General features: G+C 35.4%; 6 protein-coding genes and 1 long non-coding RNA gene across 14 annotated transcripts; 4 read left to right on the top strand and 3 right to left on the bottom strand.

Moving 5' to 3' along the window:
- Positions 1-28327: 28327 nt before the first annotated feature.
- Positions 28328-31772, bottom strand: LOC141656022 (uncharacterized). The gene is made up of 3 exons (XR_012548291.1): positions 30277-31772; positions 28643-28808; positions 28328-28510 (listed from the first exon to the last, which is right to left on the bottom strand). It is a non-coding gene; the product is annotated as an uncharacterized LOC141656022 (long non-coding RNA).
- An 11536-nt stretch (positions 31773-43308) lies between these two features.
- On the top strand, positions 43309-44175 carry LOC141655111 (uncharacterized). Its single transcript, XM_074462207.1, has one exon. It carries the CDS (start codon positions 43309-43311, stop codon positions 44173-44175), a length of 867 nt encoding a protein of 288 aa, XP_074318308.1.
- Positions 44176-44400: 225 nt separating this feature from the next.
- LOC141657098 (actin-related protein 2/3 complex subunit 2B) lies at positions 44401-49421 on the bottom strand. 3 transcript variants are annotated; one of them, XM_074464226.1, is made up of 10 exons: positions 49268-49421; positions 48999-49065; positions 48398-48602; positions 48068-48234; positions 47754-47831; positions 47270-47402; positions 46931-47022; positions 46791-46847; positions 45496-45553; positions 44401-45303 (listed from the first exon to the last, which is right to left on the bottom strand). In XM_074464226.1, exons 1-10 carry the CDS (start codon positions 49369-49371, stop codon positions 45056-45058), a joined length of 1209 nt encoding a protein of 402 aa, XP_074320327.1. In that variant the 5' UTR covers positions 49372-49421; the 3' UTR covers positions 44401-45055. The 3 variants fall into 3 exon arrangements, with proteins under 3 accessions (XP_074320327.1, XP_074320328.1, XP_074320329.1); XM_074464227.1 differs by having other exon boundaries at positions 45496-45547; XM_074464228.1 differs by lacking the exon at positions 45496-45553.
- LOC141657100 (uncharacterized) lies at positions 44861-52463 on the top strand. Of its 3 annotated transcripts, none has more exons than XM_074464232.1 (5): positions 44861-44998; positions 45085-45151; positions 49302-49384; positions 50570-50900; positions 52026-52463. In XM_074464232.1, exons 4-5 carry the CDS (start codon positions 50665-50667, stop codon positions 52078-52080), a joined length of 291 nt encoding a protein of 96 aa, XP_074320333.1. In that variant the 5' UTR covers positions 44861-44998; positions 45085-45151; positions 49302-49384; positions 50570-50664; the 3' UTR covers positions 52081-52463. The 3 variants fall into 3 exon arrangements, with proteins under 3 accessions (XP_074320333.1, XP_074320332.1, XP_074320331.1); XM_074464231.1 differs by having other exon boundaries at positions 49302-49432; XM_074464230.1 differs by having other exon boundaries at positions 49302-50093; positions 50132-50900.
- Positions 52464-52567: 104 nt separating this feature from the next.
- On the bottom strand, positions 52568-53996 carry LOC141657099 (uncharacterized). The gene is made up of 3 exons (XM_074464229.1): positions 53822-53996; positions 53518-53579; positions 52568-53211 (listed from the first exon to the last, which is right to left on the bottom strand). The coding sequence occupies exons 1-3, from the start codon at positions 53906-53908 to the stop codon at positions 52755-52757; spliced, it is 606 nt and encodes a 201-aa protein (XP_074320330.1). The 5' UTR covers positions 53909-53996; the 3' UTR covers positions 52568-52754.
- Positions 53997-57355: 3359 nt separating this feature from the next.
- LOC141657097 (heterogeneous nuclear ribonucleoprotein 1) lies at positions 57356-61014 on the top strand. 3 transcript variants are annotated; one of them, XR_012548659.1, is made up of 5 exons: positions 57370-57799; positions 58462-59401; positions 59958-60189; positions 60485-60789; positions 61000-61014. XR_012548659.1 is itself a non-coding variant. In XM_074464225.1 (2 exons), the coding sequence occupies exons 1-2, from the start codon at positions 57578-57580 to the stop codon at positions 59329-59331; spliced, it is 1092 nt and encodes a 363-aa protein (XP_074320326.1). In that variant the 5' UTR covers positions 57356-57577; the 3' UTR covers positions 59332-59653. The 3 variants fall into 3 exon arrangements, 1 of the variants encoding a protein (XP_074320326.1); XR_012548658.1 differs by lacking the exons at positions 60485-60789; positions 61000-61014 and having other exon boundaries at positions 57377-57799; positions 59958-60380; XM_074464225.1 differs by lacking the exons at positions 59958-60189; positions 60485-60789; positions 61000-61014 and having other exon boundaries at positions 57356-57799; positions 58462-59653.
- Positions 61015-61446: 432 nt separating this feature from the next.
- Positions 61447-63615, top strand: LOC141657096 (cyanate hydratase-like). Of its 2 annotated transcripts, XM_074464223.1 has the most exons (4): positions 61447-61841; positions 62830-62901; positions 63229-63337; positions 63485-63615. In XM_074464223.1, exons 1-4 carry the CDS (start codon positions 61561-61563, stop codon positions 63521-63523), a joined length of 501 nt encoding a protein of 166 aa, XP_074320324.1. In that variant the 5' UTR covers positions 61447-61560; the 3' UTR covers positions 63524-63615. The 2 variants fall into 2 exon arrangements, with proteins under 2 accessions (XP_074320324.1, XP_074320325.1); XM_074464224.1 differs by lacking the exon at positions 62830-62901 and having other exon boundaries at positions 61471-61841.
- Positions 63616-70683: the final 7068 nt, after the last annotated feature.

Below are 70683 nucleotides of genomic sequence, written 5' to 3'. Positions count from 1 at the left end.
ATTCTAATTTTATGAATAAAACTTTAATGTTTTACACTGGCAACTTTAGTCATAGTTTTTGAAACTTTATTTGTTTTTAAGATTATAACTTTATAATAATTTGAATTTATGAAATTTAAGTCCTTAACAAATATAATAGTCCCATATCAGCGTAACTTTTAGTAGCGCAACTTTAGTCCATAAAAACGTAACTTTAGTCCATATAAATGAAAACTTTAATGATATACGAATTAAACTTTACTGGTACACGATTGAAACTTTAATACTTGTGAGACGAAACTTTAATGCTTGTGAGACGAAACTTTAATGCTTGTCATTTTATATATAAGCAATAACGAGGACCACCAACGTCTATCACGACTACCACGTGACCCATCACCAACAGCCACCCTAACCACCACATAAACACCGCCACAGTTCCACCACCAACAGCCGACAACAGCCACCACTTAAAATATAGAAAAAAAACAGAGAAATATGAGAGATGCGGCTGAAAAAACCTCGCCACCACAACCTTTATAAACCACCACCATCACACCCCACGGCCAGATAAAAAAAAAAAAAAAAAAAAAAAGAACCACAACGACCAGCACACGAAAGCCCACACTCACAACCCTCACCACCACCAACAACAACCCGCAAAAAAAAGAGAAGAATGGCGGCAGGAAAAAAAAAAAGAGAAGCGAGAGACGGCAGCACAACCGCTACAAACAACCCAATATGACCCACCACAACCACAAACACGAATCCTATTATCAGATATGGAGAAAAAAAAAAGAAAAAAAAAAGTGAAAGGACGGCGGCGAAGAGTAGTAGTTGCCGAGGGTGGCTGCAGGACGGCGGGAGAAGAGAAAAGGTGAAGGCGGCGTCGGGAGGATAGGCGGTGTTGTGGTGGCCGGATGGTGTTGTCGGGGTTGGTGAGATGAGACGGAGAGAGAAAGGGAGGAAGAGAGGGAAAGGGAGGAAGAGAGAGAAGTTTCAGGAATGAAATGAAAAGAATTAGGGTTTGTGTGTTTTATATAGGGCTTTTATTTTCAGATTCAATCTTAGCCCTTGATTTTGTTCTAATTTGACGGCTTAGATTAGGACTTATGGACTCATCTAAGGATGGTGGACTCATTTGAACCTAATTCTATATATATATATATATATATATATATATATATATATATATATATAAGATTACATGTTCCAATTATTACCCTTTCTGTCTTGATCATTTGTTTACCTTTTTAATTATTGTAAAAGATATTTAAGTTAAAAGTAAATAAATAATTAGAACGGAGAAATTACAAAGGGAATAAACTATGATCATGTTGTTGGGTCAAAGTCGTACAACTCTAATCTCACACCATGAACTCCTTCCATTAGATCACCTGAACGGTAATAATATATTAGTAATATCCAAAATAATGTAAAATAGTATTTAATTTACTATTTCTAGTTAAAACATACACTAACAAATTCTAGAATCTCCGACCTATATTTTGTATACCTGCACGGCTGCAAATTACAAATATTAAATATAGCAATAGGAGCTAAAGTCAAATGATAATGAGAACGTTATAAGTATCCCAAAACATGTAATAGTCTTTTTTTATAGAGATAGAGTTTGGTATACAAATCCTACCCAAATACCACAACTAGCTTAGACATGTATGTATAAGATGACGGGTTAAACACTAAAAGTACTCTGATCCTATGGATAGCATCTTACTTTTACAAATGGTGACCATCAACATACAATAGCACCAAGATAACCTCTACGGATGATGAATATATCCTGCCAACGTAATATTGCGTCTAATCGTTCTTCCGTGATCCTAACCTCCTATTCCTAAAGAGAATTAATATAATTTTTATGGAATTGTATCTTTGTTACACTATAGATATTTAAGATAAAAATTCACATTTGGATAATAATTCATTGTTATTGCTTATTTAAATAATTTTTTTGGATAATAATTTATTGTTGTTGCTTATTTTAATAATTTCTTTAATTAAAAGCGTTTTGTTAAAGTTGAACTCTCTGTAATCGCTCGAAAAAAGCTTCCTTTAATAATATAAATAGATAGATAGATATTGATTAACACTCCTCCAAATAATCCCGCTCAGTTTTCCCGCCTAAGTATTTCACATATTAAAATAAATCCACTTGCTATAATATCAATACCCAATATGTCAGCTACTTTATTTCACAATATTTACCTCTCAATTATTCTATACCATAAATAAGTATTTTCTTATTTTTTTTTAAAACAAATGCAATCCATATCTACTAAGAGAATAAAGATCCTCAAAAAAAAATTCCCAAAATGCTCCAACTTAAACATGGAAATAAAATAGATCTTCTTTCATTAATAAACTAATCTTTCATTAAAAAACTAGTTTAGATCTCGCGCAATGAATGCACGGTATTTATAGAGTTATTAATATAGACCTCGTGCAATATATGCATGATATTTATAGAGTTTTACTTTTTAGTGTATTATTTATAGAATTTAAATTGACAATTTACTTATTTTATATGTTTCTCCTTAATGTATTTTGATTAGAGAAATAAATATAAGTTTAAATCGTAAGAAGTAATAAAATGAGTATTTTTTTTTTAATTTTGTTTTTGTTTTTTTTTTACCAAGAAATTAATGATGTTAATTTACAAATATTTACTAATCTAACATATTTTTTAGCTGCAAATTTTTATCATAAAATGTCAATGAATTTTGACAAATATTTACTAATACCATTTTTTTTTTGCCGCAATTTTTTATCATAAAAAGTCAATAAATTTTTATTAATAAGTTCTTAAAAAAAGAATTTCCTTATCCTGAAAAGATCGGATAGAAATTTGTGCAGAATGTGAAATATTAAATGTTATAAATATTTAAATACAAAAGATTATATCCATCTATAACTTATCATGTCCACACAAATAGTATATATGCTAAAAATATCAAGCACTATTCTAGGAAATATTTTTAGGCGGGAAAAGTTGGAGTTTCGCCTATTCATTTAGTAAATAGAGGATTGCAATTTTTTCGTCAACCTATAATATTTTCATCATTAAACATTAAAATTTAACCCTTTAACTAAAATGAAATAAAATTGGTATAAATAAAACTATAACAATACATAACCATAAATTGTTATTATTAACTTCGTGACAAAAAAAAATTATGAAAAGAATTAAGAAAATTTAGAAAAATGAAATCACTAGAATTGAGTTAATTAAAATATTTCCATAAAAATACAAATTTCATGAAATTATTCAGTTATCTTGATTAATTTTTAGATTAATTTTTTTTTCTCAAACCAAAAAACAATTAATTTTTAGATTAATTTACGGCTCAAATTATTTTACCTACAAACTAGGCCTCACATTGTTTAGTTATTCTTAAATATTGGGATTAAAATTATTAGTTATTCTATAGAAATGACTGTACTACTTTATAATTGTTATTTGTCAATATTTAGTAGAGAAATATATCTACTAAAATATTCTTATGTGTGACATATTCTACATTAGATATCATAAACTGTAAGACTATATGTTTTACTTATTTTATTTTCACATTTGAGCCACAAATCCCCTTTAATACTAAGAGAATAAAAGTTCTCTTAGTTTTCTCTCCAAATGCATATATCTAAATAAAGAAACAGGTAAAACTTCCTTTCTTTAAACTATCTTTTCACCCTTTTTACTACTAAGAGAATAAAAATTCTCAAACGTTTTCCCTCCAAAGTTCATCTACTTATATAAGAAAAGAAATGAGATTTTTTCATTAAACTATTATTTTTTTTAAATCATGATTTTTCCATTAAATTCTAAATTATAATTATAATGTTTTAATCAAAATAAAATAAAATAAAAGAGGTATAAATTATAAAATACAAAATTATTAATTTTTCTTAGAAAATGTTTTGGTGCATACTTGCACTGTATAAAACAATAAAATAAACTAATATTATTAGCTTCGTGAAAAATATTTATTAAGATAATTTAAGAAAAATTATAAAATGAAATGGTTAACTTTCTGATTAAAAACACTCCGTACTCAATTTTTTTATTACTTTTGAAAATTAATTTTTTTCTCTTATCAAAATACAATGCGGTGAAATATAAAAATATTAAGGTATAAATTTAGAATAAATAAGTAATAAACTAAAAAGTAAAAACTCTATAAATACCGCGCATTTATTGTGCGGGATCTATATATATATATATCTCCTGCGATAAAGACGGAGATTATTCAGCAAACTTATTATAATCAAACAAATATTGGAATATGTTTTAGATCTAAAAAAGTTATAGAGTAATATAATATAATATAATATAATATAATATGGGGAGAGGAAAATAAGTAAAAAGAAGTTTCTCTCAGGGCTACCAATATCTCCTATTTATATACACAAATTCATATTTTGTTAAAAATAATCAAGATATTTCGCTAAATAAATTAGATGTTAGAAAAGCCACATCATGTTTATTAGTGAGATATTTGGTGATAGCGTATTATTAGATGTTGGAAAAGCAATTGTATATAAACACCCAATGCCAAATCCTTTACTATTAATTACCTCACCTATCTAAAACTCAAATTTTTTTTTTGTTCAAACTAAAACTCAGATGATGGCTTTTATTTCCTTACTATTTTTTCTTTTTACATTATTTTGCTTCATAAATAGTCAACCCGTCCCTGCCCCTAATCATATTGATTCACTTCCTACTAGTAATAAATATGGCGCTGAACTCCACCGTATAGCTTTAACTTGAGTCTCAACGCGTTGCCGTTTTCATGAGAATCCTCGTTGTAAGCCAAATACTCTGATCAAATAATTCAGACTACATGGTATTTGTCTTCGGATTTAAAAGGGCCGAGTATTACAAAATGTGAAGGAGCACCTGTATTTCACGAACATAACATTAAGGTATGTTATTTTAATGGTTTTACTAGATTAGATGCCACGCAAAAGCGCGGTTTTCTTATATTGCTTCGTATAGAAAATTTAACAACTAAATTAATAGTATTTACCTGTATTTTAAATTTAACTATAAAAATCAACAATTTTGTATATGTATTAGTAAGAGGGAGGACTAAAAAATTAACATTTTTAGCTCAGGTTGTTCATGGTTAATAGATGTGTCCTCTGTGAAAGCTCCCTGGAATCACATCCTCATCTCTTCTTTGAATGCTCTTTCTCTTCTACTGTTTGGCGTGTTGTTGCTCTTTGGCTCAGGGCCACTCCCTGTGTCTCTCTTCCTCATATTTTCCACTGGTTTAAAGCCCATAACCATGGGCAGAGTCTGCTGAAGAAACAACCTAGGTGTGCCTTAATGTGTGCTATATATCTTCTCTGGAGGGAACGAAATAAGCGCATATTCACAGGTGCTAAAGCTGCTCCACTAACTCTCATTCGCAAAATCCAGTTTTTGGTCTCTCTTAGATTCTCTCATGGCTAAAGAGTGTTGTAGTAGGTTCTTTTACTTTGGTTGTTAATGTTGTCTTAGGTGGCCTCACTGGCTCCCTTGTAGGTATCTAGGATCTTGTACTTGAAATATTTCCTATTTTTAATATATTGATCCTAATTTTCTTGCAAAAAAAATTGATAGTTTAACTAAGACTGCTTTAAAAGGGCTATTAAAAATAAGATTGTCGGTTTAACATAAACAACTAATGATTTTTTTTGTCCATATAAAACATTTTAGTGAAATGTATACTTTTTATTGTAAATTTTGTTAAATACGCGCCATAAAAAATATAAAGGAAAAAAAAGTGAAAAACTTACACTTTATAACTTAATAATGTCAGTAAAATTTGTATAAATAAGGAAAATATTTAATAATATAAAAGCAGAATATTTGAGAAGATATTCGGAATAGTGATATACTCATAGAATAACTTCCAAAATTAAGTCCAATTAGAAGTTAATATCGTTAGGCGGGAAAAAGCGTAGAATCACCTATTCATTTAGTGAATAAGGGATTTGAGCCTTTTGAGATTTTAGGGGGTGTTTGGTTCATTCACAAAAGGTATAAGGTATGGGTTTGGAATGAACCAAACTCATACCAAGCGTTTGTTTCGCAAATTTGGAGGTTTCATACCCATACCTCAAAGGTTCAAACCCATGAGGTATGAGTTTCTCATTCCCAAGGAGGGGGGTAGGTATGAGATTGATACCCATGGGTATCAAATTATAATAAACAAAAATGTGAAAATAAATATTGTAACATGTCAAAAATCAAATATTTTATATAATTATTGATTAAACCTTTACTTTGATAATTTTGTATGTTAAAATTATTATTTAAAGTATTGAATTTTGCATATTTTAACTTTAACATAGTTTCAAACTCATACCCTTTAGGGCTTGCCTGAAATCCATGTAATAATTCGGGGGTAAATTTTAATTGGATGATAATTATCGGGGAAGTTAATTACTCGGTTAATGAGTTCATTGATGATAGGTTTGGCATAAGGGTAATCTATCTATATATATTTATAAAGTAGACTTTTTTCGAGCAATTCTAAGCTGCCCACATCATCAAAAATCAATTTAGGAAAGTTCCATGAATAATATTTTTTTTATATAAAAAATAGTAAAAAATCTCTAAATTATTATAATATATATTTCCTAAATTATATTCAAGTGATTTTTCTAATTTTTATACAAAAACTTTACATTTCATTTGACGAAAAAAGTATCGCTAAAAAAATTATGAAAATGGTATAATTAGATTCGTAGTAAAAAATGATATCGTTAGAGTATAGATTTCATATTATATTGTCCCACGTCGAAAGATTACCATAAGGTGGAGTGATCCTATGATTATAAATAGAAGGCATCCTTGGAATTTATTTATCAACCCAAATCTTTTGAGTCTCTCAGGTATTGTCTTAGAGAGTTGTTAAGAGTTTGTATCATTATCTTCATAATATGATATAAAAAAATAATGTGAAGAATTTTTTAATTATTATAATAATATTTCCTATATTAAAATGGGTTATAAAGGCTGTTGTATGTGATGTTTGGTCCACACAATATCAGGGTACTAAAATATTTGGGATTATTAAAAAACTCAAAGCCTTGAAGCCTATTCTAAAAGTCTTAAACAAGGAATGTTTTTCAGATATTGAGAATAATACTACTATAGCTAGTCTTGCTTTGGAGAACATTCAGAAAGCTCTAGTTGATAGCCCTAGTGATGCTGATTTATTGCAACAAGAGTTGGATTTAGCTCATGACCTTAAGGGTCTAATTACAGCTAGAGATAGCTTTTTGATTCAGAAGGCTAAAATTCAATGGTCTCTTGAGGGTGATCTTAATACTTCTTACTTTCATCATTCCATTAAGAAAAGAGTGATGATGAACAAAGTCTTTCAAATTGAAGATAAAGATGGTATGATCTGTACTGAAGGGGATACAATTCAAGGTGCTTTTTTAGCTTACTACCAGGAGCTACTAGGTTCTCAGAATTCTACTGATGCTGTTAACCTTAATGTGGTTAGGCAAGGGAACTGCTGCACTGATTCTCATTGTCTTCTCCTTAATAGTCTTATTACAGTAGATGAGGTTAAGAAATGTCTCTTCAATATTCCTCAGAGCAAATCCCCTGGCCCTGATGGATACACTAGCCAGTTTTTCAGGGATGCTTGGGATATCGTAGGGGCAGATGTTTGTGCAGCTGTGATTAACTTCTTTGAAACAGGAAAGATGTTGACACAGATTAATGCTACTGTGATGACTTTAATCCTTAAAGTTGATAGGCTTTCTAGTGTGAAGCATTTTCGTCCTATATCCTGTTGCAATGTTATTTACAAAGTTATATCAAAACTGCTTTGCACTAGACTGGCTCATGTATTGCCCGATTTGATTAGCAAGACCCAAGGAGCTTTTATTAAAGGAAGGAGTATATTGGAAAATATTTTGATTTGCCAGGACCTTATCAGACAATATAATAGAGGTAAAGCTTCTCCTCGATGTCTGTTTAAGCTTGATCTCCAGAAAGCTTATGATTCAATTGAATGGGTGTTTGTGGATCAGATGTTAGAGGCTCTTCAGTTTCCTGTGAAGTTTAGGAATATGATAATGACTTGTATTACTACTCCTACATACACTCTTAATTTGAATGGTTCTCAATTTGGCTACTTTAGGGGTAGAAGGAGACTAAGGCAGGGTGATCCTATCTCCCCTCTTTTATTCTGTATTTGTATGGAGTATTTATCAAGACTCATGGATTTTGCTACCAAGAAATGGTACTTTAGGTTTTACCCTTTGTGTAAGAGCTTAAAACCGACTCACTTGCTCTTTGCTGATGATCTCCTTATGTTCAACAAAGGAGATGTGCAATTAATTATGCAGATCCTCAGAGTACTTGCTACTTTTTCTGCTTTCTCTAGTCTCAAAGTTAATGCCTCTAAGTCAGAGGTTGTTTTTAAGGGAGTGTTTGATGGATTGAAGCAAGATATCACTCAGGTATCTGGTTTTCAAGAGGGTAAACTACCATTCAAGTATCTTGGCATTCCTATTCAACCTGGTAGATTAACCAGAACTGATTGTAATGTCCTCCTGGAGAAGATTGTTGATAAAGTTAGAGGGATAGGGGCTAGGAAACTGAGCTACGCTGGTAGACTAATCCTTATAAACTCTGTTCTTAATACTTTGCATAATTATTGGGCCTCCATTTTCTTAATTCCTAAGGGTGTTATCAAGATAATAGAGGCCAGCTGCATAAATTTCTTATGGTGAGGGGGGGGGGGACTGAGTATAACAGGGCACCTCTGGTTGCTTGGCATAATGTCTGTTGCAGTAAAAAGGAAGGTGGCCTGGGTATAAAGGATGTAGGGGTGTGGAATGTAGCTAGTGTTGGGAAACTTGTTAACTGGTTATATACCAAAGCTGATAGGCTTTGGGTTCTTTGGATAGATCATGTCTATTTGAAGGGTGCTGACCGGGATTCTTATCTTCCTCTTCCTGATTCTAACTGGAACTGGAGGAATATTTGCAGAATTAAGACATGTTTGGCTGGTGGTTTTCAGAGTAATTACTGGTTTGCCTCATCTGGTGATTACTCTATTAGTGCTGGTTACCATTGGATGCAGGGAATACACCCCCCTGTCCACTGGTATTCTGATGTTTGGGACTCTTGGATTATTCCAAAACAAGCTTTTATTGGTTGGCTTATACAGAGACAGGCTTTAAATACAAGGTCTAAGTTGCATAAGATAGGATTGAGTGTCACCGATAGGTGTGTTATCTGTGAGCTGGGGGAGGAGACACATGAACATTTATTTTGGGAGTGTGCCTACTCCTTTAGAGTTGTTGCTGGGTTAGAACAGTGGCTGCAGCTGAAACTAAATGGTAATTTATCGTCCTATTCAAAGGTGCAAAGGAGAGTATGCCGAGTTGTTAAGATGGCTACATGGTGTGTAATATGGATGGAAAGGAACACTGGGCATCTTGAATCTGTTATCAGACGGCCTGAGAAGATGATTTCAATAATTCAGCATCAAGTACATGGGAGAATAGTGCAAAAGTTATGTAATAGTACTATGTCAAGTGATTGTAGTTGGCTAAGTATGATCAATATTAGATGCCACTTTTGTACTTAGCTAAGTTGGTATGGTACTGTGTAAGGTAAACTAATGTAATATTTCTTGATTATAATATAACCGCTCACATTTTACCAAAAAAAAAATGGGTTATAATGTTTTAATTATTCAATTTAATGAGAATGAGAATATAAAAATGAGTTAGGTATGATTTCATTACAATAGTACCAACTCACTATATTAGTCAAACAATTAACCGGACAACAATTGAAGAAATCCAAGTATAGAAAAGAGTTCATGGTTCAGCTACAATCTTAACTCTAGGAACTGCCAACACACTCATAATAAAATGCTACAAAAAACATTTTCCTAAAAGACCCATAGGCCATAACGGCTAATGTAGTCTTAATACCAAATTTATTTGTATTTTATTATCACGAATTTTTATTTGAAACAGAATTATCTGTCTTCAATCCTTTTTTGTTTAACTTGGTACTTAAATTAAAAGACTTACAAACAGAGTTCATACATCAATTGGGGGGGGATGAGGCCTGTCTCCAAAGAACAAATCGTTATTAAATCGAGTTGGATGTCCCACTAAGAACAAAAAGATGATATACTTTTTAGTATGTTATATGTTACACATTGAAAAATAATGTAGATGTGATGAATATACTACGTATAAATAATAGACAAGATGGGGTCATCCTATTATAAATAGTAGAATTGTCCCACATCGAAAGAGTAACATAAGGTGTGCCGATCCTATTATAATAAATAGTAGAATTGTCCCACATCGAAAGATTAAAATAATGTGGGGTGATCCTATGATTATAAATATGAGTCATCTTTGGAGCTTAAATATCAACCCAAAATCTTTTGAGTCTCTTAAGTATTGTCTTAGCTCTTATAAGAGTTTGTATTATTACCTCCACAATAGTGAAATTTATTTGAATTATACTTTTGATTTTGGTGGTTTCACAATTATATAATTATATATAGTTATATCATCCCCTTTTCTACTCAAATTTAGTAGTTTAGCAATAAGTTATTTATTTTTTAATTTTTAAGCTGAATTTTTAAATAACAAACATACATTAGTAGTATACTTATTATATAAGAGACTTTAAAAGTAACGTTACATAATGTTAATTTTTCATGTTAATTTTTCAAGTTTTAACATTTTTTTCATCTAGAGAGTCCAACCCTTAAAAACTACTACCTCCTATTTCATATGTTGTTCCACTTTTTTCAATATATGTGAGTAGTATTTTATTGAAAAGGGAACAACATATGAAATAGGAGGGAGTACTTAATATTTATAAGAAAAAAATGTTAATTTTATACGTAAGAAAAACTTTGGACTTTAGATAAGATTAGTTTATTAGCAATAAGATAAAAGTGCACAAATGTTATCTATATACGTGCGAGAAACTGTAGACTCTAGATAAGATTAGTTTGTTAGTATTTACTCATTATTAATCGGATTGGATGTTGAATGTACGAATATTAACATATAGTATTTGCTCATGTTATTAAATATAACTACTATTAGATATAATGAGTAGCAATTGTCCGTATTTCGGGATTCGGGTTGGATGTCGAGCTAGATGTGAAAAAGATGGTGTATTTCTTAGTATGTTATTCGTCTCACATTGAAAAATAATGGAGTTGTTATGAATATACTACGTATAAATAGTAGAATTGTCCCAAATTGAAAGATTAGCATAAGGTAGGGTGATCTTATGATTATAAATAGAAGTCATCCTTAAAACTTGGAAATCAATCCAAAATCTGTCGAGTCACTTAACTATTGTGAAAGAGAGCTTTCAAGAGTTTCTATTATTAACGGTTAAAATTAAATTTAACAAATTATAGTTTTGTTGTCACTAAATTGTATGTTTGCTTATAGTGGCAAAAACATAAATGTGTTTATCTTTTACGACTTTACGGTAGAATGATAGCAATAAGATGATCATAGGAGTATACATTACATCTGCTTGTGAAAGAAAGAACATAAAAATGAACTCCGTGTATCAATAATTAGAAGATTAATTATTATTATTATTATTATTATTGTTATTATTATTATTATTATTATTATTATTATTATTATTATTATTATTATTATTATTATTATTATTATTATTATTATTATTATTATTATTATTATTATTATTATGCAAGATGGTCTTATTAATTGAACGAAAAAAATTGAAATGACTAATTTAAAAGCATGACATGTGTAAGTAAATTGTCCATATTTGAAGGGTAGGTAAATGGTTTAAACAAAATATATACTCCCTCTGTCCCAGTATATGGTTCAAACAAAATATACACTCCCTTCGTTCCATTCAATAGTTTTGCTAGAATTCGAGATAAATTTTGATGATTCTAATCATAAGGCTATCAAAGCACTCTGATTCCCTTACACTTGTGATGATTAGTATAATAAATTTTGCTAGAATTCGAGATAACAAAGCTTTAGAGGCAACTTAATGATTAGAATCAAGTACGTATCAAGAGACCATAAGGGATTAGGATATTTTATTTTTTTAGAATTATGTGACACCCGGATTTGAAATTCGAAACACCTATTCGATAATGTTATATAACTTAGTTTTAAAATAATCAAGGTCTTAACCCGTACGAAGTACGGGCTTTTAAACTAGTAATTACTGAGTAGATGTTTTACTCCCTTAATCATTACATAGAGGGGAGGGTGGGTAATGTATTACCCTTTCGGCCTTTCACGAGTGAAGAGTCTGTCGATCCAAAATACTCAAAGGGGGGGGGGGTGAATTGAGGATTTAAAAATTTTACTACTTTTTCGATTGTATGAATATAATTAATTATTTAAAGTTTATTGATTAAACTTTAACTAATTAACTAATGAATGAGTAAGAACGAAATAAACGAAAGAACGAAAGAGAGAGAGAGAGAGATACACGGTTTTTGAAGTGGTTCAGTTTCACAGATCGAAACCTACGTCCACTATTCTCGATTAATAAATTTAGTACCTTTCTACGGATTACAAATTTACTAACCCAACTCGTACAACTAACTCTATTTGTAACTCAATGAATACCGTTAAATACTCGAGTGACTAACTTACGCTAATAAGAAAGCACTAATGATTCTTGCAAAGGTTTACGTTAATGAACAAGTAAGAAATCTATTAAGCACTATTATTTTATAACGATAACTAACGAACGAACATACGAGTTTAAAAACACACTACCTTTTTCGAAAGTAGCAAATCGGTTTTCTTACTTTTGAAATACACGGTTTTGCTTTTGAAAAATAAAATCAATTTTATGCTTAAAGGTCTTCCTTTTGAGTGTAGCAAAGAGTAAAGTATTTATAGTAAAGAATGAAGCATGCCTCACGGTTTAGTCGAAAACCCTAATGGCCGAAATAAAGATATGCAAACAAATCATATCTTTTAATATTTCTTTCCTTAAAACCCTAAGAGATAATAAGGGATATTCTAAAAGATAGAATATAAATTATCCTTATATTATCTTTTCCATAAATCTTAAGATATGATAAAATTTTCAAAGTAAGAATATCTTTATCATAAATCACCATATCAAGTTAAATATAAAAGATATGATAAGATATTTCTAGAGAATAAGATCTTACCAAAAGTAATCTTTTATACCTTAGGTTGCACGAAACCAACAACAGCCCATAAGCCTCGTTTCTCGTGACAAACCCTAGCTCGAAATTAGGTTTAGATTTTTAGGGTTTAAGAGTATACTATATTAAAACCCTAATTAGTAATATGAATCAACTCATAAGTTGATCCAACATAATTACTAATTATACGTTTAAAATAAAACCATACTCCGTATTAAACCGGGCTTATTAAATAAATACTTTTGCTAGAACATTTAAAAGGACCAAAAACATTTTTCAAAAACAATTTTGAAAGCATTTCAAGTCGTGTAGTATAAACTCAGTATCTCAATGTTTTAGTAGATGAGCTATAACATTGAGCTCTTTTACTAGTAATGTTATAACTGCCAAGCTATAACTTTACCAATATACGAAATTCACCCTTAGTTATCATTAAGAGATAATCATCTATACTATTCTAATCTTCTTAGGAGATCTTCGAGCATAGGCTACTTCATCATCTAAGCTTGATTAATCTTTAGACGAACTTCGTCTTCTCATAATGCTTAAATAATTCTTTCATAATCTTGATCTTTGATTGAGGCTTGATCACGATATACTTCCATCACAAATCTTCTTAATTGCTCGTAATGAATAAGTCCAATATAAAAGATTAAACAAACAATTACGCGCAACGAGTATATAAAGTATAAAGCACCCTTGACATCATCAAAACATAAACATATATACTATATGGATCAACAAATTCCCCCTTTTTGATGATGGCAAATCTCCTAAAATTGTGACTAAGTATAAAGTTCCCCCTCAATATAATACCGTTATCTTAATAATAAAGTTCAACGCAAGATCAAGACAATTAACATATAATCAAAACTTAAGTAACTTTAAAAGACAATTGGTCTTGACAAGGAGCAAGCTTAGGTAGATGCTTACCATAGATGTCCTTTCCCCCTCTTGACATCATCGAAAAGATTAGAACAAATATAAAATGACTAGAATAATATAAGACGAGACAAGAGATAAGAACGATATAAGAAGCAAATAGACCACATATAACCATAAGCATCTAGAATTAAAAGTAGCATAAAAACTTAAAAGAAAAACATGTCTAAAGCCAATGGGCCGAATGACAATATGTTTTAGAATTATTTGGGCCATAACCACAAGTAATATGCCAAAATGGGCCGAATAAGATAGTTTAGCAAAATACACCATTAGAGAATGAAAATAAAAGAAAGCTAATAATGATAAGTACTAAATGGGGCAAAAGACAGGGCAAGGTCAAATATTACGGGTCTTATACGGGTTCACATAGTCGGGACGCGTGCGATGTTCCAAAGCATCAAGGCGGTCAAATGAACTCCTCACAAGAGTAGCAAGACTTTGAAGACTTCGTTCAAAGTTAAGAACCTTTAACGACAATGCCTTCGTGGCCTCCAAAGTGAGCAATTGATCGGCCGCCATAGCTTTCCCGTGCATAACCAACGCACCTCCTTGACTTGTGAGAAAAGAAAGTCGATCTCCATGTGGGAACACTTCCCCACGAATTGCCTTCAACTCCCTTTCAAAACCCGAGAGCCGCTTATCAATCCCATCCATCCATTCATAGACCCGAGCACAATCCAAACCTCCACCCGAGGATCGTGAAGTCCCAACCTGTGACAAAGCCGTGGCTAAGGTCGTGGATTGCTCCTCGAATTTTTCCATTAAAGAACTCATAAAACTCTCCATTTTAGCACCCATAGCTCCCATACCCTCATCACTAGCAACCTTTTCAATATCCTTTAAAAGCACCAATTCGGGGTCCATCAAACCCGAGACCCATCAATCCGATTAACCAATCACACATGCAATCCTTCACACTAACACCATAACTATCCCATCCCACAACTTGTTTGATTTCCAATAACCTTGATATCCATATCCCATATGGAATATCAGTGGTGGTACAAAATTTTTCTTTGGTGACCATGAGACTCGTTTGAACAATACGGCTTAGCACAAGACTTGCCAAGTTAATTTTCTGACCCTCCAACCACGAGTAAACAATAATCACCTCATAACTCGATACCTTATCCCTCCCTCCCCTTCTCGGCACAATCGTGTTCCACAAGAAATTTAAAAGAAATTTGATTTTTGCCGAAAGAGGACGAACTATAATGTTTCCACCATCCGATCCAACCTCCTCAAAGTACTGTCTATTAGCTAATTGTTTCTCACTATCCACATTAGACCATTCAAGACTCGGGTTAACATCGATTCCATCATGAGGAACCGAAAAAGCAGAGCAAAAATCATCAACAGAGACCGTCACATCAACACCATTGACGGTCGCATGCAACAAACCTTTCCTAACCTTAACTGTAGCGAAAAACTGAAAAACCTCCACCGGGTATATAAGACCCGAGACTTGAATAATATGACCCCAACCTTCAAAATCAAGAAAGTCGACAAAAAATTTGAGAGACGGAATAGTTGTCAACCAAGACTTAGGGTAATACCTTACTCCATGGATGGAATATGGGAAGACCCGAGACACAAGAACACTCTCATCTTTTGTCAACCGAACTCGGTTCAACCTTTATCTTGTCGCGCTTTTCGAGGCTTCTCGAAGCAGAGTTCTCGAAATACCATTACTAACAACGACTTCGGGTTTATCAACCTCATTAACTTCATCTACAATAACCTTGTTCTTTCCCTTGAAAAGACGGCGCCTTTTTCCCTAGACACCGCATCATCCCGACCGTGAAACAGAGGAGGAGACGGTTATAGGTGTGGTGAAGGAAAAGTAGAGGAATTAGGATTATTGGATGGTTTTTGTGATGGTTGATTATTTGGATTTCGGTGGTGTTGATTTCGGGTAGTAGACCGTGTTTTTGCATGAGGTGGATTCATGGTGAAGATGAAGGTTGAATATGATGATGATGGTGATGGTTGAGAGATTTGTAAAATCTTTTGATAAGAGAAAAAGTAAAGCAAGTGGGTTGTGTGATTTACACGGCTAGAGCATAAATAGGGTAGATGTCTAGGTTAGTCTAGGTTTAGGTAATTAGGTGATAAGGATTAATTATAATAAGTAATATAAGATATGGAATATGAGTTTTATACGAGATATTTGTGTAGCAAATATTGAGAGACTTTTATAAAATTTGGAAAGAAAAAGAATTATGGTGCACCTCAAATTTTGGTAAAAGATAAAGTTTGTATGCTAATTAAATTCTAAAATACAAATAGAATATATGAGATAAATATATTTCTATAAACGTAATTATTCATGCAACGCAATATACGGACACATTCATACAATCTCATCTTTACTAGTCAGTCATTAAGAGATTAAACACATATGGAAGCTTAGGTACCACTGATTAAACCAATTTTCAACCGTAAAGTCTCAAATCGTTCTCTAGCTAATGATTTTGTCAAAATGTCTGCCCATTGTTTTTCAGTACTACAAAATTCAAGTTTTATATTCCCTTTCTCAACGTGGTCTTGAATAAAATGGTGTCTAATTTCAATATGTTTGGTACGTGAATACTGTGCGAGGTTTGTAGAAATAATGATCGCACTCGTATTATCACATAAAATAGGAATGCATCTTACGTCAACACCATAATCACACAATTGTTGTTCAAGCCATAATAATTGAGTACATACCAGTCCTGCAGCGATATACTCGGCTTCAGCAGTTGAAAGGGTAACTGAATTCTGCTTCTTTGAACCCCAAGTTATAATGCAAGGTCCAACGAATGTGGTAACACCTGACGTACTTTTCCTGTATAGAGAACATCCTGCGTAGTCGGCATCAGAATAACCGACTAAGTCGAAATTACACTCCATTGGATACCATAGATATAGCTTAGCCATTCCAATTAAGTATCATAAAATCCTTTTTACGGCCGTCATATGCGACTCTTTGGGAAACGATTGATATCTCGCACAAACGCATACGCTAAACATGATATCTGGTCGACTTGCAGTTAAATATAATAATGACCCTATCATCCCACGGTAAGTTGTTTCATCAACAGGTTTACCGTCTTCATCTAAAGTTAGCTTCTTATCTGCAACCATCGGAGTAGGAATAACATGAGAATTTTCCATACCGAACTTTCGAATCAACTCCTTGATATATTTTTGTTGATGAATTTTAATGCCTTCCTCAGTTTGTTGAATTTGCAGACCTAAGAAGAATTTCAATTCTCCCATCATACTCATCTCGAACTCGGAAGTCATCAACTCAGAAAAATATTTGCACAGGCTTCAGTTGGTCGATCCAAAGATGATATCATCAACGTAGATTTGAACAACCAGAAGATCAGAACCCTCAGATTTTAGGAATAAAGTTTTATCAATAGATCCTCAACTGAATCTACTGTCAAGTAAAAACTTTATTAATCTGTCATACCAAGCTCTTGGTGCTTGCTTTAATCCATATAGGGCTTTGTCTAATTTAAAGACATGGTCTTCAAACTTGCTATTCTTAAATCCAGGGAGTTGTTCTACGAAGACTTCTTCCTTTAGATACCCATTTAGAAATGTTGTCTTGATATCTATTTGGAAGAGCTTCATTCCTTTATGAGCTGCGAACGCTATCAGAAGTCTAATAGCTTCAAGACGCAACAGGTGCGAAAGTCTCGTCATAATCTATTCCTTCTTGTTGATTATAACCTTGGACCACCAATCTTGCTTTGTTTCGAATAAACATTCCGGCATCATCTAGTTTATTCCTGAATACCCATCTTGTTCCAATAACAGATCGATCCTTAGGTCTAGGAACTAAGTGCCAGACTTTGTTCCATTCGAACTGTTGAAGTTCTTCTTGCATGGCTAAAATTCAATCCGATTCTGCAAGAGCTTCATTGATATTTGTTTGTTCACTCATGGATAGGAATGAGTAGAATGAGTAGAAATTATTCAAAGATCGTCTCGTTTGAACTCCTTTCTTAATATTTCCGAGAATATTGTCCATTGGGTGTGAGCTCTTGTATTTCCATTTGGTTGAAGTACTTGGCTCATCATCATTATTTGAACTTGACCCAACTTCACTTGGCTCAGAATTGGAGGAAGTTCCCCTTGAATCCAATTCAGGTGTTGTAGTAGAGTCGTTTATAACTTCGGACTATGTACCTTGATTTGGATTCAATGTTATAGTAAAATCACCTATAACATTGGATTGGGAATCCTTATTTTGAGTCAATGTTATAGTATCATCAACTATAACTTTGGTTTTTCTCCTTCTTGTCCTTTGAAGAATGATCAAGTTCATCACTTATTCCTTCAATCTCATTATCCTCCATTTCTAATTCTGGGGGATCGTCTCTAGAGAGGCAAAAGTCAGGTTCGTCCAAGTCTTCTTCCTCATCCTGTAAGGGCTTATCAAACACATTATCTTCATCAAAAATAACGTGAACACTTTCTTCAATACAAAGTGTTCTTTTGTTGAAAACTTTGTAAGCCTTGCTATGATTCGAGTATCCTATGAAAATCGCCTAATCACTCCTAGGATCGAATTTTCTTAACCTATTTTTACCATTATTGTGAACAAAACATTTACTCCCAAAACAACGAAGATGGGAGATATTGGGTTTGCGACCTCTTAAGAGTTCATAGGAGTTTTTCTTAAGGATAGGCCTTATCATAGCACGATTATGGATATAACAAGAAGTACTAATGGCTTAAACCCAAAAGTTACGAGGCAGACCACTACATAAGAGAATTGTACGAGCCATATCTTCTAGCGTTCTATTCATACATTCAACAACACTATTTTGTTGAGGAGTTCTTGGTGCAGAAAGGTTATGCCCTACACCATTAACTCTACAATATTCTATAAAGGCTTGATTATCAAATTCAGTGCCATGATCCGTATGGATAGATACAAGATTAGTCTTATATTTATTTGAACAAGTTTCATAAGACAATCAAATTCATCAAAAGTCTCATCTTTTGAATGAAGGAAGATAGGCCATACATACCTTGAATAGTCATCCACGAGGACAAAGACATACCTGGATCCTCCTCTACTCCTTACCTTCATGGACCACAAAGATCCATGTGTACCAATTCCAAAGCTTGATTTGTGCTTACTACTTTTTTTGGTTTGAAAGATGATCTCACTTGTTTGCACCTATCACACGTATCACACATTTTTTCTTGGTCGAACTTGATCTTAGGTAACCCTTCAACCAAGTCCCACTTCTTGAGTTTGTTCAAGGTTAGTAAGCTAATGTGGCCGAACCGTTTGTGCCACAAACAGGGATCATCAAGAGTAACTTTCATGCACGTAAAAGAGTTAGTGGGCACAGCATTTAAATCTACCATATACACATTCCTTTTCCTATGGCCTTCAAGAATAACATTGCTTGTTCCTTCAATTATAATGCGACATCCATCGGTATGAAAAACAACTTTATTACCTTTGTCGCATAGTTGAGATATGCTAAACAAGTTATGCTTTAGACCATCCACTAAATAGACATCACTGATCGCGTGTGACTTAGAAATTCCAGTTTTGCCCACACCAATCACTTTACCCTTCTTGTTGTCCCCGAACGTCACCTTTCCTCCGTTGAAAAGTTTGAGTGAAAGAAAGAATTTCTTATCTCCAGTCATGTGTCTTGAGCATCCACTGTCAAGATACCATTGATTGTTTTCTTTCACCATTACCTGCAGAGAGGATTAGATACAGTTTTTAGGTACCCAAGCTAGGTTGGGTCCCTTATGATTAGTTATTCTATATACCAAATCCTTTCGTACCCAAACTTGTCTAATGGTTGTTTTTCTAAACCTTGGGTAATTTTGTTTAAGAGGAGTTCTAGGTTTAGGGTTTTCTCGTGGTCTAGGAATATATCTAGGTCTATCATGACTATTCTCCTTGTGATTAGGAGTTTGTGAAGTGCTGAGTTTCTTGGTGTAATCAAAAGCCATGTTATAGAACCAACGAAAGTTATTATTCCTTTCTTCGTTGGGTTCCTTTGTGTGGGATTTTTCGTCCTCGACTGATGTGTCAACCGTTTTAACAAATTCGGTATTTTTTCATATATCATGTACACGTTTGACACAATTGTCTTGGATATGACCCGTATGACCACAGTAATTGCAAATCAAATATTCAGGAAGATCAACATATTTTCTTTTTTCTGAAATCGTAATCCGAAGGTGTTGATTTGCATTTAGAGTGATCTCTACGGCTGTAGCACTCATGTCCTAACCCCATCTTCATATTATTGTCAGATTGTTTGGTTAGGAAGTTTAGGAATTTTGTGCTACCTTCCCAGTTATCATGGACTTTCCTTGCGTGTAGAAGTAAGTCCTTTAGGTTCTTAATTTCTTCGAGACATTTCGTGTGATCTATGTCATTCTCCTTCTTATAATTGTCACGAAAGTCTTGGAACCTTTTGTTAAGAATGAGTACAACATCTGAGTATTGTTTCTTAACATTGATCATCTCAGTTTTAGATTCTTTCAATTGCTTTGTGAGAGAATCAATCTCTTTTCTTCTGGTCTAAAATCACTGCTTCATCAGATGTGATTTTAGTTTCAAGAAGTTCCTTGGCTTTTCTAAGTTCTAAAGTTATAGCTTCATTAGCTATAACTTTGGCTTGAAGGTGCTTAATATTAAGCTTTAGATCTGAAGTTATAGCTTCATTAGCTATAACTTTGGATTCTAATCCCTTCTTTTCAGCATTAGCAGTTTCTAATGTTGTAGCTTTATCAGCTGTAACTTTAGATTTCAACTTCTTAGCTTTAGCCTTTAGAGTATGATTCTCCTCGACAATATAAAGAATATGTTCCTTTAGATAGGGCTGAGCAAAAACTATCCGATCCGGTTTTTTTTTTCGAATCCGATCCGAAAAAAAAATCCGAATATATGGATACCGTTTTAAGTGGATATCCGATCCGGTTTTTTCCGAATAAAATGGATCGGATGTGGATTGTGATTTTCTTAAAACCGGATATCCGGATCCGATTCGGATTTAAAAAAAAAAAAAGAAAGAAAAAACGTAAAAAATGAAAATTGAAAAGAGTAAAAACAACCACTCATACACTTAGTCAATCACATTTCTACGAAGTACAAACCCTAAAAATCAAAGTAACGCCTCCATCTACCATCTCTATCCTCTCCTACTCTCTTTCAGATCTTAATATCTCATCATCAATCGCTCATCTCAAATCGACAATCGCTCATCACCAATCATAAGTTCATCACTAAGGTAATTCATTTCTCTTGTTTTTCGATTGTGTTTAATCTGAAATTTATGTACCCTATTCTATTAATTACTTAATTGAAATCAGACGGTTTTGATAAATAATCATCATGATTAGATATTTGATTTTCTATTCAATATCGTCTTCAATATCAGACGGAAACAGTAATCAATCTCAATTGTATTTAATAATTGAAATCAATCCCAGATAAGGAATAGTGGTCAATGAATTAATGATCATCTCTATGATTTATTCATACAGGTCGTGCTTGGATTACAGTCATTACACAAATCTATTATTTTGGATTGGGTTACAAATTTACAATGAGTCAGGTGTAATGCCCATTTCAGCACGTCAAAAATTATCCTTTCAAATGAGTCAAGTTCATGTTAGGTCATCTCAGAATCGAGATGGACATATTAGATTGGATTTGATTCGGGTCATTATTTTTTTTATCAAGTTATATGCATACATTTTATCGTATGTTATCTATAAGTTTCGAGCTAATTTATTTTGTAAGTCGTCTAATTTTCTTTTTCTTTCTTTCTTCATTTTATGCAGATGACATCAAGTTATGCCCAATATCACTGATACATGGATACCAGACTTGGTGGAACTTTTTCTATGCTTTTGAATCCGGATCGAAACCAGTTTCCGAAATCTGGATTTCCGAATTTTCGGATTCCATATTTTCGGATCGGATCTGGATCACGAAAAAAGATAATTTTAAATTCGGATATCCGATCTGGTTTTGAAATCCGGGTCGGATATCCGGTTTTGCTCACCCCTACCTTTAGATCCTTTAGTTCCATATCCTGTTCATGACATTTATCGAGGGATTGCTCAAAGAATTCAATTAAAGCACTTTTAGATAATTTCTTAACGCGTTTTTTGAGTTCCAGATAACTTACCTCTTCATCGTCATCTTCGTCCGATTCTCCAAGAAAGCATTAATTTGAGTGTGAGTTAGTGCTTTCATCGTCGCTATCGGAGATTAGGTCAAGACTAATGCTGCTGAGACAAAGGTTGGCTACTTCGTCATCTTTGGATCCTTCATCATCTTCTGAGTCAAGATCTCCCCAGCACGAAGCCATCATTACTTGTTTGAACTCTTTCTTTGTCTTCTCGCGTTTCGCCTTGTCCTTGATTTTCTCCCATGTTGGACAGTCCTTGATCATGTGATCAGATTCTCCACACTTGAAGCAACCTCTATTTGCAAATGATGACTTTGATTCTGTTACTTTCTTGTTGGACGATTTGTTGTTGTTGTAAGATGATTTTGCTTGTTTGTTTAGAAAGATTCTATTTTTGAAACGGCATGAAAACAAGACGGTTTCATCTTCTATGTCAGAGTTAACATCTTCGTTTTTTAAGGCCATACTTTTACCTCTGCTTGGTTCAGCGTCATCGGCATTCAGAATAATTTCATGGGCCACGAGAGCACCAATGAGTTCTTGGTAGGATAGGTTTTCAAGATCTCGCGATTCCTCCATTGCTGTGACCTTGGCACGCCACTTTTTAGTTAGGCTCCTAAGAACCTTTCTTGCAATGTCCTCGGTACTGAACTTTCTTCCCAAGTTTTTTAATTCATTTATGATGCTTGAAAAACGTGCGGACATACTATCCAAGGACTCATTAGGCTCCATACAGAATAGCTCATATTTCTGCATTAGCAGATCTATGCGATGTTTCCTAACAATGGAAGTACCCTCATAAGCTAATTCAAGGCCATCCCATATCTCCTTGGCCGTTGTGCACGAAGAGAACCGATCGAATTCAGTAGTACTTATGCCATTCTGCAATAAACTTATAGACTTAGAATTCTTTTCGGCCTTCTTGTAGTCGGCCTCGATATAGTCCTCTTCTTTTTTCTCGTAGGTAGTGCCTTCAGTGGAAGCAACCAAGATTTTAACTGGTCCGTTTTGGATAATCTTCCAACACTCCCAATCATGACCTTTCACATAGTGAGTCATCATGTTTTTCCATAACCCATAATTCTTCCCATCAAAGACGGGACACTTGAGGTATTTGGAATCCATTTATCACGTGATAGGCAGCGGAATATAAAACGATAAGATAAATAAGAAAAAGATAGATCAGCCTCTTTGTGATTAGGCAATCAAGAGCGGCTCTGATACCAATTGAAGAGTCTATCGATCCAAAATACTCAAGAGAGGGGGGGGGGGATTGAGGATTTAAAACTTTTACTACTTTTTCGATTGTATGAATATAATTAATTATTTAAAGTTTATTGAATAAACTTTAACTAATTAACTAATGAATGAGTAAGAATGAAAGAGAGAGAGAGAGACACACGGTTTTTGAAGTGGTTCAGTTTCACAGATCGAAACCTACGTCCACTATTCTCGATTAATAAATTTGGTACCTTTCTACGGATTACAAATTTACTAACCCAACTCGTATAACTAACTCTAGTTGTAACTCAATGAGTACTATTAAATACTCGAGTGACTAACTTACACTAATAAGAAAGCACTAATGATTCTTGCAAAGGTTCACGTTAATGAACAAGTAAGAAATCTATTAAGCACTATTATCTTATAACGATAACTAACGAACGAACATACGAGTTTAAAAACACACGACCTTTTTCGAAAATAGCAAATCGGTTTTCTTACTTTTGAAACACACGGTTTTGCTTTTGAAAAATAAAATCAATTTTATGCTTAAAGGTCTTCCTTTTGAGTGTAGCAAAGAGTAAAGTATTTATAGTAAAGAATGAAGCATGCCTCTCAGTTTAGTCGAAAACCCTAATGGCCGAAATAAAGATATGCAAACAAATTATATCTTTTAATATTTCTTTCCTTAAAACCATAAGAGATAATAAGGGATATTCCAAAAGATAGAATATAAATTATCCTTATATTATCTTTTCCATAAATCTTAAGATATGATAAGATTTTCATAATAAGAATATCTTTATCATAAATCACCATATCAAGTTAAATATAAAAGATATGAAAGATAATTCTAGAGAATAATATCTTACCAAAAGTAATCTTCCATACCTTAGGTTGCACGAAACCAACAACAGCCCATAAGCCTCGTTTCTCATGACAAACCCTAGCTCGAAATTAGGTTTAGATTTTTAGGGTTTAGGAGTATACTATATTAAAATCCTAATTAGTAATATGAATCAACTCATAAGTTGATCCAACATAATTACTAATTATACGTTTAAAATAAAGGGTTATTTCATGGCAATAATCCATCATAACCCTCCTCTTCTCATATTAATCTATCCTATTATTTAACTGGGAAAAATCTCATCTTTGACGTCATTTAACTTATAGTATACTGACCCAATTTTTGACCTGATATTCCAGGTTTATAAACAAGTGACCATATGGGTCCCTTTCTTCTTTCTTCTTTTTCTGTTTTTCTTCATTTCCTGTTTATCTTCTTCTTCTTTCTTCAAACCCTAGTCTCCCACCATAACTCATCCCACCTCACCATCCACAGCAGCCCTACCAATGCCCATCACCACCACTCAAAAACCTCCAAAATCACCACCGTAATTAACACCACCATACCTCCGCTGAGCTCCGAAAATACTTCGACACCAACAATGTTTGGTCTAACCAAACAAACACAGAAAAATCAAAATTCCAAACCCTAAAAATTCCTCTAAAATTGGATTTGCTTGTTAACTCCCTAGCCAAAAATATGTAGTAACTCCCTCGCCACCGCCTGACGCGGCTATCCCCACCGATAGCGCCTTTGACAGCGAAGATGCGGCTAGAATCGCTGGAATTGCAACGACTTGTCTGAGATTGGAGGCATTTTTAAGAGCGAGATTTCTAAGATCGCTTCGAGTATACTACATTTCAGCGTTAAAGAGGATTTTTCGGTTCAAGATTATGTGAATCAAATTAAAATTGGATTTGCTTTGGAATTTTGGGCTTAATTTGGTTTGAATTTCTGGGTTTGACTTTGAAAAATTTGTGGGTTTATTATTGTCAATTTTGCTGCATATTTGTGTTTCTGGTTTCAAGTTTAATAACAGGGCTGGTGGAGATGGTGGTGGCTGGGTGATGGAGATGGTGGTGGCTGGGTGATGAGGGAAAAGTGTGGTTGGCAGTTGATGATAAGGAGATTGATAGCAATTAAAATGATGGATTGATGGTTAATTATTTATGGAGGAAGGAGGAAGGAGGGAAATGAATATGTGTCTGAATTTTTTTTTTAATGTGACTTGCTCAATAGGTAGTGTATTGTGAGATAAATGATGCGATAGTCCAGATTTTTCTCAGTTAAAATGTAGTATAGATTAATATGAGAAGGAGAGACATAGTTTGGATTATTGTTATGAAATAACCCTAAAATAAAACCATACTCCGTATTAAACCGGGCTTATTTAATAAATATTTTTGCTAGAACAATTAAAAGGACCAAAAACATTTTCCAAAAACAATTTTGAAAGCATTTCAAGTAGTGTAGTATAAACTCAGTATCTCAATGTTATAGTAGATGAACTATAACATTGAGCTCTTTTACTAGTAATGTTATAGCTGCCAAGCTATAACTTTACCAGTATACGGAATTCACCCTTAGTTATCATTAAGAGATAATCACCTATACTATTCTAATAATCTTAGAAGATCTTCGAGCATAGGCTACTTCATCATCCAAGCTTGATTAATCTTTAGACAAACTTCGTCTTCTCATAATGCTTGAATAATTCTTTCATAATCTTGATCTTTGATTGAGGCTTGATCACGATATACTTCCATCACAAATCTTCTTAATTGCTCGTAATGAATAAGTCCAATCTAAAAGACTAAACAAACAATTACGCGCAACGAGTATATAAAATATAAATCACCCTTGACATCATCAAAACATAAACATATATACTATATGGATCAACAACGAGTGTAATAGATTCAGGAGGTGAATAACTACTCTCATGCCAAACATGGAAAATGCACCTTAACTATTACTCCCATATTCATTCCCCTCTCACCCTCAATCCAAGCAAACCCTTATAAGTGAAACAAACATAAGATATAAGGAATGAAGTTCCAACCCATACCTGTAATACCCGCCCTTTTAGAGACCCTTTGACCAGCGTTGACTGACCTTGGGAGCGGTAATAGTCCTTAAAAGTGCGTGCCAAAGCTATCTTGAGTTGCGAGTTATGTGTGGTACTCGATAGAGTAGAGGCTACTCGATCGAATAGCGTGGTTACTCGATCGAGTAGGGGGTCACTCGATCGAGTATGTGGGACACTCGATCGAGTACCGGGTTTTCAGCGAGGGTTTTTAATTGCATTTTGTTAAATCCGCAAATCATTTCCGCCTCATTTCTTCAATCCTTTAGTCGCCTCTTTCCCTTCCTTTCACCATAAAACCTCCATGGAAGCCTTTGAAGGTTCTTGTGCCTTAGGAGAGCATAGCTTGAGTCGGGTAGCGGTCTTTTGCCGGGTTTCTCCTTGTAGGTATGTCGTCATCATCATCTGTATCCTTGTCTTTGCAGTTAGGGTTTGCTTGATAGTAATAGATGATTGTGTTGTCGTTATAGGTATTGCTTGATTGCTAGATATGTCGTATGTTGGCATGGATTGGTTGCAGTTGCTTAAAGGTAGGTTCGCCTACTCAGTTTCTGTAGATGGTCTAGTGTGTCGATTGTTGTGATGTATGGGTGTATTGTGGTTGTTGTATATTGTCGTATTCGTATTGTGATGGTTGATGGTTGTGATTGTTTGTCTCTGGTTCTCGAGATGCGTTCTCGGCTGAGTGGAGTCACTTGCGGGAGTGGCTTCACGCCCTAGTTTCGCCCTCCGTGGAACCCGCCACGGGAGGGGATGTGCACATTAATGGGACAGGGTTATCGCTCGGTATGATGAGCGGGGCTTAGGTGGGAACGGCTGCGGTCCCCCCTGGCGTGGCTGGTCCAGTGGGAGTCGGTGTGGAGATTGATTGGAGTGGGTGTGATTGTGTGTGTGACTGATTGTGTTGTGTTGTATTGCTAGATGTCGTTGGTGTTGCCATGTCTTATCTCAGTACTGACCTTGTGTGGTTGATTTGTTGTCTTATGTGTTTGCCGTAATCCCCTATGGTGAGCAGTCTGTCTTAGCAGGTGTTGATATCGTTGATAGCTGGAGTCCGGGCAGGGATGAGTCTTTACGAGATTTGATAGTAATAGCGAGTAGCCTCTGAGTTGTAACTTTTATAATGTTTGTTGGTTTTAAATCACTTGTAATATAACATAATAGTTCTTTTATCGACATTTGATTATTACTGTCCTCGGGCAACCGAGATGGTAATGCCCTTATATGCTAAGGAAGGCCTAGTTAAGGCTCCTCTGGATATGGGGGTGTTACAAAGTGTACTAGTAGAAAAAACCCCTACAGTGGCGGTCAAAAATGACCTTTTATGGCGGTTTTTAAAGGTTTTGGGTGCGTCGTTTATCACGGGGTCGTATATAATTTTGCGGCGGTTGTACAACCGCCACTATAGCTCGCCTACGGTGGCGGTTATTAAACAAAACCGCCATTATAGACTTATATAAAACGACGGTTGTTAGGCAAGAACCGCCACTGTAACTTATCTATAGTGGCGGTTATTGTTTGAAAACCGCCACCATAAGTATTTCAATAATATCATTGCACCACTACATGTTCTCTATAACATCGGTTGTAGATAGAGAACCGTCGCGAAAGGTTAGTATAACGTCGGTTGTTGTTAAAGAACCGCCACTAAAAGTAATTATAACGTCGGTTGTGAGTGAAGAACCGCCAATAAAGGTGAATTAATAGTGGTGTTTCATACTTAACAACCGCCACCATAAATAGATATTTTTTAAAAAAAAATTATTTGATACCGATATTTCGGTAGCAATGTCCTATAGCTTTGACAAGCCAAATAGCAAAATAAACAAACAATACATACAAAACAATGTCAACCAACGAACTTTCATATCATCCGAACAATAATGTCGATGTTCAAAATTATACATCCAAGTGTATAAAAAATCACATACACGTCTTAATTAATAAACTAATCAACATTTCACGTTCTCTAAACATATAATAGCCCACACCTCTTTAACATCTTTTATCTCGTCAATTAACATTGTTGAATCTGCAATAATACATTTATCAAACCAATAGTTAGAAAACAACCTAAACATTATTAAAATCAACATATACGGAGTATACATTTATCAAACCAATAGTTAGAAAAACAACCTAAACATTATTAAAATCAACATACCTTCATTTCTTTGTTTCGTATACATAGTAGCGATCTTCATGTCAATCAAGCAATGATCGCTCACGGTTCGCCGCTACAAAGACGCTCAAGATTCTACACCAAGGCCACAACCATCTACTCACTTGGCTGCCATTTCAACAAAACTTATCTTGATTGCCTTCTTTACCTACAGTGAATTTCATTTAGAAAACTAGAATAACTTCCTTTTTCACGTACTCTGTATTATTCCTAGATAACTATAGATAACTACCAACAGTGACCTATCTTCTCATGTACTGTATTATATATATGTACAAAGTGTTCTTTTGTAATGTAAGAAACCAAAATGTATATTATACCAGGAAGGAGCTAGTTTTCAGCCTTGTAATTTTTAAAATCAATTAAAAAATACTAAGCATTGAGGTGAGTTGTAATTTTCATGGCACTTACTATAACATATGCAAGGTACTACAAGTACTACAGTAGTACTACTTCACACCTGTATATAGTAGTAATTTTTTTTTTAAAAATGTACATAACCTAGAAGTCATTCATTGTAATAATCTTCAGCATTGTACATATGCTCTAAATGTCCTAAACCCCAGGTTAACTTGGAAAGAGTAAAGTTAATAACTCAATCAAAAGCCAAACATGCAACAATATTCCAAAAAACAGCCAAACTGGGAAAATATACCACACACTCTTTCCGTCTCATTTATTTATTTTTTAATCGTAGCAAAACATATGATTGGGGTGAAGGGAGTACATGAAATCAAAGATGAAAGCTTAATGATTCATAAGATATTAACCAGATTCTTGAAACTTTCGAGCAGCATCACTAAAGCATTCCAAATGAATCACCGAAGTGTTGGTTAACTAACGCATCAAATAAAAATGAGCATAAATAAAAAAAATTGAAGTAATTAGATGGCATTATGTAAACCTGGGAAGTCTGAGAGAAGCAAAAAGAGAAGTATAACTGTAAGCAATGGCACGGTAAAGAGTTAACCTTTGGAATAGCAAAGTGTTAACCAGCACTGCCAAATCCAGTTCTAGAAGACAAATTTGGTTCCTCGAATCATATAGTTTCTCAATGAATTTATTATTACCAAATCATATAATATTATTATTAAATAATAAATTCAAACAATATGGGCTCAAATATAGTTTATCAACAATAATTTCAATAACACCACAACAATCAATTGTATGATATTGACAAGATGTTACTCCGTATAATTTTAATGAAGATACGATAATTGATATGTGACATACGTACTCTCGATGTTGTGGCTAAAGCAGAGGCGGGCACACGTGGTTTCAGGAAGACGATTAATATGGGGTAAATATTAGAAGCAGGTAATTATATGACTGTTTGCCGAGAAGATATAGCTGACATGGTTTCAGGAAGATGATTAATACGAGGTAAATAATAGAAGCAGGTAATTAATGCTTGAAGTAGTAAAAATCAGAGAAATAGAGGGATACATTTTCATTCTCAAAAAGCCAAATTAAAACCTTCTCAAGTTTAGGTACAGGAATGTTTGGAAGTAAAACACAGTGTTCCATTTTCCCACCTTTCCTACTTTCAACAAAAACCAACCCTTAAGGAGAATTAAGGAATATGCAAAGTACAAGGGATCAAAAATACTAACCAACGACTAGCTGCGGCACAACTGCATTGGACACAGTGACTAGCTGATATAGCAGAACTTCCATTTGGCACAATCAAGCCATAATCAGAAACGTATCTTGGAAAATTTGAGGCATAAGCTGCAAACCAAAGTCATAAACTCACACAACATGCACACCATCCATAATTTCACTTATTAGTTATCATTATCATTGTGTAAATAATTAATGAAATGTAAATTTGGGGATAATGAATTAATGATAATTAAATTAAACAAAAGAAAGTACAGTGAAGCCAAAACAAGCATAGTTAAAAGAACCAAGCAAAGCGTTAGATTATTTTGAAAACTGAAGTAAAAAAACTGTAGCAATCAATAAGTAAACTGAAGTAAAAGAACATTTTTCAAGACCACTATTGACTAGAAAGGCTAAAATTCAAAAACTGTGACATTGGCATATAATCAAACACATGGTGGGCATTCAGCGTTGAAAAGAGTATCCGCGTTAAGAGACGAAGAAGCTCACAACAACATTAAAAAGAGTGGATTTGCTGACGTTAGGGAGACAGAGAATGCCATTCTAAAAAATCTGCAAAAACAAAAGATCAATTCAAACAAGGCTACAACAATAATCTACTGCCATTTGGAATGGGTGGGCATAACCAAGGCACTCTTTCCTGACCTGGTTGACACTGCAGAATGGTTACATGAATTCAGACAAGGCTACGGCAATAGGCTACAACAAGCTGAAACACAACAACACCTATTTTTAAGTTGATGCTATAGTTACAAAGTCACTGAACTGGTGGAACAGTGGTGTCAAATAAAGCTTAATAGCCAGGATGCTATTCATAAAATCAGGGGAAAAAAGGAAGCATCACCCAATTTATAATTCGAAAAATCAATGAATTATACACAGTGAGTGAAACATTGACAACATCGAAAGAGAAAGTTGTCGAGAAAACTGTACCTAATACTATGAGTGCAATACTAAGAAGTATAATAGACAATGTTTACCATGCAGGAGTCTTTCGCTTTTGCTTATGATGAGCATCATCACCAGCAGGAAAATAAATTTGCCAACATCAGACTTGAAGCGGCATTGAAGAAAATCAAAGATCTTAAATCACAAATCAACAAAAACAATCTAGAGGAGCAAAATCGATATAGTGCAACTCTACCACCAAATTCACATCGTCTAAACAATCAAATTAGATTAAAAATAAAATTAATTAGGGTTTCGGGTATGGGGATGATGAATTAGGGTCTGAATTAGATTAAGAAGATATTATTAATTTAGTGTTTTGAATCATACCGGCTGTGTGTTTGGGAGCAGTTGCAGCCATGATCGGGGCGTTGAATGAAAGCAGCGATGATGGGGATGATGAGAGGCACGACGTTAGCGAGGGTGGCATTGTGGGCGAGCGTGCAGATCTGAAAGGTGTTGAAGGGAGTGAGGGTTATGGTGTTGGCGGTAGAGGGAGTAGAGCATGGGCGTTTCGAGAGAGAAACAACAATGGAGTCTGAGAAATTGAAGAAGACGAAGAAACAGGTTTAAGAGGAAACTAATCGTATAATGCTGAGGAGTTTTTGGAGGTTTTAATTTTTTAATTTTTTAATTTTTTTCTATTAAAGTCGGTTTTAATTAGAGAGTGACACAAAAACATATTATGGCGGTTTTTTAGCCCAAAAAAGTATAACTTTATATTAACTTTTAGCGTCATTCTTAACGTCGGTTGTTAATAAAACCGCCACAATTGACCTATGGTGGCGTTTCCTATTTGGAACCGCCATAAAAAGCTTATGTTATCACGTCGGTTCTTACTTAAACCGCCACTATAAACCTCCTACATACATCAAAATTTCATTCCCGCCAATTTTTTGAGCTTTTCGCGTCGTTTCTATTAGAACCGCCACGATAACTGCGTCGTGATAGGGGTTTTTTCTACTAGTGCGTGGTATCAGAGCAACGATTTTGGAACCTGTAACAAATAAACTTAATGGACGTAGTGAGTCTAATAAAATGAACCTGGTGTATGTATAATGGGAGCCCCACTGATTCTAGATTTTGGGTGAGTAGGTGCCCTCATTTCAAAATCTTGGCCCCATGATACTTAAACCAGTCACAGGGTATGGGAATGTGGAGTCCGTGTGTATATATGTGATGTATATGTTAGTTGTGTCGGAGTTATTTGTGGTTGAGTCTTTGCTAACGTAGAGATGGGTATATTAGTTGCGTTTGGATGCTGTATAGTGAAGTTTTGGCATGATTAGTGAGCTTGTACGATGATTATGAGAAACGTGACAAGAGTTTATTTGATAGAAATGCGTGAAAATGTGAAAGTGTATGCCGTGATATGAAGGTGATCATGCTGGTGTTTGCTTCAGGTTGTTAATAACGGTAATCATATATGAGTTTATAATTCCTAGTGTAGCTATAAAGATGATAGTTAAAGAAGTGTTGAGTTATAATATGAGACATAGCATATAGTAATGCGTATATGCCTTGTTTAGTGGTTGCAACTTTCCGCTGCGTGACGATCGATTTATGTAGAATGATTTGCTTATGATTGAACTTGGAACATGATAGGCCTTAATTTGCTATGTAGAGTATGCATTTATATGACATATGAAAGGATGAATTATCGTTAATTATATGTTTCATGTTGATGTGAACACGAGTTTGGTAGTAATGTGGTAAGATAAGTTTAAGTATGGTAGGATGACGTGATTATGCTTATGAATGACTCGGTAGCAGGTAAACCGAGTTGGGTAATTTGTTGTAGCGTATTATGACATAAAACTTATTTGTTGAGACGATATGGTATGCTTGAGTAATAATGGTAATGCGTGAACGAGCATGATAACTAGTGACGAATCCGAACTTAGTTTGGAATCAACACGCGATATTGTTTTTGCAGGAATCTTCAATTTACTTCGTATTTCTGACCGTATACCTAACTTTACTTGACCGAGTGCGAGCGCTTACTAGACCGAGTAGACCTCACTCGATCTCGTTAGGAAGCTATGGCGTCGAGATGTGGAAATTTTCTGCAGATACTCGACGAAATAGCGCCTACTCGATCGAGTAGAGGGCACTCGATCGAGTACCCTAGACACTCGATCGAGTAGGTTACTGTACAGTGATTCTGCGGGTTTCTTAACACCCCTAATTCTTTCTATTCTTCTCATTCTTTCTTCTTGATTTTGAAACCTAAGCTCCTAAAACCCTCAAAAGCTTCCATAATCTTGTAGTGTGGTGACCGATTTGGGTTGTTCCTTCTTAATTGTTTGCATTCTTTTACTTTCCTAGTTAATCAAGATATGATTTCTTCCCTATTTACATGTTTTTATCACTTTGAACTTGTTAGAATGGTAGGATTGACTGAAATTTCGATTCATATGGGCAAATCATTGCTTTTAATTGTTGTAATATGATTCACATGTTTCCCTTTTCTTGAATGTTGGTGATTAATTGCTTAAACAATAGACTAGAAATCGCGAAATTGGGGACGAATTTTCTAGGGTTTGCAAAAAAATCAAAACTGATTTTGAGTTGTTTTTACATGTTATATGACGAAATTGGACACTATATATGGTACATATCATGTTGAAGGATGAATTTTGGTGATTTTCGTCTTAAAAGTTACCTTAAAACTCCGTCTGAAAAGTGCCCCAAATTGAAATTCGTTTTCTATATCTGAAATTTGGTGTTGAATATTATTGTTTAAGCAAGGGTTAAACTTCGTTATGATAATGGTGATGTTAAATGATGGTGAATGTGTCCAAATAGTTACAGCTGTAGAGACCGTCTGACAAGTCTAATTGAGTTGTTTTGTTTCTAATATTGAAGGTTGATGATGATATGTTTTAAATTACTTTTCTATGAACATGTACAAATACCTCACATGTTATTAGGTGTGTGTATAGAGTAGCATTTGAATCATGCTAGGATGTTAGAATTGGTTGGGTATGTTGTGTTTACCATGCTCAACTTTTCACAACTATTGAATATGAGTTGCTATAAACTGAATGTGCATGTCAAATTGGGAAATTGCTGGTGAAAGTGTGTACCTAGTTTCGTATCCAAGTCCAATTGTATGAATTATGTGCTTTACATGTCTATACAAGTTTGGTTTAAGTTATATGCTGAAACAGATGCCGAGTGTAACACCCCGTAAATTTGAAGACCTTTATTATATTTTAAAAGTAATATTTTAATCTATTTTAATTTAATATTAATTTATTTGAAATAAAATTTATTTGATAAAATATAATCTTATTTTATTTTGAAGAAATGTAATTATTTTTGATAGTTTAGAAATGTTTAAAAGTGAGTTAAACTATATTTAAACCTTTTCCTTTGATAAAATAGATTTCGGATAAAAGTCGTAAAATTGGGATTTTCCCATTTCTTACGGTCGTTGGGTAAACGAGTTTGGATATTGGGCATATGAGTACTTAATCTTTTAGTAAAATCGTGTTTAAGAACTTTAATATTCTCGGAAATCGCGTTCGACGAATATTTCTAATTACCGTCAAAGCAAACCCCAAAACGTAAACAAATGACTCATCTCCCCATGCCTTTTGGCTGGCCACCTACCCTCCATTGTCCCCTCTTTCAACTTTCATTTCCTCCATAATTCACTCTCTCTCTTCCTTTCATCAAACACCAAATTCATCTCAAAAATCCTCCTTACAATCCCTAAATCCACCATAAATCCTTCATTTCTCCACCAAATCTCATAAAAATTATATATTTGGAATCCTCTCTTCAATCCTCATCTCCTAGTAAGCTTTATTTTCATTTCCCCCAATTTTGTTTTAAGGCTCATCTTTTAGGGTTTTCGAATTTAAGCTTAATAATTGTGTTTTTGTTGTTCTTATAGGTGAAGAATTTGAAGATGGGTTAGGTGACTCATATGTGGTTGAAGATGAAGAGTAATTTTGGGTTTTAGAAGCTTTCTCAAGTTATTACTTGTCTCTTTGCTAGCTAAAGGTAACTATTCCGAGTTACTCGACGAATTAATGTCACATTAGTAGTTGTATTTGTTGTTTGTTGTTGTTTGTTGTTGTTTGAAACGATCTTGTTGATAAATGAATGAATGGAGTAAGATGAGTATGCTTATGTTTAATTTATGTTACCCATTTGTATATTATTGTTTGGAACAAATTTGGATGAGGGATTATGTGTTGTGACAAGTCCGTGTTTTGGCTGGAACGCGTCAGTAACGGACCGAGACGGTTTCCAATGTTTCCAAAAATATGACAGATTGAACGGCATCGAAAAATTAGGTGGTTTAGCCACTTGAATCACTCAATTCGGAGTCCGTATGAGTAAATGGCGTCGTTTTATCGATTAAAAATTTATAGAAAAGTTTACCCTTGTGTGAGACGGTTATTTATGCTATTTTATTATGCGAGAATTTTGTGGAATTAGTTATTTTGTAAGTCGGAATATATTTCCTTATGTTGATAGTTTTTCACATGATAGAAATTGGAAATGACATGAGAATGATATTGTGATGAATTTTGTGATTTGGGCCAAAGTAGGCCAAGACTCTGAGCTGGGCCAGATTGACCGAACGAGTTTGGTCAAACTAGGTTTAAACCGGTCAGCCTCGATTTGACCGATGACCCGTCGCGGGACTAGGGTCGAGGGTTTGTCTTTGAGGTAAGATTGGTTGTTATTGTATGTTTTATGTTATGCCTTGATATTTGTAATTATCATTTCACATGTTGGTTATTGGATGCTTTGGATGCCTTATGCTTGAGTCTTGTTGCCTCTTTGCCATTTTAGCTTGTTCTCATGGATTATGGTACCGTTGGTTAGCTGGAATTTGGATTATTATTGATATTGGAGATATTGTTGGATTGTCAGCTGAATATGCTCTTGCATAGCCTTTCATATGCTAGGGTGTGTATGATCATTTGTATGTGCAAGTTTGGACTCTTTGCCCCTCTTATGGTTAAGTGGGTGTCCTACTTGTCTTGTGTGATGTGGGTTAAAGTATTCAAGCTGGGACTAGGTCCTAGGTGAATATTTCGGCCTTCGTCATAGATAGGCCATTATAGTCTTTGACGAGTATATGTTCATCGCTTAATAGCCTTTGTGTCTTAGCTTGGTGGGTTTATATCCAAGTTAGGGCATGACCTCCTGACGTACTCTTAGAATTATGTGGTCAGCTTAAGTACTAGCCAACCCTTTGGTGAACTCCTTAGGGGTACTCATGTGTTGATATCATGGGTCTTGGATGCGGTAGTTTTCCGCATGTCGCTAGGTTTGCGCAGGTTTAGGACTAGGGTGTTTACCTTACCTCGTGGTATAGACTCGAGTTACATAGTGACTATTGACGGTACTAGGAACTTATGCCTGTCTCTAGATATATTGTCCTTTCTTGTTTGATGATTCTATGAATCATAGAAGGTGAGATGCAAGCCGGCTATGGTTGATAGAGTTTGGATTCCCGGATGTTATGTGATTCACATGATAGTGTAGTATGAGTCGGTCTAGTATTCACATGCTAGGACTATGTGTTGTTATATTGTTGTTCACATGATAAGCACGATTGTTTAGCATCTATATGCTAAGGCTATGTGTTATTCATATTCATATTCTTATGTTTACATGTTATATTAATTATGACATTTCGTGGCTGGGAGAACTCGGAGTTACTCCCCACTTACTGTGGCTTTCGTATTTGTATAAAATGCGATTGACAGGTAGGTGATGCATATATTGGGTACATGGACGAGCTAGCGAGCAAAGTAACCTTGGGACCTAGATTGGCTTTATTTTATTGTGACCCTTAAACACTTTTTATGTCATATACTTTTTAGGGACATATGTCTCCCTTTTTCATATTTGGGTTGTATAACTTTGTTTCGCGACTTTAGCGATGTTTTATTTATGAGATTTATTTTAGACCTTGCATGTTTGACACCTTCCCATTTGGATATTTTTATAACGAGTTGAGTTTCGTTTCGGTTTTAAAAATTACAGGTTTTTAACCAAATGAATCTATTACAAACATATCCATGCAGTTTTTATCTAGAATTATGTGTTTACTTTTCCGCAATGAATGAGGGTGTCACACCGAGACTGAACATAGGGACCCGACAAAGCAAAAGGGGGAGGGCTTCACAGCCTGAGACTGGGGAAGGGAGTGGACCCGTGGTACCCGCGGTACCCGCGGTACCGGAGTACCCTTCAGTAGTGTTTGTAGATTTTAAACAGAGAGAGCGTTTTGTGGTTTTGCAAAAACGAAAAATGAGGCCAACTCGGTGTGTGGATACCACACTTCTGACTGATTTGGGAATAGAGACGGATGTTCGTCACATATTTGAGACCTTGGGCTTTACGGGGTTGTATCGGCTGAGGAAACATTCCTACCCTTTCCTTACTTTGGAGTTTATGAGCTCCTTTAGTTATGACCCAGCTGCCCAAACCGTTGAGTTTTGGTTGATGAACACACGTTTCTTGCTTACCATGGACCTTTTTGCTTCTCACCTTGGGTTGGTCAAGCCTCCCAAGGATTCCATCACTGATATCCCTGCTGAGTGCGGTGTCTGCCGCCTAATGCCTTGTCTTACCGTAGCCGGCTCCCACCTCAAGCAACATGCTGATTAATGATGTTCAGCATGTTACATTGAGGATCTTTCTTCGTTCTCTTTCGAACCTCCTTTATAATAGACCGGATATCAGTAAACTGAACAATCATGAGGTGTTGCTTCTGATGTCTTACCTCAACCCGGAGCGGACCGAGAGGGTGGTCTTTAATGCTCCTGCCATAGTCTGCGCTAGCCTTACTTTGATGGCTACTGCCACTTCCCGGTACTTGAGTTGCGGCGCTATCGCCACTCGGTTAGCTGAAAAGCTAACCACCTTTGAGGCTTCTTCCGAGTATGTTCCTCTGGCTACACTGGTGCCTATTATGGACCGTGACTACTACCTCGATCTGAAGTGGTTGAGAACTTTAGCTGATGGCAGCCTTGCTTGGAGGGTGTGAGGCATGAGCTGGATGAAGATTCCGGCTCCTGAGCACCTTCCACCGACAGAGCCGCTAGACCCGGTGGTCATAGTTGTGGACTCCGACGAGGAGGAGGAGGGTGATGATGGACCTCGACAGTTGAGGACGTACCTCATTGATGACACGATTCTCCAGGTGATGCCCGAGCCGAAGAAGGGGGAGAACGCGGCGGTAGTGGAGGAGAGGCCCAGGTTGGGGAGAGGACCCCGTCGAGTGAGAGAGAGAGGACCGCTGAGACTAGACCACGACCGGTAGCACCACCACAGCAGCACCCTTTTCCGTGCTACCCCTACCTTGATACCCCGGAGACGCGATCGAGTTACTTGGCAGAGAGAGTGTCATCTACTTTGACACTCAGGAATATGCACGAGATGGCGTACACTCAGGGGATTGGGACAGAGGGACCGCATCCGGTATGGTGTAGTGGAGTTGGGGACTATAGTGGGGTTTTCCACTCTTACGGGGTGGATCAGTCAGCTTGGGGGACGCCTCAGTCCTTTTCCTTTGGCGGCTTGACCCCATGGTACGTGAGTCCTGGAGCTGGAGCGGGAGTTGATGCAGGTATTGGGTCATCGGGAGCGGGCACCTCGGGAGGCGATGGTGGTGGTGATGAGGTGATGGAGGAGGAGCAGCAGCAGCAGCAGCAGCAGCAGCAGGAGTGATACTCCTGTTCTTTACCTTTGTGTTTTGTTGATGGTAGTCGTCGTTAGATTATGGTAGTTGTTGGTTGTTAGAACTTTTATTTTCGGGTTTGTATGGTTGGCCATAAGGCCGGACTTGCTAGTTTGACTTTGTTGCAGGATTTTGTGAGTCGGGAAGTCATTCCGACTCAAGTTATGTGATGATTATGTATATATATATATGCGGGTTATGACAGGTTTCCAAGGTATTTGACCTGTAGGTACTCGACAGAGTACCCCATACTCGGTCGAGTAGCTGCAGGTGTGACAGAATTGAGGCATTTTGATCTCAGGGCTACTCGATCGAGTAGCCAAGACACTCGATCGAGTAGCGGGCACTCGATCGAGTACCACTACATACTCGATCGAGTAGCGGGCACTCGATCGAGTACCACTACATACTCGATCGAGTAACACTGTTACAGGAACTTTTGAGAAATTAAAATTGTTTAATTGTTATATAATTGCATGTTTGATGTTTAACATGGTTATTAATGAGTAGTAACATATTCGGACCGTTCATTTCATATGTTGGAAGACGTGCTTGGTTTTAAAGGCATATTTGCAACGAATAGTAGAGTTGTGATTCTAATTGCATTCGTTTTACATCCGTTTTGTCCACAACTTATATTTCACCGAATTCCATATATACAAATTCAAATGAGGTGCTTATACTTGCTTGACGGTGACTAGTTGTTCGAATATGGTTGTATATATCTTTATGATTGACTAGTTGTACGAGTAATATGAGTAATGTTAACAATAAATAATATGGTTTTGATTTATGTTACGATGCAAGTAATAGGTAACATGTGTGGTAATTTGGTGGTGAACTTCGGGGACGAAGTTCCTTTTAGAGGGGAAGAGTAATGTCGCAAAATAAAAAGGCTGATTTTGAGATTATGTTGTTGTTCGTTTAAAATGTTTTGTTGTTTATTTACAAAGTTTTCTACTACTTTGATCACATTGATTGTATGAAGTTGTAATTGGTTACCTTAGTCGTTGGGTAATTCATGCGTCGAAGTGGAAGTTGATAGTCGTGGTGCCATGTGTCGTAATAAAATCGCGTTGTTGAGTACTTTAGTGGTGCTAAAGTGACATGTTTCGCGTTGATGGTAGTTGCTACGCGTTGTTGGTGGTTGCTAAGTGAGAAGAGTGTAAACTCGTAGTGTGTTGAGTATTTCAAGTAATATCTTGTATGAGTCGACCTATATAGAGTGACAGTTGATGATGATGACATAGGGGAATGGTATTTCTGGGGAGTAGTGACCTGTGTCGAAAGGGTAGTGATGTCGTTGTGCTCTCGTGTCTTGTGCTTTGAGTTAGGTGAGTTGAACTTCGGGGACGAAGTTCTTTTTAAGGGGGGGAAGACTGTAATACCCGCCCTTTTAGAGACCCTTTGACCAGCGTTGACTGACCTTGGGAGCGGTAATAGTCCTTAGAAGTGCGTGCCAAAGCTATCTTGGGTTGCGAGTTATGTGTGGTACTCGATAAAGTAGAGGCTACTCGATCGAGTAGCGTGGTTACTCGATCGAGCGTGGTTACTCGATCGAGTAGGGGGTCACTCAATCGAGTATGTGGGACACTCGATCGAGTACCGGGTTTTCAGCGAGGGTTTTTAATCGCGTTTTGTTAAATACGCAAATCATTTCCGCCTCATTTCTTCAATCCTTTAGTCGCCTCTTTCCCTTACTTTCACCATAAAACCTCCATGGAAGCCGTTGAAGGTTCTTGTGCCTTAGGAGAGCATAGCTTGAGTCGGGTAGCGGTCTTTTGCCGGGTTTCTCCTTGTAGGTATGTCGTCATCATCATCCGTATCCTTGTCTTTGCAGTTAGAGTTTGCTTGATAGTAATAGATGATTGTGCTGTGGTTATAGGCATTGCTTGATTGCTGGATATGTCGTATGTTGGCATGGATTGGTTGCAGTTGCTTAAAGGTAGGTTCGCCTACTCAGTTTCTGTAGATGGTCTAGTGTGTCGATTGTTGTGATGTATGGGTGTATTGTGGTTGTTGTATATTGTCGTATTCGTATTCGTATTGTGATGGTTGATGGTTGTGATTGTTTGTCTCTGGTTCTCGAGATGCGTTCTCGGCTGAGTGGAGTCACTTGCGGGAGTGGCTTCACGCCCTAGTTTCGCCCTCCGTGGAACCCGCCACGGGAGGGGATGTGCACATTAATGGGACAGGGTTATCGCTCGGTATGATGAGCGGGGCTTAGGTGGGAACGGCTGCGGTCCCCAGCTGGTGGTGGTCAAGTGGACGATCGGTGACGGAGATTGATTGGAGTGGGTGTGATTGTGTGTGTGACTGATTGTGTTGTGTTGTATTGCTAGATGTCGTTGGTGTTGCCATGTCTTATCTCAGTACTGACCTTGTGTGGTTGTTTTGTTGTCTTATGTGTCTGCCGTGATCCCCTATGGTGAGCAGTCTGTTTTAGCAGGTGTTGATATCGTTGATAGCTGGAGTCCGGGCAGCGATGAGTCTTCACGAGATTTGATAGTAATAGCGAGTAGCCTCTGAGTTGTAACTTTTATAATGTTTGTTGGTTTTAAATCACTTGTAATATAACATAATAGTTCTTTTATCGACATTTGATTATTACTGTCCTCGGGCAACCGAAATGGTAATGCCTTTATATGCTAAGGAAGGCCTAGTTAAGGCTCATCTGGATATGGGGGTGTTACAATACCACTCAGATATGATTCCTAACAGGTGTAATTCCTGCGCAAATGCGCGACTTTTTAGATAATAATGTAGAAAGACGTTAAATGTTATATCTTGGTAACATGCTTAAGCGGTATAATAAGAGAGAATATTTGATAGCTTTCACACTAAATAAGATTAACGTTTTAACTGAACCTAATTATATAAATTACTTCATTATTAAATATAATATATTTATAAATGATTAAATTTTTCAAAAGAATAACCTCAAGTAATGACTTAATTATACAATAAAATTAGAAAATAAAAAATGATTAATTTCATAAGGTACACTCGAAAATTTTTCGAAAAATTTAACTAAAAATTTCAAAAATTTCATTGGCCAGGGGGGACGACCGCCCTTGCTAGCCCCCTAACTCTACCACTGTTTGCATCAAAAGACAAAACATGATTATGAAAAAAAAAAATGTGCAGCATATTTTGCCTCATACGTACAACGTACGTATTATTAATGCAATCCATGTATAACAAAATCAAAATATTCCATTAATGTGTGTTTAACAACCCATCTACTATATATGAGTAGCTTTCAAAAATTAAAAATTAGCAGTAGTATCTCTTATTTATGGTATAGAATTAATATGATATAATTATGATATAATGTGAGGAGTGATGACCAATCATTGAATAGGAGTGATGACCAATCATAGAGCATTTCACTTGGGCGAAAAATTTTTAGAGAGCACTTATTCTTTTAGTATAAGAGAGATATTTTGCTCCATTGTACTCCGTATTTTGAGATGAAACAAAAAAAAAAATGAAATGGAAAACTAATCAAAGAGAATTTAGTAAAGCTATACTTGAAATGTGTATTTTTATGAAAGTATTTTTTTTTTACCATAAACTACAGATTTTATTTTATAATTCTCTCCAATTTTTTTAATGATTTTATTTTTGTCACGAACATAATAGTAAGTATGTGTTAAATTATTTTCTATAATCATTATTGCATTATTAAAAGCTTAGCAACCTATATTTTATACTTTAATACCAATTTTGTTTTATTATAATGAAAAAAAATTATAATTTTTAATTTAATTAAAATATTAGCGTATAATTATAATTATAATATGATTATATTTTAAGGAAAAGATAATAGTTTAATTGTTTCCTTATTAAGGTTGATGCATTTTGGAAAAAAAACTAAAAGAATTTTTATTCTCTTATTAGTAGGGGGATTCCAAACTCATACATATACCTCAAAGGCTCAAACAAACGCCCCCTAACGTCTTGCTTGTGACGGACTAATCCCGTCATAAGCTGAAGACCTCTCACAAAAAGGGAGAGGGGACAAGGTGAGACAAAACGGTATCCATCACAAGCTTGTGACGGATATCGTCCGTCTTCGATGAGATTTTGTGAAACTCAGAACTTGTCCTGCATTACAAAGTCAACATGATTCTATAAACAGCATGAGCAATCATCACCAAATAAACCCATGATCTATGACACTTCTGTTTTTCATAATATCAATCATTGAACCCAGAAACATTCTCTTACAATCAACAAAACCACTGTCACATTCCCATACATATAAAATCACAGAATTCACCAGTAGTCAATTACATTATCCTAGTTTTAATCGGTAATCACATTCCAATAATATCAGATTTTACAAACAATGGGTTCACTTGCAACTCATTTTTGCACATTTTTATTCCTCTTCTCAATTGGGTTTCGTAGATTATACTGTTCTTTTTCATTATATCTTAAAGATCCATCTCTTTACCGTTCAAAACCCTGGTTTTTCATCAACCCTAATTGGAAAAATATTGACTTTTATACCCTTTTAATTGCATTACCAATTATTTCATTTTCAGACATTTTTCTGTTTCTATCATTTTCTGGGTACCCAAGTTATAGATTTGCCTTCCTGCAACATGGAACCCTAATTTTCCTGTTTTGGGTACTTTTAATTTTGATCATATTGCGTGAAAGTTTCGATCTTTGTGCAATAAATGAGGGTTTTGTGTATGTTTTAGGTGGGGTTTGTTTTCTTGTTGAATATTTGATTAATGGGAATGGTTTTGATGGTGTTGCTAGCAATGTGTATGACATGCTTGATCATTTGACTCTAGTTTGTGCCTTCTCTTGTTTGTATTTGTCGATTAGGCCTACCGCCTTTGTAGCCGATTTTTACTTGTCTAGTGGGCTTATGTTCAAGGGGACTTGGAGTTTGCAAGTTGGATTGAATTTGTATACTGAGACATTTGGGTTGAAGGGGTGTCATACGGTGTCGTTGTTGCCGGGTAATGATAAGGTTGATATTAATTGTGTTCTTGATGTGGATGGCTTGAGGGGTGTTGCATTGATGAATTTGTTGTTTGTTTGTCATGCCATTGTGGTTTTAATCACTTGTTTTGGTTTGTTTTGGTTGTTGTCGCGTAAGGAGGGGTTAAGATTTGGTGAAGGAACTGGATCGTTGTTGCCAAGAATTGAGTCTCGTGGTATGCTCCTGCAGCCACTTCCGGAACTTGAGATGGATTAGATATTCAGTTTTTAATATCAATGGATATGTATGTTGTAGATAGGAAGGAAAGACTGAATTTTTGCTCTCGAGATGGGTAATTTGAGCTCTTTGTAACTTTACATTTTGTAACCTTTTTGTGCTTTTTCTTTCCCTAATTGAAGTTATACAAGTATACAACTGCAAATCGTGTATGCACCGTTACACTTCCATCTATCTATTTGAGTAATTTTTTGACATCATCTAGAAAAGGATGTCCATGCTTTGCTACTGATAGGACATTTTCATTTGAAAGTGTTTTTTTAGCTCAGTGAACTGAGATGCACATTTTATACTTAATGAGTACAGTATTTCAGTATCTCCAATGCAGGCACGGAGTAAGATTATACAAGTACTAGTGAGTAGTGAGAATTACTAAAATAGACATAACTCTGCTGGCTGAAAAAGTATTCAAACATTTGCAGGTTCTATGTATATTGTCTGAAGCCTTTTTTAAATGAAATAGCACCAGGTGATATGTTCTTGTTTATTTACATATGATAACAACAAAAACCTTAATGGATACGACCCTAAATGACGCAAGTCAGACCGATTGACCTATCCAGTGAAGCGAACTTGAAATAATTTGGCTCGGGCTGAAGTGCATATAGATCTATATGTGAGTAGCTCTTGAATGAACGATGACACATAATTGGAAACAACACTACAGTAATTCTGTATGACCAGGCAGATTAAGTAAGCAGGATCTTGTACTTCGAGGTTTTTAAAGAATTGAACTGCATTAGATTGGATAGTACCAACTGCTGGAATTGAGATGGTTTTCTGCGCTTCAACAAGAGGCTAGGTAAATGTTATACATCCACTTTTTGCTGATGATGTGGAATCATTATCACTAATAATACTATTCTAATCTTGTGTACCCTTTTCCAGAACGAAATTTCAGGATTGAGAACCATTGAAAGCGGATGTGGCCAAAACCACGGGTCTTTATCCTATGGTGAATTCTCTTGATCTTCCTGTTTAGTTCGCTTAAACCATGAATTCTTATGCGGTATCTGAATCTCTTTGTCTTCTTCTTGACATCACTGTCTCTTTTTCTGAGTTTTGTGAATCTTGAAAATCTAACGGGGTTCATCTTCCAGCCACATCCTGCATTCAATTGTTGCTTTTCAGTTGTTTCATTTCTTTACATTTATGTTTAGTCTTGTTTGGTGAACGTAGTCACATACTAATTAGTTTCATAAACTTATCATTGGTTGATGTATTGTTAGTGTCATATAATTACATTTTATATTATTTCTTAGGAGGAAGGTGCATATTTGACTAACTGTTAAGGCATACCTTTAAGTTTCTGATCATGTTCATCTTCATTGTTATTTGGTTGATGCAAGACCTGCAACTTAGATAACCGAATAGTTTAATTTTTTCTTGTCAAAATATACCTCCCTCCGCTGAATCCTCCGAAACTGAAGAACAACACGAGGAACAGAAAAAAAAAAACACTTCCAATTAGGAAACTGATTCTGCTACCGAATCTAGCACGAATGCTCACCCGTCCTCGAAAATTTTAAAAATCATCACAGTTAAAAAAATAATCACTTTATCCATTACTTTAACCTTTGTAAATTTCCTATCATTAAGTTTACCTTTAACAAAATTAAAAAAATCATCACGATTAAAAAGAGGGTTCTTATTATTCTCTTCCTTAACTCAATCTGGCTTGTAAAACAACAATCTCATCATTGAAACTCCAAAGCCTACTAATGAAATCCTTTCTTTCAAGGCCGTCTTCATCTTCTTCAACAACAACAACAGTCTTTGTATTAACGGCCTTCTCTTCACCGATTTTTGCCTTTAATATATCGCCTTTGCGGCCTTGTTGGATTCTTTGACAATTGGCTTGTTAATGTTTTTGGCCTTTTTCGCAACAGGTCAATAAGGCCAAAAACATTAACATTAACATGCCAATTGTCAAAGAATCCAATAAGGCCGCGAAGGCGATATATTTAAAGGCAAAGACCGATGAAGAGAAGGCTGTTAATGCAAAGGCTATTGTCGTTGAAGAAGATGAAGACGACCTTGAAAAAAATGGTTTCATTTATCGGCTTTGGAGTTTCAATGATGGGATTGTTGTTTTACAAGCTATGATTGATTTTAAGGAAATAATAATAAGGACCTAATCGTGATGAATTTTTTAATTTTGTTAAAGGTAAACTTAATGATAGGAAATTTACTAAGGTCCAAGTTATGGATAAAGTGATGATTTTTTTAATTGTGATGATTCTTTAAATTTTCGAAGACGGGTGTGAATCCGTGTTGGATTCCGTACCAAAATCAGTTTCCGACGCTTTAATTGAAAGTTTCTTTTTGGGTTCATCACCTTCTTCATCGGATTCTAGTTGTTTTTTATCTTCTTCAGTTGGCTTGATAACAGAAGGGGTTTGTTTCTCGTGTTGTTCTTCAGTTTCGAAGGATTAGGCGGAGGGAGGTTTGTCGTAGAGGCGACCCCTTTTTAAATATTATGACGTGTATATAACTTAAACCTTCCTAAAAACTATCACTGAACAAGCTAATGGGGTTTTGTGAGATGAAGACAACACTGGTGCAGTGATGCTTGTATGGCATAAAGTTTTTACCTTGACCAGATCTTCCAATCTCCCTCTCAATTTTCTCTGAATAAATCCTTTAGTGCTCTACACAACAATTTTAATAGAACCAAATTAGAAAAGTTTTAACATTAGCACTGTAAATATAAAGGAGCCTTTAGAAACCATACCTTTATATGTGATTTAACATAGGTGTGGAAGTTAAGCAGAATCCATACGGTCTTATCTAATCTTTTGTTGTCAACATGCCGTGCAAAGATGTCTGCACTTTAGGAGTTAGTTCAAGCTTAGTCTCACATTCCACATCCTGAGATTCATTACTTTATTTTACACTGCTTTGTACTCCTCCAATTCATTAGAAGTGCAACATTTGACAAAATATGCGAGCGAAATTTTGAAAAATGTCGCAATTTCAATGAATAGGAGGGAGTATATCTTTGCGCTTGTGAGTTACACAGATGAAGTGTATGAAGAGATTAGTAGGTAGAAATTTTGTAAGAGGATTATACCAAAGGAGACAAACCCTCCATTTGTGCTCAAGTCTTCTATGAGCTCTCCTCTTAACTCTGGTGGAGGAATGGGCGACCAGTTGCATGGCGGTGCTTTAGCTAATGCTTCCGTTCCTCCAACTTCCACTAGCTCCTATTATCAAAGTGTAATGTTGATTTGTTTTAATTTTAGTTATATTTTACTCCCTCCTTTCCATTTATATTGTCCGAGTTTGACTTTGATGATCTAACAATGTCAACATTGATCACTATTTTTTGCACAATATACAATTGGTACAACTTTTTAAATATTTTAATATTAAAATAGTTGTTAATGTACAATTGTATATCAAATGTTAGAAACTTTGCATTGTTTCTCCACATTTATTTTGAGAAATTAATGGTCAAAGTTGACAATAGTCATCATCGAAGTCAAATGGGGACAATATAATTGGGCTGGGGTAAGTGAAATATAACATTGCAATGATGGGTGTGAGCGACAAACCTGGAAGAAGGATGTAGCAATCACCACATCTGAAGTTTCTTTAAATCTCATTGGGAATACAATAGTGAGCTTGTGTGGCTGTCAATCATATAAATCTAATTTTGTCAAGATTACTAAACTAGTAAAACTTTCTTAAGTAGCTGAGTGATTGATCCACTATATCAGAATTCAAACTACTAGGGTAATGATGTCTTTTTTTGTTTTTTTCTTTAAGGAGCCACAATATAGGAGTAGTTTCCAACCCATGTCACGAGTACCACCCCTTAACGGACAATGTTATAAGTTATGTGTATAGAATGTATACTAAAAGGTACCTGCCTGATGACAAAAAAAGGCTCTCTTGGGCGATACATAAGTTTAACTGGTTTATAAGTCCCTACTAAATCACCTTCTAAATTGAAATTGTGGAGCATCTGTTTCAGTTGAGAGCTTAATATCACAGATTCTAGGGCAGCTATCTCCTGGATTACCTTTGGTCCATCTGTACAAGGAATATAGGTCATGAAATCGGTATCTGTGGAAACTGAAAAGTGCAATGACTAATTTGTTCAGTGCCCTAGGCTAAGTTACTTAACCTTAAGCCCTGAAGTCCATACCCCATATTTTTACAAATCGTAATGGATTATTAGTTCAGATTTGCTAACCTTTGCCTGGTGGAATATGATCAACATTCAGTCGTAGGGTGAGTTGGTATCCTTCTCTTGTTTGGTCAAGTATTTCCACCACGCTAGGGCATATTTCATTTATCTTTTCTTTAGTAAAACCACACAGTTCCTGTGACTCTGAATTTCCGGTGAGTATTGGGGTTGAGATTGATAGGTAGATATAATGAGTATCTGAAGCAGAGTACTGTCAAACACAACAAGGGATATCTGAGCTGATGTTTACAACAGCAAGATTTTCCTAAACAAAGCTCACAAATTATGATGCTATGATGTCAATATCTGTTGTGTTTTGTGGTTGATCATCAAATGTGTTCAATGGCGGACACAGAAAAATTTGTGGTGGTGTCTTGTTGAATACTTGAATGTTTTCTAAGTCATTACTATATAACGTTTATAGATTCTTGATCTTTCCAACACCAAAACTAGCGGAATGCAGAAAAAGTATTATTTTTAGGGCATTTAGGTTTGGTTTGTCTTACTTTCATAATCTTGCTGTTTTTAATTCGTGATGTGGTGATGCTACCAAAAAATGTGTGAATCTGTTTACAATACTCTGTCATTAGATGATTCAAGTTCTTACCTGTACATGGTATATCACTGACCCAAATTCGTATAAATGGTGATCAATCTCTGTTGGGACTTGGGCTCTGTTATGAAAGAAGTAGGGTCAGTGACCCTGGCATATAACTCCTATCTCTTCTGCAAAAATAGTTTGTTGGAACAATAAGGATGGCACTAAAGCAATATGCTTTACGGGATCCCACATAAGGCAAGGTAAAAGGTGTCGTATGTAGCAACTTTAACCTCTATGTTAGAAATGAAGTAACTTTGGCTCGGGTTTATTCTTACCGGTATATCTTAAGCAGGATTTGTTGTAATGCAGGTGACGAACGTTCGAAGAAGCCAGCCTTTGATCGTTTGTCTCTGCCTCCATTCAACCCAAAGCAAGCCATTTTGATTTACTTGGTTTGTTTCTCCCTTTCTATTATGCCCTCGTGTGCATGCTTATATAAGGTAGAGTTTCTGTTTTAATCAAGAAATGACATATGAGCTAAGTGAAGTAGTGGCTACTTTGAGTGTGTCTTAAGTAGCAATCATAGTAGCACACTTTTGAAGCAAACTAATTTCAATCCTCTCCCTATCCCATGATCATAGCATCTTATCTTACAAGATATATTACACCTTTCTACTCCGTACATTTCTAGTATGATATTAATCTATCAGACTTACTTGAAAATGAGTTTGATCTGCTGGTTTTGAATATGCTCTGATGAATGATTTTGATCCTCGGCTTTATGTATTTTTGCACTTGAATTACTGTGGAATACTTATAATCTTATATTCCCTTTTCACATATCAAGTTTCAATTTTTTTTTTTAAAATGATACATAGTTCTCCTTAATATTAAGTAATTACTAAAATGGGGTTCTCTTGAAATTAATGGGGTTGATTATATTTTACTCACTTTGAGTCATCAAAGTCTTCCAAACTTCAAAAAATAATATTAATTTTCGGTTTGGTCACCGGGGTTTAATCTTACCTCAAATTAAGGAGCAATGATAGCAGTTTTCGATGCTGACTGGTTTTAAACCCAATTATAACTTATTTTAATGACTTACCCACAAATATGCTTCCTGTTCCTGTGTTCCATATTTATCCTCTTTGGAGTTATTTGGTGAGAATTATCTTCAGTTTAAAGCAATCAGAAGTTAGTTGGACAAAAAAGCCAAGGGAGTCAACCAACAAATGCAACAGCTGGTCAGCATCAGCTCTGATGTCATCAATAGCAGATCTAATCTCTACATGTACTCATTACTAACAACATATCTCACATAGGTCCTTATTTATTGTAAATAAAATTAAAAAAACATCATCATAATTGTAACAGTAGAGTAAAATAATTAATTTTCAAAAAGCTGTTAAAAGAATGTTTCTGAAACAATGCATCATTCTCCTATTTTCTTCTCTCTTTAAAGCAACATAAAATAGTGTCTTGAATACCCGTCTTTACTCTTACAAACATGATTGTAACAGTAGTACAATAATTAAATTTCATTTCTCACAATTTGATCTCGGATATATATAAAAGGATTTATTTATTCTTTTATGGGTTTCTGTCTATACCTCATAATGTTGGTGTTTTGCTGACAGGGTACATGATATAAGTGGATTTTTTGTATAAAGTTGGTAGCTTTTGGAGGATTATTGAAATTGTCATCTGGGTTTGTTGTGAAGATTATGTTAAAATGGATTCTAATGGTGAAAATGTGAATAATAAGCCTCTTATTAGTAGCCTGAAGCCTGAAAGAAAGGAATTTGAGGAAAGCATGTCAAGTAAAGAGGACAGCGTTGTCGAGTCACAGAGACTGTTGCGACCTAGAAATGGGGGAATCTCAAAAGATGTCTCTAAAACTAGGAGGAAAGTTCAGTGGAATGATATTAATGGAAATAAGCTTGCTGAAGTTGTTGAGTTTCAAGTAAGGTATTTATACATTTCTGTGTATTACATATTGTTTTACCTTGATTATTTTGTCTTTGAAATTCTGTTTTGTTGCAATTTTGTTGTGTTATCTTTTGTATGTTTCTGCTCTATGGAGCTCTCTTAAATTGGTTGAATGTGGAATTTGGAATTTGGAGTGGAACCTGTATTTTCCTGTAAGTTAATATGTTTTTGAGCTGTAATGTGATACGTGATTTGGATGTTTTGAAAGTTAAGCCAGATCATTGCTCCGGCTCCTGCTAATTAGTGAATGGAACTTGTAAACTTCTTTCGTTAAGCTTTTGACTTTTAGTTACTCGATAAGAATAATTGCATAAAGGCACTTTTCTAAGGGATTACTTGGAATGAGGTTAATTGCTGGCTTCTACTTGAGCAATAGATGTCAAAATTAATGGTAATTTGGAGACAGCGGTGGTAGTGGAAGTGCAGACGCGAGGAAGAAAAGTCAAGTATTATCGTCATTAGGGCGGTAATAGTTACTCATCTAGTCATCTCCCCTAAGGTAGTGCATTATCCGGTTAAGGGGGATAATATTTAGATCCCAACCTCAGTAGCCAAGCCGGTATTTATGAGCTAGCCTGTGATATTTTGAATGTGATTTACTGCATGTATTCGTTGAAGTCGTCTCCCTGAAATTGTTAGATGTTTCATTGTAGAAAAAAAAAATAGTAGATAATCCTTTGATTCTGTAGAGTTGCTATTCTGCATTAAGCTGAGTAAATTGGACTATTGCCGGAGTTAGTTGAGGTTTTGATTCGTATACATACAGTGTGGCTTGGTTTATGTTTGCCGTCCCAAAGTTATTGCGATTTTCCTCCCTTATCCAGGCTTGTGACCATCAGTGAATGTTGTAAAAGGCACTCACTGGCGGAGTTTTTAGCCCGCATTTTGATATTAAGAAAAAATTAGGACTTTTCAGGCTGAAGTTTATAACATATGCCCCTCTTTGACAAATTAACTACATTAGGAACATATACTTTGTATAGATGTTTTTGTGTAAAGTACTTTTCACACCTAACTCTTATTTGTCTGTCATTTTTCTGATTAAACTCCACTGAAGTAAATTTCTACAGTACAGACTAATAGGGAGATCTTTTTGTTTTGCAGTGATGGGAGTGATAGCGACGATGATTCTGATTCTTGTTTCTGTACAATCATGTAGTTCTACTTTGATACAAACACCGCCATCCTGTACATCCATATACATCTTACACAAACACGAGAGTGATGAAGACTACTGAAGCTTCAAGAAATCTTTGTGCTGGTAAATATTTGTTTGATTCTCATCATTGTCGACATGACAGTTTCTAATCTCAAGAACCCGATACTCTACGTCTTTGCTGTGATCAGAAGAAGTTGCCTACCACCTTTGATGATTTCCGGATTATTTTATACTTTTGCAGGTTTCGACTTTTGACCGTGTGTTGTTTAAATATACAATTGCCTTTTTGACAGTGTTATCCTTACTTGATCTCTCAGCAAATGTACTTTGTGTTTGCCTGTTTGGCATTTTACATTATAATACAACGAAGTACTATGTTATTTAGACACTTCACTTTATTTTAATCTCGCTTTACTCGACACTCATTATGACATGTACTGACGTAGAGTGTTTCTGGATTGGAACTTGCTGTATAATGCCTCCATTATTGAGTTAAACATTTGTATCTCAAATCCTTCACAAAGTAAAACATACACATCCAATTCATCAAAATCAAGACACAATTTTACCATCTACAAAACAGAAGCAAAAGAAAATCACTCTGGAAAACCAGAAAAACCGGAATTATGCACACAATGTCTTGTTTTTTTTTTTTTTTTTTTTTCACTCAAGAATTAGCATTTTCTCGCTTTGATCGCCTTCCATTGGGAAAGATTCTCAACTGGGTTCAAAACCGGAATAACATAGTGCCTCCTATGTAACGCATCATTTTGTTCATCAGTACTTGTCCTCATCCCCTTATCGCTGATAAGAGGTTTGGAGGAATAATCTTCGTCTTCATTTTCAAGATCACTGAACTCAAATTCACTGTCTTCATCCTCATCTCCATCCCCGTCGTCGTAATCTTCGTCACCATAGCAATTGTTGTATCTATAGTCTGCTGGGAGTGACTGTTTTGCCCTCTTATGTGCATAGACTAAACATGCTGCTTGCTCGTCCGAGACATTCTCATCAGGGTCTTGTTGTAAATTGCTAGTGTCATAATCTGAAATTGGCTCATATACAATGACATCTAAATTGAATCTCACTTTCTTTCTGATCCTAGCTTTCTTTTCATCATTTGGCTTATCTCTACAATCATAACAAATACACTTCATAAGTTTCGTACAATAATACTCCTTATATCTCGAGCAATGGTTCAGAAGCGGGTTAGAAAATACCACAATTACTCTCAATTACACAAACATGCATGATTAATAAACCTGACTAAAATACGTGGACTAATAGTTTTCGTATTTTATTCAGATTTGTAGCAATCAATAATATGTGATTCAAGGCTTACATCGAATGACTATTATTTCACAATGTATATCATATAACGAGTAAAACTACTTATATCGAATGACTATTAGTTTATCATAATGAATTGTAGCAAACCTGTGCTCCTCATCAAACTCTTTAAGAACATCAGATTGTAGTTGCTGATACGCTTGAATTCTCTGTCAAACACATGAAAGAATACAACAAATAAAAATGCAAACTTTGATTTAATTAATCGTATTTAACACTAACACATACTTCCTCCATCCTGGTCATCAATTGTTATCATTTGTAATTAAAGATGTAAATGAAATGAAATTAGCATTGGCAAACATGCAAAATCAAATGATAACAATTAACTGTGACGTTTTCACAAATTACAAACAATCTAAACAAAAAAATGATCAGGGTTTATCTTAACTTTGCTCTTCAACCCGAGTCTCGAACTTCGAGGACGTTTTCTCTCATTACTACACCCACCAAAACATGCAAATAATGTCCATCCCATTTATTTTCTCCTAGGATATATTATGTAATATAATCTTAATTTGGATAATTTAGGAGGATAAATGTGGTGTGCATGACAAATGAAGACAAAAGCCAAGAGTTTTGTAGTGGTAAATTAAAATTTTGGCACCATTTGTGTTTGTTTTTTGAAAATTTAAACGTTTGTTCAAGATTTAGCACAACTTTATGATTTGTGAACGTTAGAGTTTGTTTAAAGGTGTTTTCTTGTTTTACCTTCTCATGTTTTTCTTGCTTTTGTAATAATGCTTTTTGTTTGCTTTTTTTTTTATTGTTTTTGCTTACACTCGGATTTTTGTGAATTTATTGTTCAGTGTTAGATTTCATGTGTTATATTTACAAAATTCTATTAAACTTTCATTATTCTCGGACCTGTATAGTCTAAGATTTTTCTTGAACTGTTTATATATATAGACATAAGCGGAGATATTTTATGAACAAAATTTCAAGGAAGTAGGAGAGAATAAAATTGTCCTTTTAAATTATACTACCATACACACTCATATAGTGTTGATACTTTGGCTGTTGTTGTGAGAAGCGGCTTATCACGAATTATATTACTACTTATGGAGTTGATGGTTGGGTTTATTGTTATTTTTCTTAGGGTTATTCTGCGCGCTAACCCTGTGTTTTTTTTGAATTCTAGCTGGTAACCCTGAACTTATCAAAAAAATGTTCTCCGTGACTCCCAACTTTTATTCCATTAAAAAATTCCGTTAGTTTGCATGTTTATTGAGATTTGGGCTTGTTTTTTAGACTTCAAATGCTTAAATGACCAAGTAACTATGGTCTACTCAACTGAATTAAATAAATAAACCTCAAATTTTCCTAACAAATAATTATACTCTAGGTGTGGTAAGACTTAAGAGTATAATTCATAATCTTTCTATTATCGTTATTATTATTATTATTATCATCATTTTTATTGCTTAACAAAGAATAGTAAAGTAGTAAATATACGGATCCACATCTTACCTTTATTTTTGTTATAAAAATAAAAATAATATAATATCAATATTAACAATTCTATTTTTATTTTTATAACAAAAACAAAAGTAAGATGTGTTTCAATATATTTACTACTTTAATATTCTTTGTTAAGCAATAAAAATGATGATAATAATAAGAATGATAATAAAAAGGTTATGAATTATACTCTTACCACACCTATAATATAATTATTTGTTAGAAAAATTCGTGGTTTATTTATTTTAATTGAGTTGAGAAGACCATAGTTACTTGTCATTTAAGCATTTGAAGTGTAAAAGACAAGCCCAAGTCTCAATAAACATTCAAACTAACGGAGTTTTTTAACGGAATAAAAGTTGAGGGTCACAGAGAACTTCTTTGATAAGTTCAAGGTTACCATGTAGGTAGTTGAAAAATGAAGGGTTACCAGCTATAATTCAAAAAAACACAGGGTTACTACGTAGAATAACCCTTTTTCTTATTATTAATAGCATCTTATTAGAATTCTTCCGCATCCAATTCCAAGTAAGCTGGCTAATCAACCTTTTGTTTAATCTCAACATTTAACATACATAAGATTTTGAAAATTCTGTAATTCAAATCTGTTGAAAATTGTTCAGAACTCTTTACTATGTTGAATATTCATGTCTAATTTTTTCTTTTTTTTTTTTTTTGTGTGTGTGTGTTACTTGACTTAATTCTACTTACCCCCATCAACCAAAATAATAAAATAAGTTAGTCTCACTGTAAAGGACAATCTAGCTTTCTTATCCTTAATTTAGCAAAAATCTTGAAAGAATCACGATTTAGCAAAAACAGACCGTCTTGCTTGTAACCTCTCAAAGCCCCTCTCACTTGCTCTCCCATTTATTTTTTATAAGAGGTCATGCTTATCACCGGTGAGAATTTGTAGGGGTGTAAACGAGCCGAGCTGAGCTCGAGTTCGGCTCGAATTTTTTTAGCTCGAGCTCGGCTCAAAGCTCGTCGAGCCTAAAAAATTGAGGCTCGAGTTCGAATCGAGCTCGTTTTATCATTATATATTTTCACTTTCTCACCTTTTAAATCTAATTAAATATAAATATTTTTAAAAAACAACTAAATTACTCCCTCCATACCACACCAATGGTAACATTGATAACCTTGGCACTATTTATGGTCGTAGGGAATCTTTGATATTATTCTTAATCTATAAGACAAAATATAGTCATGTGAGATCTTGTTTGATTTATCGTCATCAATGCTATAAGAATATCAAATTTATATAATTTTTAATAATGTGAAACTAAAGATATTCACGTTGCAAAACATGTCTCGGCAAGTGTGAAAAAATCAATGTTACCAATGGTGTGGTATGGAGGGAGTATAAAATACTAAAAAATATCAGATCATAATATACTTATAAACGAGCCCAAACGAACTTCCGAGCCGAGCCTTGCTAAGCTCGGGCTCGGCTCGTATTTAACCAAGCTCGGCTCGAGTTCGAGCTTGAGCTCATTTTGATCGAACACGAATCGAGTTTTAACCGAGCCGATTTCAAGGACTCAACCAGCCAGCTCATATCATTGACAGCGTGAAGAATTTGTATAGCAAAAATCCTCAAGAATCAAAAGATCCCCTATTATCACGTGTACAACACGTGGGAGGCCCTTGTGAAACAGTAGCAGACTAGCAGTACAGACAGTCAGACACTATTACTTCACTATCACATTCAAAACACAAAGATTCCCTAAACAAAATCACAGCCATCCATCAAATTAAATCTCAACCGTCCATCCAAACAAAGCATCTCAAGATTCCCAACCATCCATCCAATCCTTAAAATTCCAAAAAAAAATAGTTCCTCCTATTCACTATTTTTTTCCCTATTTCCTTAAACGGATTATTCAGGTTTTCTTCCCCTTTCTTATTTTGAAAACTTTTACTCTTATTTTATTCATCCCTCTCTCCTATCACCAAACCCCACCTAACCTTTACTCTTAGGACTTGTTTGGTCGACATAAGGGAACTAAAGTTCCCGAGAACTTTAAGTTCACATGAATTGGAAATTCATGTGAATTCCCAAAAAGTGTTTGGTTTGAATGTAGGAAGTTAATTCATGTGGGAAGTTCCAATGACCAAGGGGAGACTTGGTGAGTGACTTCCCACATAATGGAGGAAGTAGATTCATGTGGGAACTTCTACTTCCCATGATTTTGACAACCAAACAACATCATGGTTTTACACTTCCTAGGAAGTTTAAGATCCCATGATTTTAATGGGCAACCAAACAAACCCTTATTTTATTCATCCCTCTCTTCTATCACCAAACCCCACCTTACTCACAATTCCTTATTTAATTCCTAATTATTCATTTCTCTCTCCAATTCACAAACCCCACCATCTTCCTTTATTCATTCTTTAATCATTTTCCTAAAATCTTGTGCCCACATCAAAGGGAAAGAAAACACCAAATAGGAGGGAGTATTCCCTAAAATTAAAAATCAAACCTTTTTAATAAAAACCCACCAAAATTCCTCATAAAGATTCAATCTTTCACTAATTCCCATCTAAGTTTCTCACAATGATCTAACCTTTTTCAAAAACCCATCATAAAAATCCAATTTTTTCTTCAAAATTCCATCAATTTTCTTCTTTTTTGGAAATTTTAGGGTTACGAGTGTAAAGAATTAAAAAGAAAAAAAAGATGGATGGAGAACAAGGAAAGTTGTTTGTTGGAGGAATTTCATATGAAACAAGTGAGGATAGATTAAAAGAGTATTTTGGGCAATATGGAGAAGTTTTACAAGCTAATATTATGAGGGATAAAACTAATGGTAGACCTAGAGGTTTTGGTTTTGTTCTATTTTCTGATCCTTCTGTTATTGATTCTGTTCTTCAGGATAAACATAATTTAGATGGTCGACAGGTATTTCACCTTTTTTTTTGTGTTTTTATTTCACTCTAAGCTGTTGATTGGAGCAATGTTTTAGTTAGTTAGTAATTCAGTAGCAGTTCTTCAAATAGGGTTCATTCTGGGTCATTCGGAAACACTCTTTGTGTTGCTAATACAAAGGTTAGGGTAAGGCTGACATCCGACCCCACTACCCTGCAATTTGCAGGAGCCATTGAAGCACTGGGTTTGTACAGTACTTTTTTATGGAAGTGGTTTTGATGTAAGAGGGTATGTAGCTTAGAGTAATATTCTAGTAATGCTACTACCTATTTTGGCCAAGGTTGATTCATGGTGTTAATTAAATGTGTATGCTTCAAAAGGGTATCAAATCCATCACATAACTTAGTTTTGACATTGGTTTTTGGATTTTGCTTGATTGGAGGTTTGTTCTCCGTCTTGATCATTTGTTTACCTTTTATATTCGTTTTGAGGGGTATTTTAATCAAAGGTAAACAAATGATTGGGACAAAGGGAGTACTACTTAAGCAGGTTTTATTTCAAGTTGCTCCCACCTTATAGCATGATATTTTGTGATACTCTGTGTTATAGATGTTCTTTATGTATCCTTAGGAAAACCCATGTCTTAATTCCTGTTACTGCCTTGTATAAGATTGTGGAAACTGGCTTTATATCAGGTTGAGGCTAAGAGAGCGATGTCAAGGGAGGATCAGCAAAACACTACGAGAACTGGTGTCAGAAATGGAGGTGGTGGTGGTGGGAACATTAGGACCAAGAAAATTTTTGTTGGGGGTTTGCCCCCTTCTTTATCTGATGAAGGCTTCCGTCAATACTTTGAAGGGTTTGGTCATGTGACTGATGTAGTTATAATGTATGACCAGAATACACAGAGACCACGTGGTTTCGGGTTTATTTCTTTTGATAGTGAGGATGCTGTAGATAGGGTACTTGAGAATACTTTCCATGACTTGGATGGTAAGCAAGTTGAAGTTAAGCGTGCTCTCCCTAAGGATGCAAATTCTGGCGTGGCTAGCCGTGGTGGAAATAGTGGTGGTTATGGTTATAATAATTCTAGTGGCAATCAAAATTCGTATGATAGTAGGATGGATTCTAATAGATACATGCAACCTCAGAACATGGGAGCGGGATTTCCTCCTTACAGTTCTTCTGCTTATGGAGCTGCTGGTTATGGATATGGATCTGCCAACAGTGGCATGGGCTATGGTGGGTATCCTGGATATGGGGCTGCAGCTAATGCGGCTTATGGAAACCCTAACGTTCCTAGTGTCGGATATGGTGCTGGGCTCATGGGTGCACCAAGGAGTTTATGGAATGCCCAAGCAGCCTCTGGTTATGGAGTGGGTCAGTTACCAAGTGGCGTATCTGGATATGGTAGTCAAGGTTATGGATATGGGAGCTATGGTAGAGGTAGCAATACTTCTGGTTATACTGATGCTAACAGTCATGGAGCATATACTAATGGTGCCCTGATGGGCTATGGTGGTGGTTATGGTGGTGCCCAAAGTCGGCAAGTCCAGCAACAGTAACTTCCTCCTAGCCGAGTCATCTCAGACCATTGGGGTTGCTTGATTTCAACTCAAATGGGCCATGTGATCGGTTGGCTTGCTGCCTTGCTTATTACCTAGTAGTTTGACCTTTGCAGTATTTTATCTTTCTCGTCTTATAGTAATAACTAGCTTCACTCAAATTCTAGTACTTTGCTTCAGTCTTCAATTGTAGTTTTCGTTCCGTGTGCTGCTGGTCAATGTCTATTTGCTATTACATTCAGTGTGTTTATGCTCTTTGAGCACCTTTGCTTTGCGTTAGTTCTGCATGCTGTTATATATAATGCACCTAAATGATTTTACATTTGGTTGACAGCTCAAATCAGCAGGATTTTTTTAATATCATTTTTGATATTTTATTTTGGCACTTGGATTGTTCACGATATGGATGTACGGTTAAGCATAATTCTCTCATAGTTACATGTGTTTGATAAATGTAGTAGGATATACAGATTTAGTGAAGCCTGATACTGGTAGAGATTGAAGCTGTAGTCGAGTTGGGTTGATCAGTTGGTAATGGCTAGAGAAGTAGCGATAACATAGCGGTAGTTGAAGCTTTAAAGAACAGTATAATCATTTCTCCCTCTATTTGCCCTTGTGTTATACAGGACAGAGGCTCGAGTTGGGAAGAACTTTAAATTCAAGGTTGATTTTGACGGGAGTTCTAAACATGCGTGGGGTTCTGGTGAAAATGTCACTTACTGGAACCGATCAACCCAAGCTTGGCCTTATTCCTTCGAATCTTCTATCGAAATGCAGTATGTTGGGGACTGTCTCCTTTCTTTAGCTTTGTGAGCTTAAACTTGGATTTCAAGAGTCAGGACCGCGGCCAAAGTGAAGGTATGAATGTAGAAGGGGTTTGTGTTTGTTATACGCTTGTACTTAGGACCTAGTTGTAGAAAGGATTGTTGGTGATTTGACGTATTTGCTGTTCTTAGCCTCTTGTATTGCTTAATCATTGAAATTTAGAGCAACTGAGCAAGATCAGTGAGTCTTGTACTCTTATATAAGACTGTTCCGTTTAAGTTTTAGTGGAGTGCAATAGCCAGTAGTAATGCTTAGCAGCTTAGGAGCATCGTCATGATTTCAATAGGTTGTAGCTGTACTGATGATAAGTCAGTTTTTGTGAATCCAGCTTCAAGGCATTGGATTATTTATGTGTTATGGGATGATTGAGGAGGATTGTAGGAGCTTGAAGCGAGTTTGTTTTGCACGGAGGGTGCTGGGCTTATAGCCGAGGATAACATGGACAAGGATACTGAGGTAGGCGTGGGACAAGGGGTGGGTTCAATTGATGGGAACTACTGGATGGCAAGAAGCTGTCTATGCCTCTACTACCTGCCAGTCGAACCGGGTCATATCCCAACATAAGTCTGGAAGTATTGTGTCACGACTCACCAGGGCGATCGGCCTGCCAGTCTGTTCTTGAGGACATTTTATGTTGACAGAGACATAATTATGGATTCTTGCGCTTTCAAATCATTTTTGAGTACGAAAAAAACTTGTTTTTTTAAGGGCTCGGAAGAGTTTTTCGTAAGGAATTTAATGGTACCATTTTTATATTTTTTGAACAAATATATTTTTGTAAATATTAAAGTCAAAGGCTTATCTCGTAAATGCAAAACGTTATATATAGAAAAGTGGAGGGAGTATGATTTACATGAATGTTGAGGTAAATTGTACTCTGGTTTCTTTCAGAAGTATTAATCGGTAATTGTGTAATAGAGAAAATTAATTAGGTAAGTATTGAGAAACGGTGTCACAAATTTTTGATAAAGTTACTACTTTACAAGTTTACAATTTATAGTTCTGGCACAAAAAGTGTTAAAACAGCTACGTAGCATAGGTTCCGACTAAATAGATATGATCATTGTGAAAATCTTATCCCGTACTAATTTAAAAAGTCGTCGGCTTAAACATTTTCGTTAAGGTAACATTAGCGGAGGGGTAGCAGGGGCGCTTGCCGTCGTGGTAAGATACAAGTTTCAATATTTTAGTAGAAATTTTTGAACTTTTTTCAAGTTTACCTTACACTATAAATCGTTCTCTTCCGCTAAGTTCAAATCCTATCTCTGTCGCGTTATAAAAATTGTACAGTATAAAGGTGACCAAAGCATTCACAGATTACTCGGACTCCACTTGCTAAAGTTCACTTTCCTGCATAACTACTACCACCTACCAAGAATAGCATCAGCTTAATCAAACACAAAAATGGCGTCCACATACAAAACATCAGTAGTAGAAAGGCTACAAGCAGTCAAGGAAAAATCAGGCAAAACATACAGTCAAATTGCTCAAGAAACCGGGCTTACTAATGTCTATGTGGCCCAACTTCTACGTCGTCAAGCCCAACTCAAGCCCGAAACTGCTCCTCAACTCCGGGCTGCCTTGCCCGATCTGTGTTGCCTGTCTGATGAACTCATCATTGAGATGAGCAAGCCTCCTTTTAGATGTTATGATCCTAATTTAGTCCAAGAACCTGCCATTTATAGGTATTATCATTTTATACTCTCTCCATCCCGATCATTTGTTTACCTTTTATATTCGAAATCAATGATTGTTGTGTACGCATACGATCATAGATGAGTGTTTAACCAATAAAGGGTCGTTTCACACTAAGACGTCTTATTCTATAATTTGTGTGGATGAATAAGTTAATGGGTTTTGGTTGGTGCACGGATTTGTGAAATGTTTTTTTTTTTTTTTTTTAGTTTGCTCATATATTGTTGGTAAAAATCAAGTTATGGTGTAAAAAAGATGCATAAGCATAAAGCTTTGTGTTGATTGATTGAGCTTGATTATAGTAAACTAAAAGGTTTGACTAAGTAGTTTGCTTGATTTATCATCTCCTTAAATGGTTTGTTCCACACTTCCACTGGTAGAGTTACTACTCCCTCCGCCCCAATCATTTGTTTACCTTTTACTAAAGTACCTGGTAAACAAATGATTGGGAACGGATAGAAGAAATTGAAAGTTGTGGAAACATGTAGGGTCATAAATTACAGTGAACAAAAAACAGACAGAGAAACTCGGAAAGATGAGAAATTTGAATTTGGACACCAAAAAAACGAAACCATGACAGAAGTAGCGGATGGAGGAAGTATATGAATTATTACTAAGGCTAGTTTTTTCGGTACATTGGTAGATGATATGACTGTAGGCCTGTAACTGTAAAGCCTGTAAGTATCTAAGGGCATGATTGTAAGGGGTAAGACTGCATGCATATGAACCTCCGAAGACTTTACTGTCGCCTCTGTCTGTAGCACTCTTACTGGTTTGGTTGTTCTGAGATGCATACAAAAACTATATATGAGGAATATTAGCCGAATAAACAGAATATAAATGGTATGGAGGGATTCAAATTTTATTCGCAAAAGATCATCTTAAAAATTGAAATTGACTGTAGGGCTGTAGTCTTGGGAGTGCATCTTTGATTCTAGTCCAGTTTGTTTGTTTACATTTTTTAGCCTTGGTCTACAGATTGAATGAAGCAGTGATGCATTTTGGCGAGAGCATTAAAGAAATCATCAATGAGGATTTTGGCGATGGCATGTATGTACAATGCATCTAATTACCTTGATCTTCCACTTGTACTCTACCATTCTTCAAGTCCTCTCTCTTTTCTACTTTACCTGTCTCCTCACGCAGTTTACGATTTATTTTGGATTGCCTTTATGCCTTACAAGAAAATGTAAACTGCTGATGAGACGATTCAATCTATACGTAAACTATGCAACATATTACATGTAAACTGGAGACCTTTAAAAGATATTGATCACCTGTGATTCTATTTTGGTACTGTCTTTCCGCATTATTACATATGTTGCGTGTGCTTGATATAGTCGTTTTTCTAATAGTCGGCTTTTGAATCTTGTTCAGAATGTCAGCCATAGATGTTTACTGCTCAGTCGACAAGATCAAAGGTGCTGATGGCAACGACCGGGTTGTAGTTACAATTGATGGAAAATATTTGGGACACACTGAGCAGGTCAGTTGAAACTCAACATTCTTATGTACTAGAATCAAATAGGAACTCTTAACATGTTACTCCTTAACGCGTAAAGATCATCTAATATTGTCTAGCAATTCCGGTAGATCATATATTTTGATACATTTTCGTTTGTTGTAATTGCAGAAGTCTGAGAATATGCTATCAAGATCCGGGATGCAATGAAGCTTACCGATATCATAACTTCGGAACTTTGTGATTTCCGATTTGTATTGGAGCACTTGCAGTCTACTATGTGCTAAATTAAGCCCCGTAAATTTCGGACCGTTAATATATTTCGAAAATAATTAATTAATCAAGTAAAATTTGACAATAATGTATTTAAAGTAAAAATAATTCAAAGAAATATAATTTTATTATATTTTGAAGAAAAGTATTTATTTTGATAGTTTTGAAATGTTTAAAAATAGTTTAAACCGTGTAAAATCTTTTATTTCGAAATAAGGGCGTATCGGGGGGAAAATGACAATTCGTTTGAACGTTGGGTAAACGAATTTGGAAATGGGTCGTATGAATACTCAATTTTATTGTAATCTCATGTTTAAGAACTTTGGTCTTGACGGAATTTGCGTTTGACTTACGGATTTAATTATTATTGAAACAAGTCAAAACCGACTCGTAAAAATCCCGCACTTCCTTTTCCTCCTTTCCTTCCTCCCTCACGCGGCATCCCCTTCCCCTTTATTCTTTTTTTTTCTGATTTCTTTGTTCTATCTTCATCATCATCAACATCAAACCATACCAAACACATTTCTTATACATTCAAGCTTAAAATCGTCACAATTTCTTCGTTTCTTATCGGGTTTTTGCATAATTTACCTTTCCGGAATCCCCTCGCCGAGATCTACAACTTAGTATGTTCTAATTTCAATTTTCATTAAGTTGTTTTAAGACCAATTTTCGGAAATTCGGTTTTGTGTGCTTATTATTGTGTTTAATTGTTTATTAGGTGAAGGATTGGAAGACGAGTTTGGGGACTCGTATATTATTGAAGATAGCGGATAGTTGCTAGTTAGGGTTTGGGTTTGAGGTGCTAATTGCTCTTTTTTCTAGCTTAAGGTAACATATTTCGAGTTACTCGACGGATTATAAATCACAATCTTTGTTGTTTTTGTATGTTTTGTAATTTTTGTTGGTGTAGTAATTTTCACATGTCTAGAATGGTTGCATGCATGTCAATTGTTAGCTTAAATTATACCTTTTGTTAGTTTAAATTAACAAAGTTGAATTGGGGACGATTAATTAATGTTCAGACGGTCTTTTACTAAACAAAAATGAAAAAAAAAAGGATTAAGGGTGGGGCAGCAGGCCGTGGCAGGCCCACGGCTAGCCCACGGCTGGCCCGGGTCGGTCCGTTGCTTGTTTCGCGGTTTTCCTTGCAAAATTGGTCATTTCAGGTTTATTAATGACATAGTTAGTATGAGTACACTTTAGGAATTGAATCATATAAGTAATAAAAATTATGTTAATGATAAAACTATGCTTATATCAATAGTTATCACATGTTAGGATAGTTTACAAAATGAATTTGTAAATAATAGGCTCAGAATGAATTGTATAGGGATAATTGTAATGCTTTGTTGATTGTGCCGAAAACTGAGCCTTAGTCCCTTTAACTGATGCGATGTCAGTTAATTGAGTGATTGGTCACCGCTTGATTTGACCCGCACTGCCGCAGGTGGGGTTGCGGGTAAAAATTCGGTTGAATGAATTAGATAATCGGCCTTTTTCTTGTTTTAGGCCATTTATTATATCTCTATTTCACATGTGTAGTTAGTTGAATTTAAATAGCTTCTTATTTAGTTAGTTGAATTTAAATAGCTTCTTATTTTGTAGTAATGGCCCTAGATTCCCCTAAAGCCTTTAATATTGTTAAAATTGCTAGAATTGGAAGTTAGTATTGAATTTGTATTGAGGATTCTGTTGGTTTATCTGCTGATTAGACGTTTATATAGCCTTTCACATGATAGAATATTAGAATTTATGTTTGTAAGTAGGACTTATTGCCCTCTTATGGTTAAGTGGGTGTCTTACTTGACTGGTGTGGTGAGTCTTGTGTGGTGTGGGCGAAAGTATTCAAGCTGGGACTAGCTGAGACTAGGTCCTAGGTGAGTACTTCGGCCTTCATCATAGATAGGTCTTTATAGTCTTTGACGAGTATATGTTCACTGCTTGATAGCCTTTGTGTTCCTGACTAGTGGATGTTTATCCAAGTTGGGGCATGACCTCAGTTACTTATTTTGATAGTAAGTGGTCAGCTTAAGTACTAGCCAACCCTTCGGTGGTGTCCTTAGGGTACTCACTTCACTTTGTTTTAAAAAAAGTTGTGGGTCTTGGGTGCGGTGGTGTGTATCCGCATGTCTAGGTCTGCGCAGATTTTAGGCTAGGGTTGTGTTGTCTCTTGGCCATGTTTTATTAATATTAACCGCTGAGCCAAGATACCGGTTCGATTACCTTCCCTACCTCGTGGTATAGACTCGAGTTACAAAGTGACTATTGACGGTGCTAAGAACTTATGCCTGTCTTTGATATATTGCCCTTTCTTGTATGGTGATTTTATGAACTGTAATAGGTGAGATGTAAGCGGATTCTGATTGATAAAGTTTGGATTCCTATTTGAGTTATATGATTCACATGATAGTTTAGTGGTCAGTTTAGGGGTCATAGGTCAGAATTACATGATAATTACATTGTTTATCATATTGCTTACATGTTTTACTACATGTTACATTAATTTTGACGATTCGTGGTCAGGAGGACTCGAAGTTACTCCCCACTTTGAATTGTGGCTTTCGTGTTTGTATAAAATGCGATTGACAGGTTGTTGATGCTTGTTGGGGTCACAGACGAGCTAGTGAGCAAGGAACCTTGGACCTAGTTTTTGGCTATTCTTATAGTAACCCTTTTATCTTTTGGTTTGTATATTATTTGAAGGGACATATGTCTCCCTTTTTCTATTTTGGGTTTGTATCTTTCTACTTTCTATTTAGCTATGGCATGTAAAGTAGTTCATCAGCTTTTGCAGGGTTTTGGCACCCGCTTCTGGGAATGTTGGACTTCTTGAGTTGGATTGGTTGTGAATGGTTTAGTTAGAAAAATTTTTGAACTTGCAGGTTTTTGACTAGTTGAACCATTTACAAACATATCCTACCAGTTTTTCTGTAGAATTTCATAATTATTTTAAGGCTAGATTTAAGGGTGTCACAGTTGGTATCAGAGCCTATTGCTCCCGACGCACGTTTGTGCACCCCACTTAGAATCACTTGACCTTTAAATAATAAACTTGAGAGATGGGTAGGATGGGTAGATTTAGGATTTTATGTGGTAGTCTGTTTGTGATTGCTAATTGTTATGTACTAATTGATTTTCTCTTTTGTAAGATGGCTCTCCAATAGATGTAGATAATGCAATCTTACCTTAGTCTTCCAATCTCGTTGTTTATTCGTCTTTCAAATTCCTCTTCTCTCGCCTTGGTAACTACCTTTCAATTCTTTCTCCCGATTCATTTTAGGTTCACTTTCTTCTTATAATAAAGTCCATGTGGACACCTTCCTTTTATTCCGCAGGATAGTTCCCTTGTTCAAGAGAACCCGGTTTCGGGAGAATGTATCATTGGAGGGCGTGAAGGAGTTGAGATATTGATTGTTTAAGGTTTGAGTTGTATAGGAGAATATAACTTGGGATCCTTTGGTTAATCTTGTTAGTTGTGCTTAATGTGAGAGTTTAGGGAGTTGAGAAATACCTTGGGATTTATGTCTTTTGAGAGCTTGTTTGTTATAGGTGATTGAGCGTGGGTACTACCTCATAAATTGAGATGAACCTAGGTGACTTCATTTGAGAGTCTCGATGTTTCTTATGGAGAATTAAAGGAATGGTAGTTAGCCCCAAACTTGGTAGGCCATGAAAGGAATACATTAGGACATGGACGTTGCTTAATGGATTGGTATCATACTTTGAAAAAATTAGTTTGTTAAACCTTTTGAGTTGACCAAATCTAGTTTAGAGTAGCCCTTATTGACCTTATTAATCATATCTGAATTTGGGAATTTTGGTGGAAAGTCGTTCGATGTAGTTCGTAAGTTCAAAGATGCGATTCTAATTTATGGTATCGGAGACTAGAAGTACAAAGTGGTGAGATGATAGTGTAAACAAGCCATGGTACTTGGGGATGACATAGCAAGTGAAGTTCGATGACGAGAATTGTAAAGGAGATACCTTGGGACTTGAATAGTAACAAATGAATTTGTGTGGTGAATTGATTTTGGCTCTTAGAACCAATTGAGTCGAGGAATACCTACCATTGTGGAGTCCTTGTTAGTCCTATAATTTGGTAGACTTTTGGGGCTTTGTTGAGTACCTTAGTGAGGTAACCTTATCATATCGATCATAAGCTTGGATGAGTGTTTGGTAAGCGGTAACCCTTTCTTTGTGCCGCTTCTATTCTCCTTTCCTTCTTTTTAGCATTTGTTGAACCCTGTTTTTATGCCGAAGTTTACGTATCTTCTTCTTGCCCGAAATATCTTCTTAACTCGAGTACCTCTTCTTTCTGTCAACCGTTATTTTTACGGTCCGACTCCTTAGTTTCCTAACTTGTCATACTCATGCATCCTTCGAAAATTTTTTTTACCGTTCCTCTATTTCGTTATAACTTCTTATCTACTTAGTATAGTTGGTACCTTGTTGACCATGTTTACAGAGTTAGTGGGATGTGATTTGAGGATTTTTGTATTTTAATTTTTGTCGGGAATTAGTGTAGGAGTTTGTGTCTGTATTTGACCATGTGATATGAGAGCTAGATTTTTGATGGAATTCATATGATGGCAATGTTGTAGTCTCCTTATGAGTTAAGGTTCGCGTGTTTTGGTGGTATAAGACCCACTTTGGTTTCAATTTGATGATGAGACTAATGGGATTAGTTTACCTGGGTGGAGTATTTCTATGGTTATTTTGGAATTGTTTTGGGCATTGTCGTTCGGGGATTGTCGTTTGTCATTTGATCCTTTCTTTACGGAATTGGGGATTGATAGTTAAGTCTGTGGATTGTTATTGTAAATTTGGACCTTATATTTAATCCTTTGAGGAATCTTCCTATTGGAATTGGAATATTGTTGGGAAGTAGGATAGTGAACCTTGAGTAAACCGATCAGATGATTTGTGTGATGAACCCATTTATCTTATAGTTAGTGCTAATTATGGATTTGATAGTGCAACTTGTTGCTTGTAGGTTGGTTTCAAGCATGAATGAGTTTTGGGAATATTGAATCTTGGTAAGGGTATAATATTGTTACTAGTGTCGACTTTGGATTTTGATTTTGTTCGGTGGAGGATGTTGGTGGAAACATTTTGATTGGGAAATGGTTAAGTTAATTGTAGAGGATAGGATTGTCTCAAGGATTAACTTATGCGTAGACTTGTCGATGAGTGGTTCAGATGGCTCTTTGGATTGTGTGGCCTCTCTGGTTGTTGCCTTGATGTTCGGAGGACTGGTAGGATGACTCGTGGTTGGAAAATTGAGTGAACCTTTCTCGATGTACCGATCTTCCTAATTAGATCTCCGACAATTGTCATTCTTGCTATTTTGGCTTGTTTCGTTGTGTTCACCTTTATGGAACTCATTTGACCTCTTGAGTAAAGCGTCTTGTTCGTTGACATTTTTATTGACTTCATCCAAAAATTCCACCTTTAAAAGTTCAATTCCTTCTTGTCTGTTGGGTGTGAGTTCCCTATCGCGACTTGCACTTCTCGTTCCCGAGTTGTTTTCCATCTTGCATAGATTCTATATTGTATGAGTAAACTTTTGGTTCATTTACTTGGAGTAAATTTACAAATTGACCTTTTTCTATAACATTTGAAAATGATTTCTCGCTCTCTTTCAACCCTAGTGTTCGATTGGATATCTAAGCTATTTCTCGTTTTGTGTAATGATTCCTTTTCTTACTCTTTTTCCGAGTTACTAAGCCGTATTTACCCGTAATTTAGTAAGATATTATTCTTACTATAGAACTTTAAACTGAAATTTTGAAAATACTTTTATGATTTTTAATGGTTTTAACATTAGTGAATGTTGAATCTCGTTGTTGGTGACGTCCCAATAATGGGTTTTCTCATTTATTGGTGTAGAAATATTTTTATATCTTGATATGAATATGGATGTTCTTGTCTGATCAACAAGAGTATCACCGTTTCATTGAAAAGATACCTATATTTTCTTATAACTATAATTTCTCCTTCTAAGTTTCGAGGACGAAACTTTTTAAAAGGAGGGGTGATTGTAACGCCCCGTAAATTTCGGACCGTTAATATATTTCGAAAATAATTAATTAATCAAGTAAAATTTGACAATAATGTATTTAAAGTAAAAATAATTCAAAGAAATATAATTTTATTATATTTTGAAGAAAAGTATTTATTTTGATAGTTTTGAAATGTTTAAAAATAGTTTAAACCGTGTAAAATCTTTTATTTCGAAATAAGGGCGTATCGGGGGGAAAATGACAATTCGTTTGAACGTTGGGTAAACGAATTTGGAAATGGGTCGTATGAATACTCAGTTTTATTGTAATCTCATGTTTAAGAACTTTGGTCTTGACGGAATTTGCGTTTGACTTACGGATTTAATTATTATTGAAACAAGTCAAAACCGACTCGTAAAAATCCCGCACTTCCTTTTCCTCCTTTCCTTCCTCCCTCACGCGGCATCCCCTTCCCCTTTATTCTTTTTTTTTCTGATTTCTTTGTTCTATCTTCATCATCATCAACATCAAACCATACCAAACACATTTCTTATACATTCAAGCTTAAAATCGTCACAATTTCTTCGTTTCTTATCGGGTTTTTGCATAATTTACCTTTCCGGAATCCCCTCGCCGAGATCTACAACTTAGTATGTTCTAATTTCAATTTTCATTAAGTTGTTTTAAGACCAATTTTCGGAAATTCGGTTTTGTGTGCTTATTATTGTGTTTAATTGTTTATTAGGTGAAGGATTGGAAGACGAGTTTGGGGACTCGTATATTATTGAAGATAGCGGATAGTTGCTAGTTAGGGTTTGGGTTTGAGGCGCTAATTGCTCTTTTTTCTAGCTTAAGGTAACATATTTCGAGTTACTCGACGGATTATCGTCACAATCTTTGTTGTTTTTGTATGTTTTGTAATTTTTGTTGGTGTAGTAATTTTCACATGTCTAGAATGGTTGCATGCATGTCAATTGTTAGCTTAAATTATACCTTTTGTTAGTTTAAATTAACAAAGTTGAATTGGGGACGATTAATTAATGTTCAGACGGTCTTTTACTAAACAAAAATGAAAAAAAAAAGGATTAAGGG

Source organism: Silene latifolia, chromosome 5, assembly GCF_048544455.1.
Source record: "Silene latifolia isolate original U9 population chromosome 5, ASM4854445v1, whole genome shotgun sequence".
NCBI lineage: Eukaryota > Viridiplantae > Streptophyta > Magnoliopsida > Caryophyllales > Caryophyllaceae > Silene > Silene latifolia.
Note: the sequence above shows the minus strand (reverse complement) of the source record. Positions and strands in the feature narration are given on the sequence as shown.

What these genes read in the sequence shown, in the direction of transcription:
- LOC141657098 (XM_074464226.1), bottom strand. Translation starts at nt 49,371, where the DNA reads ATGGCTTGCTTTGGGTTGAATGGAGGCAGAGACAAACGATCAAAGGCT. An exon ending in CTTTTTTTGTCATCAGGCAG is followed by an intron (nt 47,832 to 48,067) that starts GTACCTTTTAGT and finishes TATGATTGACAG; the next exon opens with CCACACAAGCTCACTATTGT. An exon ending in GATTGGAAGATCTGGTCAAG is followed by an intron (nt 45,554 to 46,790) that starts GTAAAAACTTTA and finishes CGGTTATCTAAG; the next exon opens with TTGCAGGTCTTGCATCAACC.
- LOC141655111 (XM_074462207.1), top strand. Translation starts at nt 43,309, where the DNA reads ATGGGTTCACTTGCAACTCATTTTTGCACATTTTTATTCCTCTTCTCA.
- LOC141657099 (XM_074464229.1), bottom strand. Translation starts at nt 53,908, where the DNA reads ATGGGATGGACATTATTTGCATGTTTTGGTGGGTGTAGTAATGAGAGA. An exon ending in GACTCGGGTTGAAGAGCAAA is followed by an intron (nt 53,580 to 53,821) that starts GTTAAGATAAAC and finishes TGTGTTTGACAG; the next exon opens with AGAATTCAAGCGTATCAGCA. An exon ending in GAGTTTGATGAGGAGCACAG is followed by an intron (nt 53,212 to 53,517) that starts GTTTGCTACAAT and finishes TTATGATTGTAG; the next exon opens with AGATAAGCCAAATGATGAAA.
- LOC141657100 (XM_074464232.1), top strand. Translation starts at nt 50,665, where the DNA reads ATGGATTCTAATGGTGAAAATGTGAATAATAAGCCTCTTATTAGTAGC. An exon ending in GTTGTTGAGTTTCAAGTAAG is followed by an intron (nt 50,901 to 52,025) that starts GTATTTATACAT and finishes TTTGTTTTGCAG; the next exon opens with TGATGGGAGTGATAGCGACG.
- LOC141657097 (XM_074464225.1), top strand. Translation starts at nt 57,578, where the DNA reads ATGGATGGAGAACAAGGAAAGTTGTTTGTTGGAGGAATTTCATATGAA. An exon ending in ATAATTTAGATGGTCGACAG is followed by an intron (nt 57,800 to 58,461) that starts GTATTTCACCTT and finishes GCTTTATATCAG; the next exon opens with GTTGAGGCTAAGAGAGCGAT.
- LOC141657096 (XM_074464223.1), top strand. Translation starts at nt 61,561, where the DNA reads ATGGCGTCCACATACAAAACATCAGTAGTAGAAAGGCTACAAGCAGTC. An exon ending in CAAGAACCTGCCATTTATAG is followed by an intron (nt 61,842 to 62,829) that starts GTATTATCATTT and finishes CTTGGTCTACAG; the next exon opens with ATTGAATGAAGCAGTGATGC. An exon ending in ATTTGGGACACACTGAGCAG is followed by an intron (nt 63,338 to 63,484) that starts GTCAGTTGAAAC and finishes TTGTAATTGCAG; the next exon opens with AAGTCTGAGAATATGCTATC.